This window comes from Hyaena hyaena, unplaced genomic scaffold (assembly GCF_003009895.1).
Source record: "Hyaena hyaena isolate Hyena2069 unplaced genomic scaffold, ASM300989v1 scaffold_33, whole genome shotgun sequence".
NCBI classification, from domain to species: domain Eukaryota; kingdom Metazoa; phylum Chordata; class Mammalia; order Carnivora; family Hyaenidae; genus Hyaena; species Hyaena hyaena.
The window spans coordinates 1,435,686-1,506,853 of NW_024080666.1; the positions used below are offsets into that span (position 1 = coordinate 1,435,686).

A 71,168-nucleotide genomic window follows, 5' to 3' on the forward strand; every position below is an offset into this window, starting at 1 on the left:
TTTTTTTTTTATTTATTTCTAGGAGAGAGAGAGACAGCGTGAGCAGGGGAGGGTCAGAAAGGGAGGGAGTCATAGACTGAAACAGGCTCCAGGCTCTGAGCTGGCAGTCAGCACAGAGCCCGACGCGGGGCTCGAACCCACGAACCGCGAGATCATGACCCAAGCGAAAGTCGGACGCTTAACCGACTAAGCCACCCAGGCGCCCCATGCACCCAGAATATTCAAATCAGACTCTTTGGCTGGGCTGTTGGGGGGTGGGGGCAACCAGGCATCGGCATTTGCAAAGTTCCCCAGATCATTCCAATGTGCATTAAAAGTTGAGAACTTCTGGTCAACGGCGTTATCTTCTCGAGGACAAATGCTGGAGCACATTCTCCAGGTTACCTGACACCAGGAGTTCTCAAAGCTGCTTGAAAATCAGAATCCCCTGGGAAGTTTACAATTTTTTATTTCTTAAGATGAAATTCACAAAACTTAGAATCCATCACTCTGACCATTTTAAAGTGGACAGTTCAGTGGTTTTTAGCATAGTTGTAATGTTCCACAACTATCACCACTATCTAATTCTAAAAGATTGTTATCAGGGCATCTGGGTCGCTCAGACCACTAAGATTCAACTCCTGATTTGGGCTCAGGTCACGATCTCATGTTTCATGAGACTGAGCCCCGAGTCGGGCTCAGACCTGGGTGTGGAAACTGCTTAGGATTCTCTCTCTCTCCCTTTTTCTCTGTCTCTCCCCACTCATGCTCGATCTCTTTCAATAGATAGATAGATAGATAGATAGATAGATAGATAGATAGATAAAATATTATTATCATCATGAAAAGAAAACCCGTAACTCTCAATTCTACCCTCCCCCATTCCCTGGCAACCACTAAACCACAAATATGGATTTACCCATTCTGGAGATTTCATATAAATGGAGCCGTACAATACGTGGCCTTTTAGCACCATGTTTTTGAAGTTCATCTACGCATGTAACGGCACACCATTCCTTTTTATGGACAGCCAATATCCCGTCGTATGGCCCTACCACATTTGATGCATCTGGTCATCGGTGGATGAACATTTGGGTTGTTTCCACTTTCCAGCAATTACGAATAATGCCACTATCAACATTCATGTACAAGTTTGTGTGGAAATATAGATTTTTCAGTTCTCTTGGTTCTATTCCTAGGAGTAAAATTGCCATGTCATATGACAGCTCCATTTTTAACCTGTTGAGAAATCACCAAACTGTTTTGCCACAGCAGCTGTACCATTTTACCTTCCCTCCAGCAGTGTTTGAGGGTTCTGATCTCTCCACGTCTTCACCAACATTTCTTATCTTTTGTTCTTTATTTTTTATTATAGCTGTCCTATTAGGTATGAAGTAGTATCTCATTGTGGCTTTGATTTCCCTTTCCCTAATGACTAATGATTTTCACATCTCTTCACGTACTTACCAGCCATTTGTACACCTTCTTTGGAAAAATGTCCATCCCAATATTTTGCCCACTTTTTAGTTGGGTGTTTGTCTTTTAATTGTTGAGTTGTAAGGGCCAGAAAGACTTTTAAAAACTTCCATACATAGGTCCTAGAACAGTTCAATGAAATCGGAACCTGGAGTGTGCCTGGGCATCAGTATTTTTTCATCTCCTCTAATCTGTGTTTAGGGTGGAAAAGCACTGGATTACACCACATGGCCAAGTGGAAGGAAGGTGCCACGTAAGAGCTTATGCGCTCCTCCACTCACTTTCAGAGCTGTGTCTGGTCATCATCTAGCACTAAGTGCCTTCTTCGTGCTCAGCACAGAGCTAAGGTGGAAAAAGGCACAGTCTGAGACGAAGTGGCTAAGACACAGCTGCTGCGGTGTGAGAGATCTTAGGGTAACAGAGAGGCTGACTCCTAAGCAAATGATTACCGTATAATGTTTTAAGTGCTATAATGGAGAGAGGTAGGGTGCATCAAGGGGGCTTCAAGAAAGAGCAACTCATCTTCTTCCTGAATGCGTTGGTATTGCTGAATGTGGGTTGGTGGTCATGCAGGTCTTCCTCTCAAAGGATGGTCCCCCAAAGGGGCGCCTGGGTGGCTCAGTCGGTTAAGCATCCAACTTTGGCTCAGGTCATGATCTCATGGTTCGTGGGTTCAAGTCCCGCATCGGGCTCTGTGCTAACAGCTAGCTCAGAGCCTGGAGACTGTTTCGGATTCTGTGTCTCCCTCTCTCTCTGACCCTCCCCTACTCATGCTGTGTCTCTCTCTCTCTCAGAAATAAATTCAAAAATATATTTTTAAAAAAGCTTTAAAAAAAAAAAAAAGGATAGCCCCCAATGGGCTGTAGAAGCATCCCATGGCGACTTGTTAGAAATGCAGAATCTCAGGCCCTGAGCCAGCCCTACTGAATTACAGTCAAGTTTAACAAGATACCCAGGGGGTTCTTATACGTACATTAAAGTATGGGATGTGTTGATCTATCTAACTATGTCAGTTAAGAAGCATTCAGAAAGTCCACCCACCTAAAACAAAATAAAACAAGACAAAAAGATTCTACTGCAATGAGGTATGGAGTCATTAAATTGTTCCTTCAGACAACTGACTTGCTCTTTTCTAATGCAACATGTTAAATAACTTATTCAAATATGTCTCGGCATGCATTTATCAGGATGGTTTAGCCTGAGCCACTGTCTTTCTGTGGCCTCTGCCAGCCACGTTGCTAAGGCTCAGGAGTCGAGACCAGACTTGGACAACATTGGTTCCTGGGCTCCAAGCATAGTTGAACTGAAGGACAGAAGAGACAGGGAAAATGAAAGGTGACCACACAATTTTGTTCCAAACCCATCCCTACTTACACTTTAGCACCAGATTTACAGAGGCAAAAGGCTTGCCCCAGCCTAACACGAGAAATTAGTGTAACAGGAGATGGTTTAAGACTTGGTGGAAATGACACAGTTGACAGTGATTACATCTGAACTTGATCTTGGGACAGGTGAGATCACAGCCTCCCTTGGTTGCAGGCTTCCCAGAAGTCAAATAATCCATGTCCCGGGCCCATAACTGTGTGCATCTTACTCTCAGGTGCCCTCATACATGAAAGTTTCCACGTCTTCCAGAGGTGACTCTGTGCACTGTTTGGGGAATTTTGCTGCTAGAAAAATCTTCACGTTGCCTTTAAATACCACCTGCTACAATGGGAGATTACCATTTTTAGGGCCATGCAGTTTCTTTATCCGTTCCAGGTTTCCTCACTGAGTACCAGACGAGAGACTCCCACTCTTAACCCCTCCGTCTAAAAGCACCAAGGCCTCAAATGAGACCCCAGATGCAATGTTCTCTGAGGGATAAGAGATGTGCAAATATACCCCCATAGTGTTGGTTCTATGAAAGCCTTTATACAAAATCTTTGTGCCACCATCCAAAACCCTTCCTGGATCCACATTCTAAGACATCAACCAAACTCTTTTCCCTTCCCCCTCACTAACTGGGTGTTAACAAAGAACCAGGAATTTCAGTACCTATTTATTAATTTATTGAATGACTACTGGCTTTAGCCCCTCGGTGTCTGGTGCAGGATCCTTCTCTGGCCCCTTGTGCTGACACTCCCTTCTGGTCCCAGGACTACACCAAGAGGTGCAAACACAGCTGAGGCTTCCCATCTACAGCACCTCAAACCTTAGAGTCTTTCCTTATTCCTTTTCAACCATTTTATTGAGATACAATTCACCCATTTGGAATGTACTATTCAATGGCTGTTAGTATATCCACAGAGTTGTACAACCATCACCACAGCCAATTTTAGGTCATTTCCATCACCTCTAAAAGAAACCCCATATCATTTAGCAACCACGCTCCATCCCCCCTACTCCAAGTCCCTCAGCCCAAGGCAACCAGTAATCAACTACATCTACAGACATGTCTATATTCCAGATCTTTTCTTTTCCAAATAGATGGAATCATACAATAAGTGATCTTTGGGAACCGGCTTCTTTATCTTCTCATATCTTAACATATATCAGAACTTTATTCCTTTTTGTGGCTGAATGATATTTCACTGTATGGACATACCACATTTTGTTTACCCATTCTTCAATTGGTGGACATTTTAACTGGTTTTCCTTTTTGGCTATTGTGAATAATATTACTATGAAATTCGTGTGCCCAAAAAAGTACCTTTAGCTTTCTGAAAAGACCAGAAAAAAAAAGGATCCTGTTGGCCACCCCAATACTTTGGGCAGAAGGAAACTAGTACAGGAAGAGAGGCGGAAAGGCAGCAGAATATTTCTCCTTGGACCATTTACTAGCATCAGAAACCTCAAGTTAGGTTCCCCTGAGCTGCGAGCTCTTGACTAAGCTATTTGCTTTATCTGTGCTTTTTTTCCCCTTCTTTATTTCCTACCTTTCCTAAGGGAATCAGAAAACTATTCATTAAATCCTTATTAGAGTATCTACTTGTTATGCATGAGAGACTTGTTCCAGAACAAAAGAAGGGAAAATTGACATCACCATGAATATCCCAGTATCATTCGGATGTTACATCCATTGCCAAATGTTCCAAACCTTCCTGCCTGTCCCTGTGGTGCCCAGACCCACTACACCAGGATCTTTCCCTGGCCCTCATGACCCTCCTTGATGGTGTTAGCCAATATACAATCATGGAATTTGGGCAAACCCACCAGTAGTCACAGGAAAGTTATGCACACAGCTGCAGGGCAGGATGATCCAAACAGGGCAGGATAATCCAAGGTCTAGAACATCCTCCAGAAAGTTAAAACTCTCCAAGTACCCGCTGAGTATTCTTCCAGAGCCTTCCATTCATAGAATAATCTGCGCATCTTTACAGCTCAGGTTAATCTTGTGAATACCAGGTGATAGCCCTTCCTGGCTTTGCACAGATTAGGACAGGCTCCTTGGCACCTCTAGGCTGGCTTAACTCCTACTCCTATAACATTTATCTTTTATTTTTTTTTTCTTCTAAAACTCATCAGGATTCTGAAGAGCACATTGTGTAGCAAGTGCAGGCTTTCTCTGGGTCTCCCTTCCTGACTTGACCTCCCTTCTGGTCATCTTTGTCCAATTCTGTACCTCTCTTTTATTTCTGCTTCTAATACATAATTATTTATGTACAAGCTTTTAGATTTATCTTTTCCTAAGCATTGAAATTAGATTGGGCACAGTGAAGATTTGCCACACTGTGGACTGAATTCTTGGTAGACTACAATCTCCTTGATAAAAATATGTCTAAATTACATGAAATTACGGTTTTTAGAAATATTCCATTTGATTCATTTTCAACTGAAATGCCATGGACTTCAACCTCAGTAAAGTATATCAACAATTACAGACAGTAAATAAAAGGGAAAGAATAGATTACTTATCACAGTGTGCAAATCCCGGAGCAGGCTTCACAGAAAGTGGTCTTTCTATAATCCCAACTTTCTTCAGATTAATCTGGCTAGATGGAAGATGTCTTCTGATTATTTGGGGCTATTGACATTCTTAAGGGAAGCAGGGGATGTAGTCTGAGAGAAAGCCACCTGAGCAGGTAACAATGACCTGAACCAGGTCCCCTTACCTCCTGCTCTCCGCATAGAGAGGAAGGTTTCTAGAACCCTACTCCAAAACAGTGTGGCATGGCCCAATGGAGGAGGGACATGGTGGAGCCATTTGGCCAGTGAGGCCAGCACTTCCAGGCAGACTGCAACCTGGGACAGAGCGGAGAAGAACGCCATACTAAACAAAAGCAGAAGATAGAATATGAGACTTCTTTGAAGTATCTACAGATGTGGTCTGTGGTCTGACCACATGAGGAACAGTACCAGTGCCAGAAGAGCCTACCTTTGGCACTACAACCACCCGGGCCACCTCTCAGGGTCTAAACTACTTATACTTGTAAGGAATACTCTGATGGGCTTCTTAGGATGGAGAAGATACCACTCAATGCTGAGCTCAGGTGCACACAGTTTCCCCACTTGGGCCTTATAAGGTGGGAGGAGGCAGTAACTACGGTATTTTGTCTGCTGAGATGCTAGATTTTGTCTGCTAGATGCTGCCTGCTCCCCCCATACCCCATCAACCTTTCCCCCTCTCAATCTTAATCTTTCCACTAATTAATGTTGAAGAAATATTTCAAATATGGTCTGAAGGTATGCAATATACTTCTTTATCCCACTCTCTTTATGCACAGTATAACTCAGTGTTTAAAAACAATCAATTTGGAGTCAGAGAGACCTGGGCTCGGATTCCAACCACCACTTATTGCTCTGATATTTGATGATTCAGTCTCTCCAAATCTCAGTGTTCACATTGAAATAAAGGATGGGAAAATCCATTTCATAGCAGTGCAGTGAAGATTAAATGGAATGGAACTGAAAAGGGCCTAGTTCCACACTGAGTCCTCTATTACTTCCAGAACTTTCCACACCTGCCTTACTGAGTGATAGCTGGAGCCCTTCTCCTGTTCCTGCAGCTGCTCCTTCCCTTGAGTAGCATCCCCTCCCACCACGCTAGGTGGTTCTGCTGGTAAAACATCTCCAGGCCATTCTTCAGGAATGTGTAATTCCGGTATTCCACAGTGAGCCAGTTGGGCAAGTTTGGAAATCTTGATGACATCTCATCTCTCACTCACCTGGAGCACTATTTCCTCATTGTCCATTTTCTTATGAGAAAATCTTAGAATGGGTGTTCCTTCACAGAAAGCAGGTGGCCCCACCTCATAATAGGTGAACATCCAGATTTATACAGAGGACAAACAGACTCACTCTTCTGAAAGGTAAATTCTTCTAGTGCTTTTAAGGGAAGGAAATAACACAAGATTTAGTATCTGTGGACCCAAGTTAAATCCAAGTTCATCCGCTGACTGAGAAGCCCTGTACCAGACGCTGACCTCTGGGAACTTCAGTTTTCCCCTCTGCTAAGAGGAGGCATTGTTATGGGCATAACAATACCTACAGCAGAGATGGTTATAAGAGTCAAATGAGGGAACATAGGTGAGAGGACTTTGTAATACTATTAACTTATTAGTCATTATATAATCAAATTTATAAAAACATAGGTCTTTTGTATAAGGGAAACTCACTTATGTGAGCCAGCCCACAAATGTTCTTAAAGGTCCTATTCTATCTCTTTCAACATGTGGGGTGATTCAATGAGGCACATACTGGAACAGAATAGGACAAGATTTAGGTCAAGGTGAATGTTGGCTAAATAGCAAAGGGCACTTAGGAAATCCATTCATTAGGATCCTGGTTGCCCACCTGTCACTATTGATCACTCTGATTTTCATTAGCATCAACAGGTGAATAAAAATATGTTTGAGTATCACAATGTTATCGTAGTTTTTGGTACTATTTCCTCCGACTTCCCATCTCATGTGCCTGCCCCTGTGAAAACGAGTTGAAGAAAATTACAGCGTGGGTCTTCACCACCTTCCACGAGTGCTCCCCGAACACCCCAGCTCTGTGATACCCTGCTCCCCATGAGCAAGCCTCTCTCTTCAGCTTCACTTGGCCTTGATGCAAAGTCTCCCTCTTTCCCTCTCTCATTTCCCTTTCCCTCATTGCATCATCCCTGTTCCTGCCAGATAGATGCTTTCTCCTCCTCCCAAAATCAGGGCAGCTTCAAAGGGTGCGTGTGAAAGGGAAAGCACGTCTGGTGAGGTAAGTGACTTTGACCATAAACAGTCATAACAGGCCAGTGATAATTGGCTTCCTAATTTGCCCATGTGTCATCCCTGAGCCTCAAGGGCTGACCTTATTTTCTCTGTCTATACTCCTCGAAACACTGTAAGCTGGTTAGAAAATAATCTGTCCTCAGTTGAATTCCCAGGAAACAGACATCTGTGGGAATTGGAGATCTGCATGCAAGATTTTTGCTAGCAAATGCTCTTAGGATCACACCTTGGAGGGGGGGAGGGGAGGCAGAGGGCAGTGGGAAGGGCTGGTGCCACCATGAGATCTGCAGCCCTTAAGGCCCTTCAGAGCTGTCCTGTCCTGAGGCAGGGATGTGGGGTCTTATCACCAGTCAAAGGCCAAGTACTGCCCTGGGGAAGGAGCTGTGCCTTTGAGCTCCTTGGTTGGCTGAGGGCAATTCCTGGTTGGCTGAAGTCAATTCCTGGAGAGAGGCTCACCTGGGAACCCTCCCAGCAGCTGGGGAGGGAGAGCTGCAGTTCCCACTACACCATCCAAAGTGGTATCACAACATTTTGTAATGGCCGAATTTTAAATTTTAAAAATTAAAATGCCACTGTAAGTAAATAATTGCATATTGCTTAAAATGGTTCTACTCAAAAAATGTGTTTTATGTATTCAGAAAGAGTAAGCCAATTCTCCTAAAGAAATAATGTTGCCTGCCATAGACAGTCAAGGTATAAAATACTGAATTCAATCTAAAAGGAGGGTTGGGGGGCTAAGTGGGTGGAGGTGGAGGGAGGTTAAATGGGTGGAGACATTAAGGAGGACGCTTTTCCCAATGAGCACTGAGTACCACACAGAAGTGATGAATCACCGGGTTCTACTCCTGAAGCCAAGACTACACCGTACGTTTGTGAATTCAAGCCTCACAGTGGGCTCTCTGCTATCAGCACAGAGCCAGCTTCAGATATTCTGTCCCCTGCTCTCTGCCCCTCCCCCAACTCTCTCTCTCTCAAAAATAAACATTTAAAAAGAATAATAAAGTGTACTCCCACCTGCCACACCCCAGTGAAATAACCCCAGCCTCTGTTCTGGTCTCAACACTTGCAAAGTTCATATGTGGCATCTGACCATGATCACCCACCTCTTGTGAAAGTGTACACATTCCTTTGGGCTGCCATAACTAACGCTGGGCCAGTTAACTGCTCCTTGCTGCCCCAGAGGATGTCTGGACCTGGCCTGCATAGACCTGTCCTAGTTTCCAGACTCTTTCAGTAGCCCTTTCCCCTCACAACACATACATGCATGGGCACGGTATAAAGAAAGTCAAGGTTAAATGATATTGCTAACCACAGGTGTTTAGAACGAGTGACTTGAACATTTGTTTGTATTTGTTTTACCCTTATTCCTTTCTTATTAATCTTTTTTTAGGAGAACCCATCCACAATTTGTAGATAAACCCACAGTTACAAAAGACAGCTTTGACACCTCTCTCCACATCTCCATGGCAACTACTGCCCCCATGGAAACCACTGGGGAGGATGGGGAGGGAAAAACAAATACTGGTACTCCCAGGATCTATAGGTCAGGAAAGATTCCCAAGCAGCACTACCTATTTGTAAGGTGACCACCCTGGCCCAATATTTTCCTAACCTAACAGGAAAACTTCCTGTTGATTTGTTCTGCTGCCTCAATGCAAATCAAAGATTAATTTGGGTTAACAAGCATCCTATTTTAACAATGAGACTAACTCTGGACTGGCTAAAGCCTTACTAACCATTGATACATGAACATGACAGAGTTGAAAGCTTCCAACAGTCTCTTGTGAGCATCAACTGCACCAAATAAGCAAAGGCTTGGGTGAGGGAGTAGAAACTCAAGTAAATTTGGAAAATGGAACGTTTGAGGGGTATGGGAGGGGAAGTGCTTGTAGCAACGTGAGAATATGCAAGAGAAGAAGGCACCAGGGAGACACAGTGGGCAGGCAAGGAACGTGGACCTGACCACCAGCCCTGGAGGGACAGCTAATTAAGGGATGATGGTCCACTCACTGTGTGGTCAGTTCTGCTGCCATTAACAAAATGATCATTAAGCCCTATCGCAACAAGAGAAATGCCCCTGATATTATGTAGAGTGAAGAAAGCAAGAGGCATAAGAAAGGGATGTCAGAGTTTGACAAATAGTAACTTCATCTAGTTCAAGATTTTCCCTTAAGTTAGATTTCTTTTCCTTCTCTTTCCCATGAGTTAGAAGGGGACCTAATGGAGGACACTTTGGATTGTGGGGATGAAGTGAACATCCTATGATCAGCACAATAAAACCTTAGTGCCTGGACCCTGTTTTAAGGAGCAGAGCCTTAATACCAGCTGAGACTTTAATAAAACAGAGAATTCAGCTTCAACCTGACGTAAGTAACTGTTATCTGGGTCCCACACAATGTTCACCAATGTGCAGCCACCCCTCCTTTTTCCTAACATACACATCAAGCACTTCTGTGATCAAAATAGGTTTCTTTCTTGCTCTTTAGTGAAAGGAGCTGTTGTCTACTTCCTACCAATAATTAGTAGCAAATAGAGAATATAGCTCATATGTAAGTCACTTTTGTCAAACCCTAGACTTGGGCAGCTATAATTCTTTCAAATGTTAAGAATTGAGACACCAGGGGCGTCTGGGTGGCTCAGTCAGTTAAGTGGCCGACTTTGGCTCAGTTCACGATCTCACAGTTCATGGGCTTGAGCCCAGCGTCAGGCTCTGAGCCTGCTTTGAATTCTGTGTCTCCCTCTCTGTCTGCCCCTTCCTCCCCCCCCCCAAAATAAATAAACATTTTGTAAAATGTTAAAAAAATAAATACATAAAATAAATTTAAAATTTTTTAAAATTAAAAAAGAATTGAGACACCGATCCATGAAGAGTTACATAGACTTTTATTATTTTACTATTAAAAAATTTTAATCTTGAAATTGGTTAATTTTAAAATAAAAACTAACCATATATTTGTTTTTATACATTATATACATTTGAGAAATAAATAGTGTTCTAAGTGTTAAAAAAAAAAAAAGGGCATCATTATATACAACTAAGGCTTCAAGCCAAATGTATAAATATAGGACCCACTGAGGATTTGATTTCCAAGGCTTCCATTACTAAAAACAGAAGGCAGAAGTAATCAGGATGCATGGTTAATAATACAAGCTCCACTTTGGCTAGAAAGCATTCACAGAAGCAACAGAAGAAGCACATCATTTAAGAAAAGACCTTGAACTAAGGCTTGAACTAAGACCTTGAACTACATCTTCAAAAGTTTGGCATTGAACAATGACACGACTTTGGCACAACACAGATTAAAACAACATCTTTCAAAAAACCTAAGTACAAAACAAATCACTCTTCTCCCCCAATTTGACATCACACCTCCTCCCAAATAAATCTCATCTATAAAAAGCCCAACCTCTTATTTTCCTGGTTATATATTAATATAAGGGTTTATGGTTTCATGGATGCCTCCAAAAGCCAATTCCTTGTTTGTCACCTCTGAGGCACATTGGTGTGAAAAGGCTGTAGACATCCTGATCAAGTTGCAGAAATGAACACACCACGGACTTTGCCTCCAGAAAATCTGGGTCCTCACCTAGTTCCACCACCGACTAGGGATATAAATCTAGGCATGTGGCTAAACCTCATTAAGCCTCGTGTTATAAAATGGACATTAGCTGCCCTGCGCTCCTCCTCTTGTGAGTCTCGAGCGAGGTGCCACACGTGCAAATCTTTTGAAAAGTATAAAACGGTTTCTCAGATATCACATATATTCATTTATATCAAGATCTACAATTGGAGGCTTTTCTGAGTTCAACACAGAGAAGGTGCTGGTATTAGAGCAAGATATTTCACGGAGGAAAAGGTATCTATTAAATCTTAGCACTAGCCCTGTTTCACAGGTGCTGGTTTCTGTATGAACAGTTAAGTACAACAGATATGTGATGCCTTCTAGCTTCCTAAAGAGGAGAGATTTTGTCTGAAGCAATCATATTTGGTGATGGGCCACCGTTCTGTCCCCAGCATGTGTGGCACTCTGCTTGTTTCCATGTGAGTGATCAAACATGTCACTCTTACAGGGAGTGCGCGTGTTAACTAACAAGAAGCAACTGAAACCCATTAAAGCCCAGGACCCCCAGCGCTTACACGCTGTAGCCCTCCCGGTGTCCATTGTGTCTTCATCACATGTATATCCATGGATCATCTAAACTGGAAGGGAGACTAGAAATCCCAACTCCATTAGATTCCAAGTCTGGAAAGGTTTACTAATGTATCTACTGCCTTGTGCTAATGAAGTTTAAGTGCTTAATAAACATTTGTCCAATCAAAAAAGAAGCAATTGGAGAGCCAAGAAACCCAGTGATGTGTGCTTTACAGAGTAAGCCTGGTAGCAGGACGGAAGGTCTAAAGTGTAGTGGGTACTGATCAATGCAGCCCACCAAACCCCAACAGTGAGGGTCTCACCACCACCACAGATCTATGCTCCCCTGTCTCTGGGTGAGTGAAGTCATGAGTCTGCCATCCTGATGCGAGTCAGTTCCCAGTGGAAAGACCTCTCCCCCACCACTCAGGTCAGATCAAGCAGCTGACAGTCTTCCATGCACTTCTACACGTGTTCCTGGTCAGGTAAAGCACGGGCTCATCCAGTCACCCAGAAACCAATGCGGTGTGCCCAGGAGGCCCAGGCGTTCGACCCTTTGCACACAGGTCTGGAGTTAGAGCTATTCTAGAGTGGACAGAACAGCAGGAGCAGCAGTGTATGGTCCCCTCCAGCGAGAAGTCCCAATGGTCATAGGAGATAAGGTCCTGGGTGCAGCAAACAGGCTCTTGTCAGTGCTCGAGGGTCAAGGCCAAGAGGGGTCCTTTCATCAGGTGGGTCCTCAGCAGTAACTTTCCTCCACGTGTCTGGAAGGTGGGTGTGGGTGGGCCTTGCCGGCCCGTCAGGGGAGCTCCGCAGTTGGGCTGAAAGGAACCGTGTAAGAGATGAGCGGTCATATTTGGGGTCCTCACCTGGCTTGCTTGGCCTGTGCCAAGCCTGTACTGACAGTGTGCTCTGTTCACCACAAGTTCAGGCTTTCTTACACACCTACCATACTCTTTGACTTGCTTTCCTTCCAGAACGAGTGGAAAGAGTCCTGAATGCTTCTTCCTTCCCCTCTCCCAACAAGCCCTGTATGGATAGACTCTGAGAAACACAACGCCAGCCCCGTCTCTGGGTTCCTAGCTACTTATACGTCAGTGCTGGCATGTACATGTTTAGCACAATACTTGCTCATAACACACACGTGCGCGCATGTGCACACCCACACACACACACACACACACACACACACGGAGAACTATCCATGAGTCCTCTTTGCCTTGATCCGGAAATACGAGAGAGACTGAAGGCCAGCAGGAAGGGAGCAAGACAGAACCCAGAGATCTTGATTCTAGTCTCAGCTACACTAACATGCAATTGAACCTCTTGGAACCTCAGTCTCTTTATCAATGAATAGGTGAACGGTATCCACACCAGGGGAGAGAATACTGAAGGCATAATCTATGTCTAGGGGATGTCACGACTTCCTAGTGTTGATGTATTACTCAGGCTTCTATTGCTTTATGTTCTTTTGAGGGTAAAGGAAAGCATGACTTGATTTCTCAAAGAGGTAGTACGACATACTAACATTACATGAGTATCAACATAACATTCTCAACTGTTAGGAAGTTATGGGGCGGAAAAGGAGAATAAAATGTTTTATCATAAGATATGCTATCATAACAATAATGATAAGAATGTGATCCTTCCTCCTGGGTGTGTCCAATCTACACGGCTGTTCTGAGGAGTGATGAAATTGATACACGTGGAAGCACTTGGGAAAGGTAATACTCTGAATACAAACGTAAAGAATTAAAGTTATTATTATAGCAGAACATCCTATGATGTTCTAGACTGAACCATTTGATTGGCAGTTTTCAGAATCCTTCACATCCCGTGAAGCTTGATCCTGAACAGGAGGCAGAGCAGCCAGGCTGCAGCCTGGTCCTCAGGGTTGGCAGACAGTTAATCACAGGGGCCCCTGGCATGGGAGCAGCTGCTTGATAATTGATACCCAGCTGAGGTGATTTATCTGAGCAAGTGAAACCTCCATGCTCAAGAAAGAGCACAGAGGGAGCGCCTAGTTGGCTCAGTCAGTTAAGCATCTGACTTCAGCTCAGGTCACGATCTCACAGCCTGTGAGTTCGAGCCCTGAGTCAGTCTCTGGGCTGACAGCTCGGAGCCTGGAGACTGCTTTGGGTTCTACGTCTCCCTCTCTCTCCCCCTCCCCCACTCACACTCTGTCTCTCTCCCTCTCTCTCCCCCTCCCCGACTCATGCTCTGTCTCTCTCCCTCTCTCAAAAATAAACATTAAAAAAATTTTTTTAATAAAGAAAAGAGTATAGGCTTTAGAGTAAACCAGGATACTTTAAATCTTTGCTCTACTATCTGCTAGGGGACCTGGAAAGAATGACCTTACTTCCCTGAGCTTCAGAGTCCACAACGGTACACAGGGTTAACATCACCAATGTCATGGGGCTGACGATACAAGTAGATGAGATAACATGGTGAAGGCACTAAACACAGGTGGGCACACGCCATGTGCTCGGTGTATGGTGGCAGCATTATTATCCAGGACCTCGACTGGGGCAAGTGGTGGGAGCCAACGAGGGGCCCATCTCCATCCTCCCCACGCAGGTGTTTAGGCTCAGAGGCTCTGTGACGAATTTCCCTTTTGGATGCACCTGCTGTCCCACCCCATGAGACCTGCCTTCCTGGATTCTGAAATAATGGGACTCCGACATGGGGTAATGGGACACGGAAGCGAGATGTGCCTTTTGTCTGGTTCAGTACCGTACACATGAGCATTCCTGTTCCTCCAAAAAGGGGAGAGCTGCTCACAATCCCTTACACCCACCTGGGCTCCAGAAAACCTAAAAATGGAGATTATACCATGCACTTCTCCTTTACCTCCCACCTGAGTCTCCACTCCAAACTGGTGCCCAGAAGGAAGCTAGGAGCCCCAGAATCTTTCTGGAGCCCCTGTCACTATGGAGAAGTTCAACCTAAGATGGCTTGACTCCAGCAGGACCATGGTCTGCAAACGTCTTCAAGGGGAGGCCGACCAAGGAGCAAAAGGACACAGTCACCCTCCAACATCCCGCCTGTTCCACAGATTAGTCTACCTCTTCCCAACAGGTCAGCTTCACAGAAGAGATCTGTATCTTTTCTGTTCACTGCTATGTCCCAAGCGCCTAGACCCACGTCCAGCACATGCTAGGTAACCTGTCAACAGGTTCCCCATGACCATATGGGAAAGTCCCAGTTACCTGGTTTCATTTTTCATTCTCCAGCCATCTCGACACTTGTGAAACCAGAGCTCTTGGCCTGGGGATATGCTGGTGTTGTCAAAGTCTTCCACACAAAAGGTCAACCTAAGAGGAAGAAGAAACCACCAATATAGCCAAAACTCAAGTGGGGGAGGCACATCGCTGTGCCTCAGCTGGACAGTGCTTTCTGGATCCAAAGTGGACCCAGTTAGTAGAAAGAGGTTTTCATCATGCCACACCTTGACTCAGAATCTTCAGAACCCCTCACTGCTGCTGCTAATGTTCTAAATAAACCACGTCCCACTCTGACATCTTCCATGGTTTGGTTCATGCAGCCCTTTAACCATGCCTTCCACCTTCCCCTGTCTTTCCATCCAAAAGGCTGCTTGCCTTTCAAGGCATAGCCTCTCTGAAGTCTCCCCAACTGCCTAAGCCCTTGACCTTAATAGAAAAGCATACTGTTTTATAGGTGTTGCCTTTTGCTATTGTCATTCCTATGCACAGCATGGAGTTAATGATGAATGTTTTGTCTATGTTACATGTTATACACTGCATTGAACTGCCCATGGATTCCCATATCTATGATGGACCACAGTTTCCTCAAATGGAGGGATTCAAGGTACCTCCAGTGGGGTGCACATAAGCTCCCATCGACAAGCATAACTGGAATGCAGCTGTGAGTCAGAAAATGCTCAACCAAGGTCACAGAGAAGAATCGGTAGTCTAACAACCATTTCAACTCTAACATACAGCCAAACTACATGGGTTACCCCAGCTCCTGTGGTGCGGGGTTTGCATGAGCCCACAACCAACAGATGTACGGGGCACCTGACCCTGGCACCGATGGGAAGGACAAATGCCACATGCAGAACAGATTTAAGAACCTTTACCAGAGGGATGCCTGTGTGGCTCAGGTCATGATCTCATGGTTCATGAGTTTGAGCCCCACATTGGGCTCTGCACTGACAGTGAAGTGTCTGCTTGGGATTCTCCCTCCCTCTCTCTCTCTGCCCCTTCCCTGCCTGTGCTCTCTCTCTCTCTGTCTCTCTCCTCTCTCTCTCAAAATAAATAAACATTAAAAAAAAAAAGAAGAACCTTTGCTAGAAAGTGCAAATGGCCCATAAACATATAAAGAGGAACAGGGGGCTCTTACTTTCAGATCCCAAACTGGTTTAAACACTTTGGAAGGAGATTCAATAACATCTCGTCAAGTTGGAAAATACATTTACTGTATGTAACCCAGCGACAGGGGTAGGGTGCAAAGGGACCTCAGCTCCCCCTAGTTCACAGGTTTCTAGACCAGAATCACTCAGACAAGGGACCAGGCCTCCCTCCCCCAAGGCCATACCATGCCACAGGTGATGGGTGGAAACGGGACACATGAAGAACTGTGATGGAGAAGATACCAGATGAGGTACAAGGAGGTTGGAGGCTGCCTCCTATCATCCCCCTGCTGGCGGTGACCTCCCAGCGGTCTGCAGAAAGATACAGCCGCAGAAACCCTCCTCTCTTCACAAAGATCCCATAGGCTTTCCTGGTTTCTGCTTAGAAGTTTGTTCAGAGAGTGAAGGCACCATTTTAGGGGATGATACACGAAGGTCTAGAGTTTTCACTCTAGGCCTGAGGTTAAAAATCGTGGGGGAACTGCCAGCTGGCATGACATAGAACATTCTCTATTATTTGATGTCAGAGCCCCACCCATAACCTTGACTCAGAGCCCTGGAAGGAAGAATATAATGCTCGAAGGGTCTGGGGAAACCAGGGCCTCTTGCATACCTCATCCGTGGGGGCTCCGAGGAGTATCACACACTGAAACTCTGGTGTGCTCTGCACAGGGGCAAGCAAAGGCTTTGGTTTTGGGGACCCCATAGCAAACAGATCAGCAAGGCAGTGCTCATAGGGACCCCCATCCAGGAGAAGCCCCCCATTCTCTTGAGCCAACACAGGGTATGGCAAAAGAAAGGTCGTGAACCCCTTACCTCCGCTGGGTCTCCCCGGACTTGACCCGGATGCGCCTGATATTCAGCTCCCGCTCAGAGCTGCGGGGCTGGGACAGGTAGCTGCGAAGCTCCTTCCACAGGTTGTACCAGGACTGAGCCGCCCCTTCCCAGGTGAGTTTGATCTTCAAGAGGTCTCCAAGGTCCTCCTCAGTGTAGACCAGGAAGGTGTTGGTGGCATTCAGCCCAATCTGCTCCACTCTACAAAGGGAGATAGGAGCAAGTCTCACTGCCAGGCCTCCTGGAAAACTGACCCACAGTGTGGGTGACTCAGTGGCCACACCTGCCACACGGTGACTAGAGAAATGAGCCCACAGACGCCCATCTCCCTCTGAACTCCCAGCCCCTTCCTGCCTGTCCCCATCATGTGATACTTGGGTGGGGGGGGGTTGTCCCACCCCATTTATGTGGGTGAGTGTGTGCATACATACCTGGTCCCCCAGCTAGACCCTGAGCCCTGGGAAGTGAGTACTTTGATGACATTACTTTGTAATCCCAACATGACTTGGCATGGTGCTTTGTACCTCACATGTGCTTAACAAACATGTACCGATCACTATGTGCCCCTCCTGAAGACCATTAGAAACAGTGCAGAGATAACACTTATGTGCCAAACTTCCCAAGCCTCAGGTGTCAGGCGTTGCCTGAAATGAAGCAGCGATTTCTGTCCAGCTGACTCAGCAATTTCTCAAGCCACTGATTCATCTGGGAGCATCCTTCCCAGAAAGGGTCTGAGTCAAGGGCTTGGTGGAGAGTGTGGACCACAGAGGCCCCGGGAGCCACCCAGCCCCTCCTACAGGCACTCAGGCTGCACTCCCCTGCACTGGCTCGCACACTACCACACTTGCTCATTCTTAGACTGCCTCATTCTTGGTCCTGAACCCATCAAAGAGAACCTGTGACTTACATTTCCAAAGGCAGGATCTGGGAGTCTGCGTTGGTGCCATAAAGGGTGACATAAAAGTTGGGTTCGATTTCTCCAATATTCTTGTAGCTGAAGATGTGGATTTTCATCTGATAATGGTAAACTGCACAAACAGCAGAACAAAGACATTGGTGAACTTGGCTGGTCATCTCAGGACACTCTGACCTGAACTGAGTCACCCACAACACTGAGTTCTTAGGAACTAATGTCCCTGTGGTCCAGCCCAGCCTTCCTCTGTTCTTGGCTCAGTTCAATGGCATAAAGGGTCACCACAGTATAGAAGGAGGCCCAAACTTGGAGTTCAGGACATCTTTCGTGGATTCCAGCCTAGCAGCTTTCTAGCTGTGTGACCTTGAATTAAGGACCAAAGTGTTAGCCGCTTTAAGCTCCAGCCTCCACACGTGTAAAATAACACCAACAAAACCCTATGGTTTTCTCACATGTTGTAAAACTCCAAGGCATCATTTTGATCCCCTGTTCATCCTCCCTCAGATTTGCTGTGACAACCATGAGAAAAACATGAAATAGCTTTGCGAAAGTTAATTGAAAAGAAATGAAAATTTTCTGTCTCAATACAAATTTAAGATATTGATACTGGCGATCATGGTTGATGGCTTTCATCACAAAAGGAGTTCCCACCATTTATTTTTAAAGATTAACTTTCCTAGGGCATGCACAACATCATCTGATTTGCAGTGATTTGATCTGATTGTGCCTGCCACATCTCCTGTGCCCTGCTCCACATTGAGAAGAAGGGAAAAGACAAAGGTCCCTCCTCAGGGCACTGGGGGGACCGAGGGTTACCTCTGAAGGGCATGCCTGCCCGCGTTTTGAGGTACATTTTGCTGTTCCTCTTATTCCTCGTTTTTTTGGCATTGTAGCCAATGCTGTTACAACGGTTCTTCCGGCAGCTGAGACAGATCCCCTTTTTGAAGCGATTTGAGTCCGTGCACTGGAACGCGAAACTCGGCTTGTCCTGATTCACCAGGGAGTCGACAAAGAGGTGGACAGCCCGCTCGTGCTCACATTTCATCACTTCCGAGATTGCTGGGGGAGGGGGAGGATGCGCAGGATGAGCCTCTCATCAACTACGGATTGTGCCCCCAAAGCCCATGGAGAGAGATGAAGTGATTTGCTCAGAGTCAAGCGATCAGTTGGTTACAAAGTCAGGAGTGTATGTAACTGGGATTTTCTTGCCCACGGTACGTCACTATCTCTTGTAACCAGAAGCTACAGCCAATAGTTTAATAAATCCTAGGACCTTATGGAAAATTTGACAAAGCCATCCACATCTCTTCCTGAGTAACACTACTGGCCTTAACAAATGCCATCATCCAATGGAGGTCATTGTTGTACCTCCAAGCCTTGCAGGAGCTATTTGAATATTATCACATTGGGAGAGGGCCATAGTCTTAAGACTGAATGACAGGGCAGGACATCCAAAGGGCAGAGCATCAGAGTAGAGAGAGCCAACAGGGGCAAGACTTAAGCAGTTCAGTCAAGACCTGAGCCAGTGAGAAAATGGGAAACCCAGAAAGGGATTAGTCACTGCAGCCACACATGGGCGTCAGCAGCAAATTCAGTTCAACTCAAGTCTGCTGAGAACAGGCTCAGGCATTTGGAAGGTAAATCATAAGTGAAGAGAGACCTCATCTTGGTTTTACTTTAAAATGTCGCAAAAAATTAAATTATAGTGCATCCATGCTATAGAATATCATACAGCCTTCAAATAGAATAAGATGGGGCACCTGGGTGGCTCAGTTAAGCATCCGACTCTTGATTTCAGCTTGGGTCATGATCTCATGGGTTTGTGGGTATGAGCTCCACATCGGGCTCTGCACAGACAGTGTGGGGCCTGGTTGGGATTCTCTCTTTCCCTCTCTCTGCCCCTCCCCTGCTCACTTGCCCCCTAAAATAAATAAATAAGTGTAAAAATATTTTTTTAATAAAAAGAATAAGGTAAGTAAATCTATGTGTTCTGATGCTTAAGAATATTCTCTCTCTCTCTATATATATATATACACACACACATAGACTGTGAAAAAAGGAAAATTACAGAACAATGTGATTTTGAAAAATATGATCTCACATACACACACAAGTGAATTTGCAAAGAAAAAAGAGGATACACACAGGATACACACAAAAAGAAAAAAGAGGATACACACAAAATTGTTCATGTGGCTACCTTTAGAGAGTAAAAGAGGAAGCTGGAGAAAGGGCTTACTTTCTGCTCTAGGAGATTCTACGTTGCTTCTTTTCCCAAGAAATATATATTTCTTTTCTTATAAAAAGAAATTAATCAACAACAACTGGGACTTCAGTGCATGAGAGGGCAAAGCAGAAACCGATAAATGGCTGTCAGTAGGCCTTCAGGAAGACAAACTGTACATAGGGTTGGCCGTCCCCATGGAGGGAGTAGGCATCATGAAATGAACATTGCTGGGAGCACTACCCGCTGTGGCTGATTTAGGAGGAGATGTGATAACTGAGTCAAACCTCTATATGAAGCAGAAAGTAAGGAACTCACTTCCATATGCAATTGACCCCAAGACATCATTGAGTCCACAGCCTGGCTGGAAGTCACCCCCATTGGGGTAGATGTCGATGTGGCCCACGGGCATCTGAATCCCGATGCTCAAGCCAAAGGAACGTGTGTAGGTGTGGAGGACATCCACAAAGTCCGCGTCGTCGGGGGACAGCCTCCTGTGGATGTCCACACCTTCAAACAGCGGCCCGGCAGGATCCAAACCTGCAGCAGAAGAGCAAGCCAAGACCAGTTGCGTCAGGTGTGCAAAGTCCTGGCGTCCTGATTTAAAAGTGAATGCAGGTATGCACAGCGAAGCTGTCCTTGGAGCCAAGCCCCGCAAATCTTCAACAGTGGGATGCCTGCAGTTGGGGGAACTTTAGCCTTCTTCTGAAGCCTTCACCTGTCCTCATGACTCAACTGAGTCACAATGACATACAGTGCCGAGGAACCACAGACTGTCAGAACTGGAGCACTTCTAGAAAGAACTCAGGCTGGCTGAACTAAGCCAGCCGTCGGGTCTATTCTGCCATGGAAAGCCTTCTGCAGCCTTAATTTAGCAGCCCCTTTACAGAATAACTAAGAATATTCTCTCTGCATCTTCTAGAGGGAAGACTCAGTTTCCCCCAAACTGAGCTATTTGCATTTGGACTTCCTCTTCCCCTTCCTTTAGTTATGAATTAGGCTCAAGTTTGGAATGATGAGATGGGGTGGGGGGCGGGGGGACAGACACCATATCCCAGGCCTCTAGAATTCCTGTTTTGCAGCAAGAAGGAGAAATCTTTTTGCCTGCAACCTATCTGCATTGGACAGGCAAGCAGCAACGTAGAGAGAACCAGTTCTCACATTTGAAACAGCACAAATATCACTGGAAGCTTGTTGAAAATTCAAATTCTATTATGTAGCTATAGAAAACTCTGGAAGGACACACAAGCCACTGGCTACGTGTGTGTGTGTGTGTGTGTGTGTGTGTGTGTGTGAGTGTGTGTTGAATGAGATGGCAGGGAAGGGAACCAAGCAGGTGGTAGCAGCAATAAAAGATTTTCACCATCTTTTAATTTTGGAACCACCCGAATGTAAAACCATTCAAAAAGAAGAATTTGCAAAGCATGAAATGAAGATTTCCCCAGCTCCCTAGAGACCCTGATTGGCAAGTCTGGCGTGGAGCCCAGAAAATGTGTATTTATCCTCCAGGTGATCCTAAAAGGAGGTGGTCTGTGAACTAGATTGGAGAAAACTTCTCCCACCTTCAGTATCATTGATAAAATTGAACCTGAACCTTGTAATCCATATAGCTTATGTGAGATATTAAGAAATTAAGTGCTTGTCAGTGTAAATACTAGCTGCTATTACCAAGCTCAAGTAATTATGGGAGCCGAATTCATGCCTGCGTAGAAGGCTCTCTGCCCTACAGACACAGAGAGAGGACCTGGAAAAAGCTAATACAGTGCACTTAAGGGGGAGGGGGTGGTCGGTTTAGCCCAGAACAGTGGTTCCCAGCTGGGTGTGATTTTGCTCCTAAGGGGACACTTGGCAATGTCTGTAGACACTTGTTTGTCACAGTTGCAGGGAGAGGGTGAGAAGCTGCTAGCATCTAGTGGGTAGAGGCCAGGGGTGCTGATAAACATCGAGCAATGCTCAGATCGGCTCCCACAGCAAAGCATTAACTGTGCTGAGGTTGAGGCACCCTGATCTAGAAACACCACGCTGGAGAGGAGGTTAGACCAAGTAAAAGGAGAAGATGGGTAATAGAACCCACCAGATCCCAGCGCAGTAGAACCAGGGAGCACCCCGTGAGGCTTGACTTGGGGTGATTTTAAGCGAAGCACTAGGCAGAACTATTGTCTGGAGTGGATGGTAAGCTTATGAAATTCGTCACTCTGGACTGTGGCCTCAAATGCCAGGACCTTGTGATGTACATACCAAACAGTAATATTTTTCTGAAAAGTAAATAAATAAGCAATCCAATTCGGAAAAAAGAAGAAAAAAGAAATTCGTCACTCGCCAGAACTGCTGAGGCTGGAAGCAAACAGGCGACAGTAGCAATGGAGATAAATGCATGTGTGACCGAGACAGAAAGGAAGCCCACGCCGCCTGGCGGGCCATCCCCAGCCCCGAGCCCAAAAGGAGGGTGGCATAAAAGCAGCAGCCCCCCCCCCAACGGCACAGCCCACGATGACTCATTTCAGAGGCTGCCAAGGGCTACAGAACCGACCCAAGCAGCCTCCCCCCGCCTCTTGCTATGTTTTCTGCATGGAAAAAAAAAAGAGAGAAAGGGACATTCTGCTTTGCAACCAATACAAGAGAGGGGCTCTTTGCCTGATGTGAACAAAAGTCTCCACCAGACGGTCAGTGTCATGGAAACCAAGCTGTGCTGTAGGAATGCAGGCAGCTGACAGGGCTTCTCGAAAGGATGGCTGAGGGGGCAGGCTGAGCCTTCACCCGCCCAGACTGACCCAGCCTGACACATAGCCAGGGCTCACAGACTTTGGAGGAAAGTTGCACGATTTACTTTTTTTTAACTAGGAATGAGAGGGAGAGCTTGATGCCTCCAAAACTAGAAAAGGTGGAGAGCCAGCCTTCCTTCCATCCAGTCAGACACCTTCCGAGATGTCGTGTCCAGCAAATGGAATGCACACACGTGTGCATGCGTGTGCATACCAGGAAAGCCTCTGCATTCTGGCCTGGCAGGGCGGGTCCTGCGGGGCTTCCATTACTGGTTTATCTTTACCAATGAAGGAGAGGTGGGGTGGCGCAGTAGCTGGGGGCAGGCTCTGGGCTTGAATCCTGGCTCTGCAACTAAGGGTGTAAGATGTTGTACTCATTATTTAAGCACTGACTCCTAGTTTCCCATCTGTAAAACGAAGCCAAAAGGCCTCCTTTGCCCCACTGCAGTGTGTCTTAGAGACAGCATAAAGTACCTGTCAGGTGTTAAGTACTTGACATTAGGAAGCATCTGGTGCCGTGTCTGTACAGAATGGACACTTAAGTCATACTTCTCAAATGAATGAATGAAGAAGTCTGCTTGCTTATTTGTTCATAACTAACTGCCCACAGGTTCAATTAGAAGTATATGACCTCAGGGCACGTGGGTGGCTCAAAGTGTCAGACTTCAGCTCAGGTCACCATCCCACGGCTCCTGAGTTCGAGCCCCACCACGGGCTCTGTGCTGACAGCTCAGAGCCTGGAACCTGCTTCAGATTCTGTGTCTCCCCCTCTCTCTGCCCCTCCCCTGCTCACACTCTGTCTCTCTCTCTCTCCCAAAAATAAATAAACATTAAAGATTTTAAAAAAGAGAGAGAAGTATATGACCTCTTTCCTAGTGTGGCACAGAATTTTCTCAAAAGCCTAAGGAGGTAAAACTCGGACGAACCCCAGTCCACAGCCCTAACTAAGGTTCAAGTGTCTTCCTGCTGGGCTCTGCATAGTGCATGGTGGCCTCAGGACCCCACGCGAGCTGCAGTCTGGTCCTTCTACCAGTTGGGACCACCTGGTTCCCGGGGCTCTGGGAAGTCCACTGACCGAGTGAGAAGAGCATGCATACCCCTCCCCCACACCAGACATGCACAACTGCATGTGTCAGGTGAGCCACGTGCCCTCTGAGGTGCTGCTCGGCAACTGGACAGAGGGTCTTCTCCCTGCCGTGCTCACTCGGGACCCTACCAGAAGAGAAGGACTGGAGGAAAGGGGTGTGTGCTTAGGACAGGCAGACCCCCAGCTCCATGCAGATAGCACAGAGCACTGATTAGCATTCGGTCAGCAAAGGCCCCATCTCAGCAGCTGCTGCCCAAATAGGCAGGGAGAAAGAACTGGAAAACTCTTCCCCAGCTCACTGCAGATTTAGAAGGAGAAAAAGAAAAGATCTGCAACTTGTCCTTGCGGCCAATGACCCTGGGCTGGCTGCTGGGGCTGGGGGCGGGGGTGGGGGGAGGAAGGGGGGACTTGAATGTGCTGCAGTTTGAACACAGCTGGCCTGGCTCTGACACATCAGGCCTCTCTCTGGGGGCCAGAAGGAGTTGTTCTGACAATGGAACCCAGAGCGGCTTCCAGCAAACAGCCCAGCACCAGCCACAGGTTAACGAGCAGGCATGTGTGGCCACATAGTCACTGTCCCCCTGGATGCTCTCAGGCCCCACAGTCTTGGTAAACAAAAGTGAAGCTCTCAAGCTATGCTATATCAAATAACTGGATCTAAAGGAGAGTGTGTGTATACGTGTGTGTGTGTGTGTATATATACGTGTGTGTGTGTGTGTGTGTGTGTGTGTGTGTGTGTACACCTTAGGCTGAAGCCCAGGGATGATTTCAGGTGAGCCAATGACATTTTACAAATATCTATATAGATTTAAATCTACCCCACTTGCTTGTTGCTAAAACCTGAAATTCTACCTTTCCTAAATTATTTGTTAGCTAAGGACTCCCTCCTTCCTGAGTCCTGTTTTAAAATTAAAAATACTGCCAGGAAAGAAACTGATCAAATCTTTCCTTTGAGGTGACCAGCTGGACCTCTGGTTATCTTGGGGGTGAGAGGGAAGCTGGGAATGAAGACAAATAAAAGAATTCTGGGAGCACCTGGGTGGCTCAGTCAGTTAAGCATCCGACTTCAGCTCAGGTCATGATCTCGCAATTTGTGTTCGAGTCCTGTGTCTGGCTCTGTGCTGACAGCTCAGAGCCTGAAGCCTGCTTTGGATTCTGTGTCTCCCCTTTTCTCTGCCCCTCCCTTGCTCATGCTGTCTCTCTCTGTTTCTCAACAATAAATAAATGTTTAAAAATATTTTTTTAAAGAATTCTGGAAGGAAAATAAAGGTTTAGGACAACTTGCCATTAATTTCAGCCTAGAGGTAGCTCTGTTTACAGATTTGAGGAAACACAAAAATGGGAAAGAAAATCTTTCACACTTTTTAAATCATTAAATGATTTCATCCAAACACACATCAAAAAGTCAGCAAGAAAGAAAACGCAATTTTTTGCTGACAGCCTGGGTACCAATACCAGAAACCCGCTTTCTTTAATGTTTATTTATTAATTTTGAGAGAGAGTGTCTGTGAATGGGGGAGGGACAGAGAGAGGGAAAGAGAGAATCCCAAGCAGGCTCAGCGCTGTCAGCGCAGAGCCCAAGGTGGGGTTTGATCTCATGAATTGCAAGATCGTGACCTGAGCCAAAATCAAGAGTCAGACGATTAACAGACTGAGCCACCCAGGCGCCCCCAGAAAGGCCTCTTTGATGACAAAGTTTAAACACCCATTCAAAACAGATAATTATCACTAAGAAATGTGCCAGCTAAACATTGGAAAGAGGCTGCTGGTGGATGAAATAGAAACAAGCAGAATTCAAACTAGACTCCACCACTCGTCCATTTCCCCTGAGCTCCTAAGCATCACTGGCAGAGAAAAGAGTGAGCCTCCAAGGCTGATAGGTCAGGACCCACTGAGGTTCTGCACTTTTCAGTCATCAGCTGTTTACCCCTTGGTGTTTCCTTGCCTGTCAGATTAGGCCAGTGGTCTTCAAAATGTGTTCCCTGGTGCTCTGGGACCCTGAAATTTCTCTGGGGATGGGGACCATATATCCGGCTTCAACCACACAAGTTCAACTTGAAAGAGGGATTCTGCAACTGAAAAGAACGCTTGAAAGCTCAGGATTCAATATCCTCCGAGTCCCTTCCAAAGCTAACCCTCTGTGGCTCCCTCATGCTGCCTCTCGGGAAGCCAGCTTGGCAGAGGAGCTCGGGGAGCTTGGGGGTGGGCCGTTAGGGCAGGAAGCAGATCCTACCTGTGATTCTGCCCACCGTGCCTTTCACGAAGTTGCCAGCGTACCCTGCGACGTGAGCTCCCAGGCTATAGCCGATCAAGTGAACGTTCCCAAGAGAAAACTCATCCTTCTCCTGCAGGAAATCACAAAAGTGTGTTAGCGAAGCCAGTGGTCCTCGGCCGACCGGGTCACCAACAACCCAAGAATTCAGTGGCAACGAGGAAGAGCCACAGGAACCAGGAGCAGAGACTTCCCACGGCATGGCCTGCATTGCTGGCAATGAGACGGGGATGGGACACAGCCAGGTAAGCGGAGGGTGAAAGGGCTTCGAGCCACTTTAAATGCCAAGCGCTGGGGGCAGGGTGGAGGTTATGACTAGATACTATATACCTGACCCTTTGGCTGCATTTCTGTTCTCTCTGGCACTGCGGGAGGTTGGGGTGGCCGTGTGGAGATCAAAGCCACCAGACTCACTGGAGACTAAGAACCAGCCACAGCCTACAGCACCCTACTCTTTCCCAACTTCTTAGGCTCCAGAGGCTGCCAATCTGCTCACCACAAGCCCACCCAAGAACCCAGAGCAGAAGCATCATATCCTGAGAGAGCATTTTGCTGCCAGGGGTGCCAAGGTGGCACTTGGACCCTGCAGCTCAGAAATCAATCTCTACAAAATGACCGAGGCAGGGAAATGAGGTACTGCTCGTGAACCCCTGACCAGATGCTGCTAGAATTCATCAGACGCCATGGGCAAAAGGAAGGTCAGGCTGGAATTGCCCAGATAATGAGGTCACTTCGCCAGGACACCCTTGCCCCCAGGTAAGTCCATGATCTCAGGCAAATCATTAACCCATAGAGAGTAAATCTAAGACCTCGAGACATATTTTCCACACTTAATATATTTTAAGTGTAGCAGTAGGCTGCATTTGTTGGAGCCAACCCTCTTCTCACCCCTTCAGAGGCAAGAGCAGACTTCAGTACATTTTTGAGATTTCAAGCTGGTTTGGGCTCCTGATTATTCCCAACCTGAGGGCATCAGCAAGTAACAACCCATAAGGCAAATTTTATTCTGGTGAATCCAAGAACAGAAAAGAATCCAGTGATATATCAATAACTAAAAAGCTTCCCAAAAGTCCCAGCTTTCAAGTATTTCAAGTGATACTTTAATTCAGTAAAAATTTGAATCCCAAAGACATTCTTAGATGCCCGAAGTTCACTGGAACACAGTCTGCCCTGTATTTTCTTAAGAAGGTTCAGGTTCAAGATCCTGCTCTTAAAAGCACTTACCTGCAGCCAATCGAGCATCCTTGCAACACTGTGTCCCACCACCCTCGTGTTATTGACCGCGTCCGTGTAAAGTTGGTGGGCCAGGGGAAGCCAGTCAACCACCACAACATTGGCTTCTTTCTCTCTCATCTGCAGGGCTGCCACAAGTTTGTAGAGCCAGTTTTCAAACATGCCGCTCATCTGTGAAGAAAACAGGACATTTTGAAAAAATCCTTCTTATTGGTTTCAGAAATCCTGATGAACATGGAATTCAGTTCCATGACCCTCTCCCCAGCCAATTCCAGAGCTTCTAACAATGGCTGCTCAGGCACCAAACCTTTGTACATAAGCAGGGCTGACCATAGACAGGACTGCTGCATGAGTGTTTGTCTTTCATTGCTCTTTATATCTTTTTTCGCATCAAAGTTTTCATAGCTGGTGTCTTAGGCTGCCGCCCACTGTCCAACTGGACCATTACGAGATAAACATTGGTGGCATACTGGCCTGAGGTTAGCCTGAGTCCCTGTCACAGACAAGCCAGTGGCCTCAAAGGCAGATAGAAAGGGTTGCCCTGGAGAATTAGCTTCTCTCTCGGAGATGTGAGGAGATGAGGTCTCCTAGGCAGACGGAGAGTTAACGAATGACCCCTTCCCACAACCGATCTCTGCCATCCCTCTTGACCCCAGAGTAGGGAAGATCTGTCCCTGGAATCCCAAATCAGAACTCAGAACACATTTTCCCACAGAAACAAAGTTATAAATAGTGACTAGGTCCAGTTGTAAACCTATCCACATGTACGTTATTAGATAAATAGATTTTCTGTGCATGGCCTGGGAACCCAAGTGCCATATACAATCCTGCTTCTATGGGAAACTGCTGTTCCAAGTTCCAAACAGCTTACAAAAGAACTTTCTGGAATGCGACCCATTTGGAAGTTGCAGGCAGTTTGTATTTGCATTTTCACAGGGGGGCTTAAAAAGGTTCAATTGCATGATTCTAATTGTAGGCCGTGGGATGAGTTTGCTGAGACAAGCCCCTGACCATCTCTTCAGTCACATCGGGAAGATAGGCACCCCCACCCACAAGGCTTGACCCCAACAGTTGGGGATAGACCTAAAGACCCAGAAAGCATGTAACGGATATGAATTTCTCATCATTAGAAGGAGGCATGTCCCCCCATCAATTAGCCCAGGCAGAAACCTGCTCACTTAATAGTGTCATTTTCCTACAGACCATCATTATATGAATGAATAAACCCCTCACTGGTCAAAAGCTTCTAAAGCTGAGCATTAAAGCCCTTTTTTGTTGAAGTTTGTCATGGGCCTTTCAATGTGAATTGCTCAGCTAGGGTGCATAAAGAGCCCAATGCCTTTAAACGGAGCCATCTCTATGCAAACAGGAGGGCACCGTGCCAACGGCGGCCAGCGATCCAGGCCAGCTGGCTCTTCATAGACTCTTGGAGCCGGTCAAGTTGCTGCAGTTCAGCTCAACTCTTAGGGAGGGATGGCCCCCGCGAGGCAGTGGTTGACCAATGTAATTAAGTGTAATTAGAGGGCCCCTTAAGAGCCAGTGAAGCTGGGCTGCCGCCTTCAGGAGAGCCACTTTCTGAAAGCCTGCTGCGTGCCAGCACTAAATACCACCCTGCTGGCGTCCATATAGCCCCCTCAGCGAAGTGCCCATTACATTCTTCACAGCTGTCTGAAACACAAGCAGCCCACAAGAAAAGAGAGCGAGAGAGAGACAGTAGAATCTGGAAGCACCAGCCTTCTTTTTAATTGACCCAAACAAAAGCAACCCAATCTTGTGTCAAGCTGCCGAGCTCCCTCCACTGGGCTCACCGTCCATCCATGAATGATGAAAAAGGTTTTGGCTGTCATGTTGAAGCCACAGTCTTCCAGGGGCTCATTGTGGCCGAGGGAGAGGTAGCAGCCTTCGTGTTCTGAGTCCCCAGAGGTGCGGAGGTTAAATCTCACGGGAGGTTTGGCAACAACCTGTACAGTCCTGGGTTTATAGAGCTCATCTGGGGGAAAAGAACAGAGCGTGGGTGCATCTAGTGGGCTTGGGTCATTCGAGATCTGGAGTCTAGTTCTAGTTCGGTCTTGAGCACATTACTTAATCCTCTGGGTTTCAGATTTTATACCTTCTGAATGTTCTCTCCTCATTTCCCAGAAGAGTCGCAAAAATATTATAAAGGTACATCTCAGAATTGAAGAATATTAGTCATCAGTACTAATTACTGTGTCTCTGAAACAAATAGGAGTCTCTTACTTTTCATTCCTCCTCCCTACCAAAACGAGTTCTCCTTCCTACCCTCGAGTGACTACATTTAGAGTATGGGTCCTCGATTCTTTTCCTAAAATGCTTGGGACCAGCTGAATCTCAAAATTCAGAACTTTTCAAATTTTAGAAAGACATCATGGCACATAAGCCACATAGTAGGTGACATCCCCAGCGGGGTCTGGGGGCATTCCCCAATAATCAGACACACTAATAGTTCTGCAGGGAAGTATGTAACTACTCACACTCAAGCACAGGAATAAAGTCTACCAATAGCCTCGTGTCGGTTCTGATCAGTTTTTGCTGCCAGATGAGTTCAGGGCTGGGAAGGCCAAGGCTTGCTGCCAAACAAATTACCAAACAAATTTTCCAATTTTGAAAGATTCTGGATTTTGGAATCAGGGATAAGAAGCCATCGGCTCTCATACACTGGGCTTCCTCTAGCATTCCCAGCTAGATTCCAGTACTTACTTCAAAGACCTCCTGCAACAGGGCTTTGGCAGTGACAAACATGTGCCAGATATTCTTCTAGTTTGTTAAATAAGTGACCAAAGCCATGGGGAAATTCTTAAGAGGAGCAAAATAGTTCCTTTCATCTCCACGCTTATATACAGTGCCCTACGGCCTTTTAACACGAAGCACTGTCATCATCACATTATTATGGACAGTCTTAAATAAACCCCATCCAAGCATTCTTTCTGCCATCCAGGAAACTATCCCTTGATAACAGGCTAGGAAATTAGACAAAGCAAACTCTCCTGTCACCCAGAAATCAAGGGGAAAAAATACCAAATGACCAAACCAGGACCAGGAGCTTCATTTATCCCAGAGTGGGTGGCCAAATGGAATCATGGAAAGAGAGCAAAATGGTAGAGATGATGGTGGTGAAGAGGACGGGGGATGGGGGAGGGGGAGGTGGGGAGAAGAAAAGAATACACCAGATGTAAAAAGGGTAAGGTTCCAGAAAATGCAACTCATTATATACATGAGCCGACCTCAGGTTAACTGCCATTAAAGTAATGGACAAAAGCCCCAACCAGCAGAAATTTGAACCATGGACCAAAATAGTCTGCCTCCCCAACTATCACCCAGATAGCCATTCACAGAGACCAGATGGGGAAATCTAGGAGAAAAGGAGAGAAGTCTGCCAGCTTCCTGGGACAGATTTGTGGATAAACCTACATCCGACATAAAGGCCACCTGAGCATCTGGCCTTTTCTGACCCCGGGGTTCTCTGGCTTCATTCCTACCACTTTCAGCCTGGGGCACCTCAAGCTCTGGGACTTTATGATTATTCTTCACCGATGTGCTCTCGTGGCTCCTTCTCTCACCTCCTTCAGTTCCTTGCTCAGTGCTCAACTTCGCAGCGAGGGAAGCCTGACCACAGATTAAAACTGTGCCACCTTCTCCCCCAGCACCCTGTTCCTTCCTCCTCTGCTTTACTTTTCTCCCACTGAGCATTGTTTATTTAGCTTAATTAGTTCACTGCCTGTCTTCCCACCACTGACATGTAAGCTCTGTGAGGCAGGAGTCTTCATCTTTCTTGTTCCAGGTCACATCCCCTGATCCTAGAAGAGCGTCTGGCACTGAGCAGGCACACAATAAACACTTTCTCCACTGAAGGAATGGCCCACAAATATTCGGAATCGCAGAACCCATTAGATGGAAGGAGTGTTCACGTTTTACAGGAGAGGATCTAGGGATGTGACCTACCCCAGGTCACAGCTCCAGTTAGCACTGGAACGTGTTAAGTAAAGCAAGGATTTCCCGTTCATTCAAAGTAACCCTCCCACAACTACATAAGGCTACATACGCGGACCAGCATCATTTGGCCCAACCTCAGCAGACTAGCTGGAGATGAAATAATGGAGGGGGGTTTAGGGGAATCTCCCCTCTCCACTGCTCAGCTAATAGATTTGGCACTCCGCATGGGTGATCCTATCGTCATTCCACCAGGGCAGGCTTCCTCTAATGAAAGGAATTCCGGGGGGAGCAAAGCTAGCAGCGAGGAGGAGGAAGGTGAAGAGAGGTAGGAAGAGCGGGGATGGGAAAGGGTGCTGGGGAGGAGGAGGCTGGCAACCTGGGGGAATAAGCCCAGCAGCTTCTGGGCACAAGTTAATTCACCAAATTGCTCTCTGCCAGCGCTACTCAAACCAGAGTCAGCTACCCCTGCCACCTTCACTTTCCAAACACCTACACCCAGATTAGAAGGAGGGGCAGGCACCAAGCCACTTAGCTCTTTCTAAAAACCTTCTCGCCTCGACTCGCACAAGAGTGAAGAGCATCCGACAGCCGGCTGGCTGGACAGCACAGATCCAGGAAATCTTATCCTGTAAGGGGGTGGGGCGAGAGGGGGAGCGCGAGCCAGCGCGCACACCCGCCTGCAGCCGCTCGGATGCTTTGCTGGGGATGTGTGTGCACGGCCGAAGCGCCAAGAAACAAGTGAACTGCAAAGCTGATTAGGAGGAGCAAATGGGCAGTGGGTAAGGAAGGAGGATTTCGCAGGCACCAGGAGGGGCTGGAAAAGCATCAGCAAGACAGAAAAGGGGCATGGCCCGGAGAAGCTGGAGGGTGGGTGGGGGGTAATAAGGGTAAGTGCACATTACCTTGCAGCCGTCCCTCCGGACCCGGGGTTGTGGGGCTTCCCGCGGCAAAGCAACAATGGACGCTCCAGAGGCAGAGCAGGGGAACGGAGTTTCGCATCCTTCCCCGCCACACCCCCTCTCCCGAAACAGGACCAAAAAAGAAAAGAACACCTCTCGGGGTGTCTAGCAGTCCGCGCGGGCCAGACCCGAAGTGGGCAGTCCTCTCTAGACCAGGGAGAGAGTGGTGGCCTTAGCCAGCTGAAGGTGAAGGTGGAAGGGAAAACTTGGCTAAACTGAGCCGCGAAGAGTGGCGGGGAGTACGAAGGGGCTTGAACTAGACCTGCCCTCACCCGTGCCGCCGGCCGGGGGAGCCAGGACTCGGCGCTGTCACTCCTCGAGCTCCCGGCGAGGTAGTTTTTTAGAGTATGGGAGTCATCTGACCCATCGCCAGATGGCGATTTGCATAATTTATTCCCGTCCCCGGACTCTGATTGGTTACACCTTCGCTGACGCCGGAACCTAGACTCCCCAAAGTGTGAATGAAAGCGCTGCACACACCCACCGCGTGGCTGCACGGGTGGCGCAGCCTCGCGCCCAGCCCCGCCCGCCCTGCTGGCAGCCGAGCTCCCGCCACCCCAATTCCTCCCAGTGCCCACTCTCGGACCCCAGATTCTCCGCTAGCCCCTGCCTCCCCAGGGGGGACATTGCCCCGAAAAGCTGCGCCCGCTGGGGCCGCGATCCGCGGAGAAGGAGGGTTAGCCTCTCCAAAGTGCGCCCTAAGAGAGCTTTCTGCGCCGCGAGACAAGGATCAGGATGGAGGAGAGTCATCTGGTCACCCTTTCGCCCCCCGCCCCCCAACAGCTAGGCCCGCGACAGGTGCATACGGAATGACTTGACAAGGACGGGGCAGAGCTGAGGGGCTGTGGGCTGTGGCCTGGGCTTTTTCGGGATCGCACAGTCCCTTCTGGAGTCACTGCTCCGCCACTAGCAGCAAAACTCCAGCAAGCACCCCCAGCTTCTCTAAGGTCGTTCCGTCGTCCGCAATACTCGGGGGTTAACAGTTCCCGAAGCTTTGGGGATCTCAGGGAAATTAAGAGATAATGGCGTACGGCGCTTTGCGCGGGGCCTGCCAAGTGAAGGGACGGGTTCTCTCTTACCTTGGGAGTGGAGCGCTAGAGACCAGGCGACACTCTCCAAAGGGAACAGTGAGTCACACTTGGGGGTTTCAGACACGTGACCATTGCCAAGTCTCGGCCGACGCGTGCAGCTACCTGTTGAGTGGAATTAAGCAATTTTTTCCTTTCCTTCGTCCTTTTTTTTTTTTTTTTCCCTTCCCTCCAGCCCTTCCCTTTGTTGATTCGGGTCCCTGCTCCTCCCTCCGGCGCTGGCTTCGGCTCGCTCCCCGAAGCGACCTCGGGACTGAGAGCGGAGAGCGCCGGAGACCTTGGCCGTGAGTCTGCGTCTGGCGCCCGGGAGCCGGAGCTGTGCGGGGGGCACCCGCCGCCGCAACGGCCTCCGGGTCGCAGAACTGTGGGAGGGGCAGAGGGGGCCGCGGCGGGGCTGCGCTCCGCGGTCCTGGAGTGGTCCAGCCAGCTAGAGCTGGCTCTGCTAGACTGCACCTTTGACCTCTAGTAACCCCACCGTCGCAGGGAACCGGTCCAACTCCCGCCGGGGGAGGAAAAGCACCCAGGCAGCCTCGCGCCCCTTTCTCCCTGGGGTTGGGGCCCCAGCCGAGGAGATCAGTGATGGGAAATTAGTCCGAAGGAGCAGGTCCTTTCAGGGCCTATCCTTGTTACTTTTGTTACTCCAGCTGCCAACGGAGCACACTTTGTCCTTCCTTACGCTATGATTCATTAGCAAGAGGCCGACTGACTTTATTTCTCAGTATAAAACCCCTTGCACTTTATGGGATGGTAAATGGTACCCCCAGATATGTTGCTTCCTTCCCCTCCCGCTCTCCTCCATGGGTGAACAACGCAGAGGTAAGTCAGGTATTGCCTGCGATTTGCAGATAGGAAAACTAAGTCACGGGAAGCGGGGGAGGGGCAGCTGAAGGACGTTTGACAACCAGGTCTCTCTCCTCCGCTCTCTGTTTAATTTGGGCAGTTGACCTCTCACGTATGAGCTCTTGGGAACCCTGTCTCCATCGATCATGCCTCACCGATGACGCAGTGGGTAACCTGTGAGCCAAAAATCCCCTTCTCTGTTCTGAGTTGCTCACAGCCATAGTCCCTAGAACTTTAACTGGACAATGCGGAGGATATGTGGGATCTTTGCTACATGAGATCCCCTAGGGGAATTAGGTATTCCTCCAAAGTTGATTATCCTACCTGGAAAGGGGGAGAAAGAAAGAAGGAAAGAAAGAAAGAAAGAAAGAAGGAAAGAAGGAAAGGAAGGAAGGAAGGAGGGAAGGAGGGAAGGAGGGAAGGAAGGAAGGAAGGAAGGAAGGAAGGAAGGAAGGAAGGAAGGAAGGAAGGAAGGAAGGAAGGAAAAAAGCCAGAGTCAACAAATCCCATACCCATTTTTTTAAACTGCTAAGGCTATTAAACCATTTAAGTTTTATTGCTGGTTGGTTAGAGTGCCCTCCTGTGTCTCTATAATAAAATATAATGTGAAAACTGGCAAAGCACATAACGAAATTACAATCATGACATTAGAGTAATGGGTAACATCAACTGTTTGTTATGCTTCAGACTTTGCAGAAGAGCCACCAGATCTGGGGAGCCTCCTGTGTGGAGGAAGTCCCTGTATGAGGAGTTTCAACGGAAAATTCTGGGTTTGTGTTGCAGTCAAAATTTCAAGGTTTCAAGCTATGCTAGTAAAGGATTCTTGCCCTTCTTTTTGGCTCCCAACATGTGAAGGCACCTCTCCATGTGAAAGGAATGAATTCCCCTCTTAGGACACCTCTCCAGCCTCCCTTGCGGTTAGAGTTCTCACTTTAAATTCAGCCAGTCAGACCCTGCACTGGAAGCCAGTGAGGCTAGAAGCAGGCAGCCACCAGCCAGTGGGGCAGCAGTGCGAACAGCACCCTGCTTCTCTGGCACAACAGCGGGAAATGGGATTTAGGCACTGCTACTGCCTGAATTATCTCAGAAGCCCGGTTCCTGTGCCCCAGAGAGATTCTGGTTACTACCCAATATCATTGTAATGATTCTCTTCCGCATAAATGAGCCGGAAACTATAGTGCTTGTGACAAAGAAGATGACTCAATCACCACATGTTAACTGAGCAGCTATTACAGGTAAAACACTGGGCTGAGCACCCCCAAGGAATGTTCAGGCGGCTGTCCCTACTCTCATGAACACAAGGTAGGAAGTTAGAAATGGCAAGAGCTTGCGGCGGAAGGGTTACCAGGCATCCAGTGCTGGCCAACAGAAATATAATACAAGCCACACGTCTTAATCAGCCCGGGTTGCAGGAACAAAATACCGTAGACTGGATGGCTCGAACAACAGAAATGTATTCTCTTACAGTTCTGGAAGCTAGAAATCTGAGATTAGGGTGCCAGCATGGTCGGGTTCTGATAAAAACCCTCTTTTTGGCTTGTAGATAGCCATCTTCTCGCTATGCCCTCACATGGGAGGGAGAGAGACAGGGAGAAGGAGCGAGCTCTCTGGTCTCTTCTTATAAGGGCACTAATTCCCATCCTTAGGGCCCCAACCTCCTGACCTCATCTAAACCTAATTATCTTTCAAAGGCCCCATCTCTAAATACCATTATATTGGGGGTCAGGGCTCCAACATATGAATTTGGGTGGAGGGTACACAATTCTTTCCATAGCTCCACATGTGTAATTTTACATTTTCTAATAGCAACACAGAAAGATAAAAAGAAACATATGAAATTAATTCAAATAATCTATTTTAGGGGTGCCTGGGTGGCTCAGTCAATTAAGCATCAGACTCTTGATTTGGGCTCAGGTCATGATCTCGTGGATCATGAGATAGAGCCTCATGTCAGGCTCTGAGCTGAGTGTGGAGCCTGCTTGGGTTCTCTCTCTCTCTCTCTCTCTCTCTCTCAAAATAAATAAATAAACTTTTAAAAAATAATATATTTTGTTGAACACAATATATCTAAAATGGTATTTCAAAATGTAGTCAATATATAAAATTCTTAATGAGATATTTTACATCCTTGTTTTGAAATCCAATGTGTATTTTATACTTATGATGCATGTCAATTCAGATGCTCAGTAGCCACACATAAGTGGTGGCTACCATATTGGACAGCAGAAATTTAGTGTTAAAACTAAAACAAATCTTAGAAATCATTTAGTAGAACTATCTCGCTTTACACATAACAAAACCAAGACTCAGCCAAATTAACTGACGTGCTCAGGATCGCACAGCCGGTTAAAAGGGAGAGCCAGAACATAAACCCAGGTTTTTTATTCCAAAATCAGTTCTCTTCTTGTGACCTCTCTCTGTTCAGGGACAGAAAAGATTATCTGAGAGGAACTGACTTAGCAGAAATCCTGAAATAAAGATCAACCATTGGTTCCAAGAAAAAAAAAAGAATACAAACTTGACCCCCTTGATATTTATTAAACATGTCACATGTCCAGTATTATGCTAAATGCTATAAGAAACTCAAAAATGAAGTGGAAGTTATAATTAAATGCACAGCTTACTCAAACTATACATAACACATTCAAAGAAGAAAAAAATGGGGGCACCTGGGTGGCTCAGTGGGTTAAGCGTCCAGCTTCAGCTCAGGTCATGATCTCGTGGTCTGTGAGTTCAAACCCAGCATCAGGCTCTGTGCTAGCAGCTTAGACCCTGGAGCCTGCTTTAGATTCTGTGTGTGTGTGTGTCTCTCTCTGTGTCCTTCCCTGCTTTGCTCTGTCTTTCTTGCTCTCAAAAATAAATAAATTTAAAGAAAGAGAGAAGAAAGAAAGAAAGAAAGGAAGAAAGAAAGAAGCGAAAGAAAGAAAGAAAGAAAGAAAGAAAGAAAGAAAGAAAGAAAGAAAGAAAGAAGCGAAAGAAAGAAAGAAAGAAACGAGAGAAATGTAAGTGAATGAAAACAGTTGGAAAAAATATGGGTGGGGGGGAGTAGGACTTGAGAAGCCCTTAAAGAATGGAAAAGCCTTAGGTCTCAACTTTTGGCTGGCACTTGGATCCTCTAAGTTATTTATTACTTACGAGTTTTGGCAAAGGAATACCAAACCTCCTTCAAGGGAGGAGCATCCGTCTGCTAACTGTCTCTTACTTCTGACTGACTAGCAGGAATTAAACTGGCTCTCCCTTTGACAAATTCAAAGGCGAGATCTTCAGCCTCTGAAGTTTTTATCAATCAACAACATTTCTTCCAAAGAGAAAGACCATAGCAGCATTTCCTAGTGTGTGGGCCGGGGATGGTAACAGGTGTTACACAGAATAAAATGGAAACGCTGAGTAAAACAAGCTGTAACAGGCTTCCTCACTGCAGAACTTCCGAGGACCTTCAAAATACTGTAACCTTTCAGTAGCTTCAAGTTCAGATTCAAGGTCCTTCACATGGCCTACAACCCTCTCCATGGACTTCCCTGGGGGGTGGCACCCTCCCCTTCTCTCTCTTCCTTCTTGTCCCTTGGGCCTTATCTTCAGTTCCTCTGTCTGCTTTGAGCCCTTGAAATGGGACCAGTCTCAACAAAGATGTGCTGTGAGCATGGAAAACATACCGCATTGCAAAGACTTAGAACAAAAAAGTAAATAAAATACTGTATTCAGGGGTGTCTGGGTGTCTCAGTCGGTTAAGTGTCTGAGTTTGGCTCAGTTTATGATCTCACAGTTCATGGATTCGAGCCCCACTGACAGTTCTCTGTGCTGACAGTTCAGAGCCTGGAGCCTGCTTTGGATTCTGTGTCTCCCTCTCTCTCTGCCCCTCCCCTGCTCATACTCTGTCTCTCTCTGTCTCAAATATAATAAACTTAAAAAAATTTTATAAACAAATAAAATAAAATACTGCATTCATAATTGTTTATATTGATTAAATGTTGAAATGACAATATTTTGGATATATTGAGTTAGGAAAAATACATCATTAAAATTAACTTCATATTTTTATTTTTTGTAACATGGCTGCCATAATATGAAAACTTTTAATACCTATGTGGCTCACATTATATTTCTATTGGACATTCTAAAGCATCAAGATTGGCCTTTAACCCTGGCTAATGGTAACTCTTATCAAACTTCAGATACACATTTATGTTTTCTTCCTTAAAGACACTTTCCCTGTCCCCTGGCCTAGGTTTCCTACAAGCATAGACCTTTATTTTATAGAACTTATCTGGGTCGGTAATTAAACATTATTTGTTTGGCTGTTCGATTCATGTCCATCTTCCTGTTAGTGTATTCCTCTGCTCCCTGATTCCATGAATCGTTTGTTCCTAGATTTGTTTTTGTTTTTTGTTTTCTCCTGGAGCCAGCCTAAAGCCTCTCATATAGAAAGACCTCCTTAAATATTTGTTGAATGATTAATTCCATAAATAAAATGTATTATGGATTTCCAAGACGGGGACAGAGTATTTGGCTTTTGCTAAATTGATTTGACCACAGAAACCTCACCTCATGAAAAGTTTAGTGAAGGCTCAGAACTCTCCAAAAAGATAGTTTGGAGAGCACTGTGTTAGGGATCGTAACTACAGAGGAAGCTAACTGAGCCTGTTTTAATCTCCATCTGTAGTATGACCTCAGCTCTCCCGATGCTGAAGGGAGCCACGGGTAAGCTTGTCTGGATTTGTTTGTTTGTTTCCCTTCCTCTGCAAAACACAAGCCTCAGTACCTTGAATTCTTTTACTTAGAAAACATCTAGAGGGAGCTAAGAAATTCTCCTTAATAAAGAGACGTTCCTGCAAATCCATATTTGCAGTTGATGCATGGGTATTTTCCTCCTGCATAGGCACAGGCAGGGAACAGGTCAAATACTGGGTTTAACCAGGGGGTCGGATGGTTTAAGGGAATTCACCTGAGAAACTAGTCAGGCTGGGTGCAACATTTTTGGGAGACAGAGTACACGGTGCTGGGCTACATTATCAGGATGAGACCCAGGGAAAGGTTATTAAGCCCCACTCACCCCTTCTACCCCCCACAAAACCATAGTCGTTTGGCTCCGAGTGCCATTTAATTCACTGTTAGGAATCTCCTCCAGCTAGCCCTACACATAAAAACTAAATAAGCACTTGTGATCCCAGTCAAGAACTTCAGGGTCCTGAGCAGGCCCAGGGGTAGCACCTCCCACAGAGAAGACAAGATGACAGCACCCAGCTCTTCGTGGAGGGAGCCCAGCTGAGCAAACCATGCAGGACATGCAGGGACTCTTTCTCTCGCTCATCATGTCCACACAACAGAACAGGCCACGGAGAGGCTGAAGCAGAGGGGCTCATTGCCAAACTGAAGCATTTATAATGACTCAAATGACAGCATGGAAGACTTGATCACCAAATTAAGGCCATTTTTAAATGCTCTGGCATTTCCAAAGCTCTGTGAAAAGAAAAACATTTAACCTAATTCAAAAAGGTCCATCTTCTAGCAAAATATGTTACAAAGAACTGATCCCAGAATATCTAAAGAGACCAATAACCACAAGAAAAGATTGATAGTAGCCAACTATTCTATCCTTACAGACCCCCATAGTGCCAGATGTATATGGTTCCCTAGATAAATCCCCTTAAACTACCAAACCTTCAGTTAAATCCAATTTTTCACATATTCCTGTTATCTACACCTACATAGCAGATAATAGCTGGGGGAAAAAAAATACAGGAGCTTGCTAAGATAAAGTAACCGTCACTAACCTCACGTGGTCTTTTAAGTTTGCCTAGCAATCAACTTAAATTCCCTTAGACAATTTCCTCCTTTTACTCCTTCTCTTAGATAACTCTCTCCCATCTTGTGCTCTCCCCTCAGACCTCCAACATCTCCCCCATCCATCATCCCGATGATCTGACATCCTATTTCACTGGGAAAATAAAGTCAATCAGAAGAGAACATCCATAAACCTCCACAATCACAACCATCCATCTGTTCCCATCTGTCCCCATGTCTTCAGCCTGCTTCCTGTTGCTAAGAATGGGCACTCTGCTGCTGTTGAAGCCCCCTCCCCCGGGGCTGTCGAAGCCCCTACCCGGGGACCCCCAGTTAAACACCACATTCCATCCCCTCTCACCCACATGAGGACATCTCCCCAACGATCCCTGTCTCTATTGATTGTTTCCATGGATCATCAGCATACAAACACAAGTTACAATGTCTCCATCTTAAAAAAAATTCTATTGACTCTACTTCCCTCTGTCTCAAGACTCACCTTATTTCTCTGCTGCCCTTTATAGCAAAATTCCTTTAAAGAGTCCCCTCTGTTCCCTGATTCCAATCCCTCTCCTCCCAACCCTCTCGAATTCCATCACCTTTCCACAACCTCTCTTGTCAAAGTCACCAGTGGCTTCCACAGAGCCAGGTCAATCCCCATCCCTCCTCTTATCCCCATCAGTCACTCCCTCCACCTCGGACACTAATCTGGCTTGTGAATCCTCTTTGTTCACCGGTCCCTCCTTCTCAATCTCTTTGCTGACTGACTTCTCATTCTTGGCATTGCTGGAGCACCCTAGGGTTCTGTTCCTTTATCTAAAATCACTCCCTCAATAATCTTATCTATTTTCATGCCTTCAAAGACATCTGTATGTGATTCTCAAATATATAGATATATACAGATGTATAGATATGATAGAGAGATAGATCAAGATAGAGATAGAGATACATATTCCCCAGCCTGAACCTCCTCCCTGAACTATAGACTTGTTCATCACCTTAGATGTCTTAAAGGAATCTCAAACATACCATGTTTAAAACTGAATCCCTGATCTTTCCCCCCAAAGCTACTCCTGCCTCAGTCATCTTCCCAATTTCATTACATGGCAGACTAATGCTTTCAGTCACTCAAGCCCAAAACTGGAGTTGACTTTGACTTCTCCCTTTTTTTCTCATCTCACATCCAACATTCAACAGATCCTGGTGGCTTCACCTTCAATACTCATCCAGAATTTGACCACCATTTAACACCTGCATTCCTCACACTATCATCTGTCACCTGAAATAAACCACGTGAAATACCCTTCAGTGGCATTCGTAGTGAACAGCAGTCGTATAGTAGTGGCCCAGGCTCTGCTAGGTCTCCTCTGTACCTCTCTGACATAAATTCACTCTACTTTCCACCTGGCTCAACCCCCTCCTCATTCTGGCCTTCTTACTCTTCTCTGAGCACACCATCCATGTTCCACCTTGGAGTTTTTCACCTTCTCTGTTCCTTCTACTGATTCCCCAGATATTTACACGGCTCCCTCCCTCCCTGCCTTCAGATCTGTGCTCAGATATCTTTATGAGGCTTCCCTGGTGACCCAACTGAAAGTTGCAAACCCCACCCCCCAACACACACACACAACATTCCCTATCTCCCTCCCCTGCTATATTTCTCTCACTAACACTTACCACCATCTGGCATGTGATGTATCTTAATTCCTTATTTGTTTACAGTCTGCCTTTCCCTGCTAGGATGAAAGACATTTTTGTGTGTTTTGGTCATTGCTATATCTCCAGAACCAGGATTTAATAAATACTTGTTGAACCATGAGAGACTCTTGAATGCGGAGAATGAACTGAGGACTGTTGGGGGGGGTGGGGTGGGAATGGGGTGATGAGCATGGAGAAGGGCACTTGTGGGGATGAGCACTGGGTGTTATATGGAAACCAATCTGACAATAAACTATTTAAATAAATAAATAAATAAACACTTGTTGAATAAGTGCATGAATAAAATATGAAACTAAACTTTTTCAGAGCTTCAAAATAAAAGAATAAAAGCTTCAGAATCCTTTCTACAAAATCAGAACAACACATATACCAAAATCTGACAAAGACTGAAATACAAAAACAAAAAAGGAAGGAAAAAGAGAAAACTATAAGCCATCTCATTTCAAATATTTTAAGTAAAATATTAGGGAAAGACGCTTTAAGAAGGATATAAACACCAAAGATAAATGAAAAACATAGTAAACTTGACTACACAAAACTTTTTAACAACTTTCCTGCAGTAAAAAAAAACAACAACAAAAAAAAAACACTTCAGGGGTGCCTGGCTGGCTTATTTGGTAGAACATACAACTCTTGATCTCAAGGTTGTTAAGTTCAAGCTCCACGTTGAGTGTCAAGATTAATTAAAAAATAAAATATTTTCAAAAAATTTTAAATAAAGTCAAAAGACAATTTCAGACTGAGTTTCACAATATTTGTTATGTATAAGAACCCATTTCTGAATTTTCAAAGAATTTTTTAAAAAAAAATCCAGGGGTGCCTGGCTGATTCAGTCAGAAGAGTATGTGACTCTTGATCTCAGGGGTGTGAGTGCGAGTCCCCGTTGGGTGCAGAGATTATTTAAATAAGTAAATAAACTTAAAAATATAATCCAATATGTCACCTTGTGCAAAGCAGAAAGAGGACACACTTCCTCAAGATATTTTACCTCCACTTTTCTGGAAATCACACCACGCTCATTTTGTAGGACAAGACACTTCACTGCTATCTGCCAGAAAAATGGCATAATATATATTAAATCTTTTATTTCTGTGATGTAAATAGCAACCCCTAGGTTGGACAGGATACAACCCACACAGCCATTGACACCATTTATATTCTAGACTTAGGTAATTATAAATAGTGTTTTTCACTTTCATGAACATCCCCTAAGATTAAAACATTGCATTGGACACCAGTAAATTCGTTTACTTTTTTCTTGCAGGATGAAAAGCATTCTTGCCCACTCCCCAAATTCCACTAATCAGTAATGCCCTCTAATCATTGGAATAATCATCAACACTCTTAGGCTTTTCCAAAATGCCTCTAGGAAATACCACCCCTCTTTGAGAACCAAGAACCAGTGGTGTAGATTGTTAGGAACGGTGGAGGAAGACTTTAACTCTTTATTTTATGCTTTTCTATACAGCTTGAATTTTTCACTTTGTGCAAATGAACATGAATAATTAAAATTTTTATATTTTATTGTTAAAATCAAGTCTTAAATTAATACACAGAAGACCTAAATATTAGAGATGAGGGAATGATTCCAAGGAAAACACATAATATTGATCCCAGTACATAATAATAACAGAGGTCTGAAGTCTACCAGTCTCAGCAGTAACTAGTTGAAAGAGCTTGATCCAGAAAGCCGAGAACTTGACTCTGCCCCTAGGAAAATCAAAAATCAACAACCACCCTCACGGTGTCTTGCCTCTCAAACTAGATAGTTGGCACATCTAGTATAATAGTGTTCAAGCTCTTTCTAGACGGCAGAGCACTTAAAGGTCGTGATGCTTTTTTGCTGAAGAGGGTTAAATGTTAAAATATTTCATTCTATCACATAAACTATGATCTCACATAAACCATTTACTTAGCTCATCTGGGTTGCTTTAAAATGTCACTTTAATGAAATTTACAAACTACAAAGCATAATGTGAAAATACAATTACAAACACAGATGGAAAACCAGCTGTCTCAGCATTATTGGCCAGTCCTGAGTTTTCCATTACTACTCCTTTGTTGCTTGTTGGTGTTCTTTTATCTGTTAAAGGCATGTAAGTAGTAGAAAGCACAAATACTTTAAGAAAAATTATGGCTTTTCTGTAAGCCTAAAACTTATTCAAAATAAAACTTTTTTTAACATGGTAAAATCCAAATAAGGTTTGCAGTTAGGTTGAGAGTATTGTACCCATGTTGGGTCCCTTGGTTTTTACCATTACATAGTGGTTATGTAGGGTGTCAACATTGGGGGGGGGGGTGCTGGGTGAGGGAGAAGGAGCTCTCAGTACTATTGTTGCAACTTGTAAGGCAAAAATTAGTTCAAAATAAAGTTTAAAATTCTATTTTACAAAATAGGAATACGCAGGGCTGATGTAAAATTACAAAAAAATCCAAGATTAAAAAAATCATGGGAGATGCACAACATAGTGACTATAGTTAGCATAGTGCATATTTGAAAATTGCTGAGTAGATCTTGAAAATTCTCATCACAAAAGAAAAACATTTTATGTGTGGTGATGGATGTTGACCAGACTTATTTTGCCGGTTATTTTGAAATACATACAGAATACATATATTCAAATATATACATTTTGCTATGTGCCTGAAATGAATATAATACCTCCATTTTTTTAAGTTATGGGAGAAAACTTGAAATTGAGAATATTATTGATGTCAGTATTTTTTCTGCACATTAGGAAAAGGCAGTTATTCCATTTCAGTTAAGAGTGTTTTTATCTCTAGGCGCCTGGGTGGCTCAGTCAGTTGAGCGTCTGACTTTGGCTCAAGTCATGATCTCGCAGTTCATGAGTTCGAGCCCCACATTGGGTTCTGTGCTGACAGCTCAGAGCCTGGAGCCTGCTTTGAATTCTGTCTCCCTCTCTCTCTGCCCCTTCCCAGCTCTGCTCTGTTCTCTCTGTCTCTTGAAAATGAATAAATGTTAAAAAGAATTTTTAAAAAAATCTAAATCTTGTCTCCAGAAGCAAGAGAAATAAAAGCAAAAATGAGCTATTGTGACCTTATCAAGATAAAAAGCTTCCACACAACAAAGGAAATAATCAACAAAACTAAAAGGCAACTGATGGAATGGGAGAAGATATTTGCAAATGACATATTGGATAAAGGGTTAGTATCCAACATCTATAAAGAACTTACCAAACTCAACACCCCAAAAACAAATAACCCAGGGAAGAAATGGGCAGAAGACATGAATGGACACTTTTCCAAAGAAGACATCCAGATGGCTAACAGACACATGAAAAGATGCTCAACATCTCTCATCATCAGGGAAATAAAAATCAAAAACCGCAATGAGATGCCACCTCACACTGGTCAGAATGGCCAAAAAAACAACTCAGGAAACAACAGATGCTGGCAAGGATATGGAGAAAGGGGAATCGTTTTGCACTGTTGGTGGGAATGCAAACTGGTAAAGTCGCTCTGGAAAACAGTATGGAGATTCCTCAAAAATTAAAAATAGAACTAACTACCCTACACCTCAGCAATTTATCCAAAGGACACAAAAATGCTGACTTGAAGGGGCACATGCACCCCAAAATCTATAGCAGTGCTACCAACAATAACCGGATTATGAAAAGATCCCAAATGTCCATCAACTGATGAATGGATTAAGAAGATGTGGTATATATGCACAATGGAATAGTACTTGGCAATGAAAAAGAATGAAATCTTGCCATTTGCAACAACATGGATGGAACTGGAGGGTAAAATGCTAAGCAAAATAAGTCAGTCAGAGAAAGACAAGTATCATATGATTTCACTCATATGTGGAATTTGAGAAACTCAACAGATGAACAAAGGGGAAAGGAAGGAAAAATAAGATAAAAACAAAGAGGGAGGCAACCAAGGGACTGTTAAATACAGAGAAGAAACTGAGGGTTACTGGAAGGGGGGTTACCTGAGGGTTAAATGGGTGACAGGCATTAAGGAGGGCATTTTAGGGGGATGAGAACTGGGTGTCCAATGTAAGAGAGGAATCACTGGGTTCTACTCCTGAAAACCAGACTACACTGTATGTTAACTAACTTGAATATAAATTTTGAAAAAGTCTAAGGCATAAATCACCTCTTCCATGAAGCCTTCCTTGCCAGGGAAAGGCCAACTAGAATACTGGAGATATTGTTCCAAGATGCAGTAAATCTACTTTATGAACCAAAAGGAGCTGACTGGCTCAAAGATAGACTGTAGTGGATACCATGGTGCTTCACCCAGACGCCCCTTCAGGTGTAAGGCATGCACCCTCCCATTTGATGGAAGTGTGGTCTGCTGAGGATTCACAGCAGAGTTCTTCCTGGGAAGTGCTCTCAGCTTAAGGGATTCGCCTGCCTAAAGTCACTCTCCTGTCCCCCACTGTAACCTGCATATACTGTCTGGTAGACTGGGTGGGGGCGGACGGGGTGGTGCAAAGACCTGGTCCCATTGCCTGCCTCAGCTCCACAGGACACTGCTAGATGACTGGGGCCTCTGTAACATCGCAGTTCACCACCTCCCCCCGCCCACTTCTATTGCCCCGCTCCCTCCCTGATAGGATCCCAGGAATGTTTCCCTAATACCCCACCTACACACAAAAATGCTGCTTCAAGTCCATTTTCTGGGGAATCCATCTCCAAGACAATCACAACTGTCAATACTTGGAATTATTCAACCCACTTTAAGAAATCTGTCCTTCATTTTTTGTGTACAAAGTCACATACACACAGAATAATGTACTGCAAATAGCAACACACTGTAAACAATGTCCATGGACAGGGAACTCGGAATCATGGCTACAATGGAATAACATGCACCTGCATAAAAGAATGAGGATGCACTCCATGTCATGAGAGGACACAGTCTTCCATCCATGACTTTAAGTGAAAAAGCAGTGTATGGAAGACTGTGCATAAAATATTACCATTTTTAAAAATGAGAATATTTACATGTACATGTTTATACAATCACAGAATATTTCTGGAAGGATTTAGAAGAAACTAGAAACATTGGTTTCCTCTGCAGAGAGCATTAGGGTGAGCGGGGAAAGGTGTTTTGTTTTGTTTTACTCCATAGCTTTTTGGAATCTTTTGAATTTTGAACTGTATGAATGCATAATCTATTCAAAGCTAAACAGATGCAAGGAAAGCAAAATAAAATAAATGTCAAGAACCGAAAAGAGGCCCTTGGACTTGGAGAACAGTAGCCATGGATGGTTCTCAGGAAGAGGCTTCAAGAGAGTGATGGAAGCAGTACGTTTCAGGGTGTGCTGTGAGGGACCACAGGAGGAGAGGAAGTGAGAAGGAGGAAAGGGAGTCCCCCCTTTCAAGATGTCTAGGACAGCAGGCAGCAGACGTTTCCTCTGTACCCCCGATCCCCACCTTCACAGGTGCACTCAGCCAAACAAAGCCCCTCAGTGGGCTGGCTAGCCACCTGTGAGGTTGCCTAGACCCCCAAATTATGTCCATCCAGGAACAAGCATGGCCAAATTTCTCTCAGCATTTGAACTGAAGTATGTAGAGGATCAAGCAGAAGCCAAAGAGCCAAGCCAGAAAAATGCACAGTGAGAGGCTGTTGGACAGAGGGACCGTGGCCTGTGAGCGGGCCAAAGCCAAGTATGAGGTGAGGACAAGACACACAGAGCAGCAGGTGAGGAACAATCCCCGGAGGGTAAAAGCAAGAGCCGAGAAGGTAGCTGAGTCACAAGGGCGATCGTAGAAAGCTAGTGCCGAGATCCACGAATTGCTGCTCTTGAGGCTGCCAGCCCTGCCTTAGACGAGGGGGTCAATCACAACGTGTGATCCTCAGATCAATAGCATCAGCATCACCTTGGGGGTTGTTAGAAATGCAGATTCTCTGGCCCTTCCCTAGTCTGACCAAAAACGCTGGAGGTGGGGCCCAGCCATCTGTGCTTTCACAAGCCCGCTAGGTGATTCTGCTGTACGTGACACCTACTGTCTTAGACCTTAGCCCCCAATCCCAGAGGTACTAGGACTCCTGTGTATAGATACCTGGCTGTGAGGGTCTATACAACAAACCCCACTGCTAAAGCTAGCATGAGCTCTCACAGAAGATCTTGTTTCCTGCATCGAAAGAGCCTAATATAGCCTCACCCCACTGGGCAGGGGAACTTCGACACTTAATGACACTTATGTGAAGCTTCAACTCAAGGGCCACCTCCTCCAAGAAGCCTTCCCTGCAGATCTCTCGTAGTCCACCCTAGGTGTCACTCTGTGTTCCTGCAGTCTCCCTAAAACCTCTAGCTCAACACTTATCCCCTTGTCCCATAATCAGGGATTTATTAGTTCACTTCCCACTGGGATGAGACTATGTCTTCACTGTATCTTCATCTCTGGAAATGCAATTAATATTCATTATTAACAGCTATTATTATTAAGCACTCAATAAATGAATATAATACATATCTATTGAATGATTATAGTTTTCCATAAATCACAACAGCTTCGTTAAACAGTGCCTAACTCTTCTCTCATGAGGTTTCCAGCTGGGCAAGCCTGCTGACCCAAGTGATAATTGTTACTAACAGGCTGCAACAGCTTCTGAGCTGAATTAACCCTTTGTTTCGGAGCAAGGAATTCCAAGTAGTTAGCAGATAATCATGGACAGGATAGCAGAAGATGGCCACAAGGCAAGCCCAGCCAATCCAGCCTGTATTTGAGGTGCAGGTAAAAAGTCCCTTCACTCAAGGATTCTGCCTAACACAGAGGCAGACCCATAATAGACCCTTAGAACACAAAGAATAAGTTTTACAAGGATGATGCAGTAATAAGATAATAAAGAGAAAGGAAGGATGGGAGGGGACAAGAAAATACTTCGTATACATGCATAACATATAACTAAGTTAGCGAAGACCGTGAGTGGACAAATCAGAGAAAATATGCAGAGCTGTCATGACCCTCATTTCTATAACAGGTCACAAGGCTGGAGTTGATACTTGTGACTTTCTTCTTCCACTACCCATTCCGTGTTCCACTTGCCCTACTGTGGTGACCCAAACCTTCGATTCCTGAATGGTCTGAAACCCTGATGAGCTTGCCTTTTTTTTTTTTTTTTTTTTTAGCTGCTGTACTTTTACATTAACTTTTATTATTGGACATGGAGGTACTAAGAGGTACTCAGAGAATGCTCAGGGTCGAAGCATAGTCCTTTCTTGCCCCAGTTGCGTAGCAGCAATCAAATTTCCCCAGGTTGTGAGGATCAATCACTCTGGCCACAGGTGTACTCATCTTCCAATTCTAGGGAACCAGTATGGTGTCTCCCAGTGGAATCATTCCTCTCTTGGGAACTACAACCTCCAAACCAGCAGAGCCCAGAGTTGCAGGAATAGCAGGCAAAATTTCTATGAATGGGTTAATTGTAATAATTAATGGAGCCATTCCCTGTCTTTCCTTTGATTCCTAGACCTGTATGCTCAACACACAGGAAAAGTAGCACCATATTTTGGTCACCAATTCACAGCATATGCCACATCCTGTAAGCCAAAGCCTCAGTATTTCAGCTCGTTTCTCCAACTGGCACTGTATCTACATCTTCTATTCCACAACTCAGGCCAAATGGGGTACGTGGTAAGAACGGTCATCTCTGTGATCACTGCTACTTTTTCCCCCCGGAAATGAAATGAGTTCCTTGGTCACAAGCGATGTTGTGTGGTGCACATTACAGTGTATAAGGCATTCCATAACTCCACAGATGGTGCTGGTGCCGTGTCACAACTAGAGAAGGCAAATCACATTCAGGATTCTATCTCTTCCAGTGATAACAAAACATCGCTCCTTTCCTAATGAAAGGGACCCAATATCATCAACCTGCCACCATGTGGCTTTATAACCCCAACCCCCGCCACCCCCACCCCGGGTAAAACTGCTGCACTGGGGGCTTAGCAATGGTGCCTGCGATTGGCAGATTAGACTCTCAGCAAGAGGGGACCCATATTTGTTTTGGTGAAGGGAAGATCTTTTCAGAAGTCTGAGCATCAACTAAGCAGGGCCTGCCCTCCCATCATGAGGTCCCAGAAGGAGCAAGGAGGCCCCTTCTTCTCAGAAATCTCCGTGGAGCCCCTCCTCCAATACTCTAGTTCTCATGCCCCCAATCTCTTCTTCTTGTCCCCATCTCCCTCCCCAGGGATGATAGCTGCTTTCAGTGGTCACTTCCATGTCACAGTTTTGTCCTTTTGGACACTGGGAAGTGAATGTGGGAGGAAGGAAGAAGCCTAGGTGTTCATCCTCCTCCCTCTCTCTTGCAGCTTCTCCAGGGGAGGCTCTGTCTGCCCAGCTGTCCGTCAGACCTGCTGTGGTTCCAATCTCCCTTGGAAGATCCCAGCCTCTGGCTCTGACAACACTGCCTCCTCCCTCTCGCCCTCTGACCAAGGGGTGGGAGGCATTTCCTTCCGTTGCTGTTCTCTGGGGGCCTCATTAGCCTGTTTGGTGCCTCAGCTCCTCCATCACCTTCGTAACTCATGCCCACCATTCCATTCCCTCTAGGTCACATACTTCCAGTGGTTTCTCTTACCCTGGTTAGCCCCTAATGAGAAAGATATATTTGATTGGTTTTGTTTTCTTTTTTATGTTTATTTATTTATTGTGAGAGGGGGCAGGAGCAGAGACAGAGGGAGAGAGAGAATCCCAAGAAGGCTCCGCACTGTCAGTCTGGAGCCCGACATGGGACTCTCTGTCTCACAAATGGTGAAATCATGACCTGAGCCAAAATCATAAGTCAGACACTTAACCAACTGAGCCACCCAGGCACTCTGATGGGTTTGGTTTTTAAATACATTTTCACAAAACCATGATACCCCACCACCACCCTTGCTTGCTTGCCTGGAAAAAACCATATTTCATACTTCAGGGTTTACCTTAGAACTTCTTTCCTTTCTGACGACTCTCACATCTCCCACTCCTACCTCATCTCACTTCAGCTGTGCTCTGACTTCCCTGCTCTGCTTCTGGCCTCTCCTTGCCCTTGGATTCATCTACTTCCATACAATCGTTCTTGTGTCTGGCTTTTTTTTTTTTTTTTTTTGAGAGAGAGAGAGAGAGACAGAGAGAGAGCACAAGCAGGAAAGAGGAACAGAGAGAGAGAACAAAAGCAGGGGAGAGGAGCAGTGAGAGAGAGAGAGAGAGAGAGAGAGAGAGAGAGAATTCCAAGCAGGCTTCATGCTCAACTTGGAGCTCAGCACAGGGTTCAATCCCATGAACCGGGGATCATGACCTGAGTCAAAGTTAAGGGTGAGATGCTCAACCCACTGAGCAACCCAGGTGCCCTAAGATGGCACTTTCCTGATGGTAGAAACTAAATTGTATGCACCTACTTGTATATTTGAAATATGATAGGTGTGTAATAAATGTTGACAGAACGAGTGAAGGTGTAATAGTGACTTCTTCTAGAAGTCTTGTCCTCAAGAACAAGGGGCAGTGGAGAAAGTTGAAAGAGGGGTTAGTGTTTAATGGGGACCGAGCTGCAGTTTGGGAAGATGAAAAAGTTCTGGAGACAGCTGGTGGCAATGGTGGCAGACCAGTGTGAATACACGAAATACCACTGTACATTTCAAAATAGTTCAAATGGTAATTTTCATGTTATGTATATTTTGTCGCAATAAAAATAGCTAAGCTAACAACAATGAAAATACCCTTTATTCTCAACTATAAAATGAAGTTGCATACCCCATGAACCATCAATTCTCCTTTGAGATTTGTATCTTGGGAATGTTCTCATGCTTGCACATGAGGAAGGAAGCAAGTCCATAGAATTTACTAGCACCTTTATTTGCAACATAACAGCAAAGGGGGGGGTGAGGGGACAACCCAGAATTCCAGTTAGGAAAATGGATGAATAGATTGTACCATTGCAAACTATGGCATACTATATAATATTGACAATGAAATCCATAGAACTTCATTGAACACAGCCAGTCCCAAAACCACAGTGTTGAGTGTAAATCAGAGGGTGCAAATTATATCTACATTATGATACTATTTAGTAAATCTCAAAAAGAAGCAAACGTATAATGTATTGTCCACAGCCTCACTCATGTATGTAGTAAAAGTATGAGAACATGCAATTTTGGGTTAGTGGTCAACCTGAGGGAGGGAACAGGTGGAATGAGAGTATTGGCCTTTAATATTTTATTTCCTGCAAAAGGAGGGAATTCTGAAGTAAATAAGGCAAAGTATTGTACATTTCTTAAATCAAGTGAATGAGATATACGGAGCCCAATTACATTTTTCTGTACTGTTCTGTATTCTTGAAATATTTCATAATTTAAACTCTAAACACTAAATTAAGTTGATAACTGACACATACTTTGACCAACCAAATTCTCACTACCTACCTGTTTGCCCACCCAAGCATCTGCCCACTTACTGAAGCACAAGTCCGTGTGAGAAGATTTGAATAGGGGTAAAGAATTGCAACGGGATGATTTGGACAATTAAAAGCCTCACGGTACATCATGTGATATACGCATGCGCGTGTGGGCGTGCACACGCACAGGCGCGCGCGCGCACACATGTCAATCAGCTGCGGAGTGCTGAACAAAACATCCAAAGTGACCGCCGAAGGATTACAATAGACTAGAAATAGAATATTCTATCTTTTGTATTTAGAAAAGAATCAATTAGGTCATTGCTTGAAAGTAGTTTCCACTAATGAGAGCCTTTACAAAGAAGACTGTTTCCCAGGGCCGGGTAACAATGCAGGCAGGGGAGCAGGGACCTTCGCGTTGTCTGGCCTCAGCGGGCCTCCCAGGAGAGCCAGCCTGAGGAACTGCAGCAGTGATGAAGGAGCATAAGCCAGCGACCACCTGCCCAAGAGGTCCGGTGACCTACGGGGGAAACTTCACCCAGGCCTGAAGTGCACTGACCCCTTAAAAATCCCTCATCTAACCACTCACCTACAATCCCTTCTATAGCACCCCTGTCAGACCTCTGCCCCGGCACTTCCAGAGTTGGGGTCCCCCTGTTTTTGAGGCATCCGCGTATATTATCGGACCATTTGGGTTGCTGGCAGAGTCTTAGGTTTTTTAAGAGAAACCGTCAGACCTAGAGCAGGAAGCATACGTCCAGTGTGTGTAGGGTGTGGGCATGTGTGCATTTGGGAGATCACGCCTCAAAATATAAAAGATTAATATTCTGACGGTTGGCAAGCATGAGAGACTCTTGAATGCTGAGAACAAACTGAGGGCTGAGGGGGGGTGGGGGAGAGGGGAAAGGGGGTGATGGGCACAGGGGAGTGCACTTGGGATGAGCACTGGGTGTTATATGTAAACCAACTTGACAATGAACTATTTAAGGAAGAAAAAAAATATTCTGATGGTTGGGATTACTGGTGATTTTTGTTTTCTTCTTTTTGTCTTCATTTCCTAAAATGAACATGTTTTGCTTTAGTCAAGTGGGCAGAGGTAATGTATATATTTTAAACTCAGCAGAGAGATAAAGTTTTTTCTAACAAACATGAAATGGGTTCTTTCCTGTCTTGTGTCCGTCGGTTCCAATTCCGTCGGATCTACTGTCAAGTGGGCATTGGGTGCCAGGTCAGAACTTCTGGGATGGCCAGCTCCCACTGGACACATGCCACCCACCAGTGTGAGAAGAGAGCTTTTCGGCAGCGACAGGAAATGTAAGCATGTCCACCCTTCACATCAGTGAGCTGGGAAAACCCAGGTTTCTCCCTCACATTCCAACCAGCACCTTCCAGAAATACAATGATTTTAAAGCCAGTCCAGCTAAAGATGGGTTAGCAGAGGAATGTTTGGGTCTAAGCGCTCCAAGAGAAGAAAATTAAAACGCCTGGCATTTGTATAGCATGTTGAGAGAAAAAGTTTCACAGGCACTAGCTTTTTTTAATTAATTAATTAATTTGAGAGCAACAGAGTGAGTTGGTGAGGGGCAGAGAGAGAGGGAGAGAGAGACATTCCCAAGCAAGCTCTGCCCTGAGAGCACAGAGCCGGACTCTGGCTTGAACTCACAAAACTGTGAAATCATGACCTGAGCTGAAACCCAGAGTTAGACGCTTAGCCAACTGAGGCACGAAGGCACCCGTCTTGGGTACCATCTTAAATGACCCTTCATGCAGAATGCCCTCTTCCCCACCACCCCCATCCAAACACAGTGTGTCCGAAACACTGCACGTCTCTGCATGTGCTCACTTTGCTGGGAAGAAGAGTCCAAGCCTTTATCAGACTCTCAAAAAGTCGGGCCCCCTGGGCCTCATCTGTGACGAGGCATGGGTGGACTGTGTGATTTCTGGCACCTCCTGGGGTTCCTGCTGCCCCTCCCTTAGCACACCATCCAGGTGCTTGGGTACCAGAAATTATTTCAAGAGCCTGGAGGGAGCCCGACCCTCCCTGTCTATCACGCCCCCCCACGGGACCTGCGAGGGAGCAATGAGGATGTCTGTCTGCCTGGTGACAGGATTTTCAGCCAACAAAACCCTCTGGCAAGGCAGGGGGATTGTGAGGCCTGTCTGGCCACAATTATTCTCCTCGGTCATTTTGACTGAAGCTAAGTGCCCGGGGAAATTTGAATCTCAATGCTGCTGTGTCTGAAATAGGCTTAGAAAAATATACAGGCTCTTTCCAACAAAGAGCAAGCCTGGCTGCTTGCGTGAAGAGCCACGTTTGGGTTGGGATAAAGACACACAGGCAGACACCATCCAACTGAGGAGGGTCTCAGGGAACCAGAAGGAGATTAACTTCTTCCTGGAAGGAAGGATTGAGGCTGCAGGACAGACACTTGCTTTGCACAGAAAGATGGGGTGAAGGCAGAGTGTGACCGGGAGGGATGGAGACTGGGTCAAAAAAAACTTTATCGCGCTCCCCTGAATGATGCATCAGGGAAGCCGCTGGTCTTAGTAGGGAAAGGGCTGTGTCCAGGGCACATAGGTAAGGATGTTTGCTCCAACACGGTTTTCAACGGCAACAGATTGGAGACAACCCGTCCTCACGTTGCACATCGCCAGGAGACTGCATCAATGCACTAGTTGTGTGAAAAAAATGCAAGGTATATACAGCATGTGATGTGCGTGGTTTGTGTTACTCTCTATGGGAATATGGCCATACATCCATATATCTCCGAGAGAATTCCCAAGAAACAGGTTAGGAGTGGAATGAAGACTCACTTTTCACTATATACCTTTCTAGACCCTTTGAATTGTTTACCATGTGCCTGTATTCCTGTCTGAAAATATAAGAACACAAATAAATAAATACATAAATAAATAATGCCCAAAAAGGAAAGGGGTGGGGAGAAGTTACTCCACCACTCCCCTTCCTGCAGAATCAGGTCTGCCATCTCTTCCCAGCTTTGATGGCTAGTTTTATGTGTCAACTTAGCTGGGCCAAAGTACCCAGATACTTTGTCAAACAGTATTCCAGATGTTTCTATGAAGGTATTTTTTACATGAAGTTAACATTTAAATCAGTAGCCTGGGTGCCCCTGGGTGGCTCAGTCAGTTAAGCGTCCAACTTCAGCTCAGGTCTTGAACTTGTGGTTTGTGAGTTCGAGCCCCATGTGGGGCTCTGTGCTGACAGCTCAGAGTCCGGAGCCTGCTTCAGATTCTGTGTCTCCTTCTCTCTCTGCCCCTCCCCCACGCATGTTCTGTCTGTCTCTCTCTCTCTCTCAAAAATGAATAAACATTAAAAAATAAATAAATTAGTAGACTGGCTGAAGTAGATTACCCTCTGTGATTTGGGTGGGGCTAATCTAATCAGGTGAAGGCTCTGAGAGAAAAAAGGCTGAGAACTCTTGAAGAAGAGCCAATTAGACCAGCAGATGGCCTTTGGACTCAAACTGCAATTCTTCCCTGGGTCTCCAGCCTCCAGCCTACCCTGTGGATTTTACACCTGCCAGCCTCCACAACTGTGTAAACCAATTCCTTAAAACAAATTAAACAGATCTTTTTCATACACACTGCATATATAGTCGAGAAATAATCAAGAGTCAAGACATAATCGTGCTTTAACTTCTAGCATGTAATCCCTAAAGCTACTATATGTATATGCTGTTGGTTCTCTTTCTCTGGAGAATTCTGACTTGAGGGCTTAAGGGAATCACTGAGCCCAGGCTCTCGCACAAGCAGAGTGAAGGAACCATTGTTGCCTACTGAGCAAAGGGCAGGGGGTGGCCACTGGCCTAGCAGAGCTGAAAGAAAGGCAAGTGTAGCCCGTCCTCGGTCAGCACGTGGAGCAAGCCCTCCGGTGGCCCTCCCACAGACACCTGGGAGACTCCCTGAGCGTTAACAGGTTCCTTTGTGTCCTCCAGGCCCTTCCTCACCGTCTGTCTCCTCCTTTTCCTCTCTCACTCTCCAAGTCCTTTCTCTTCCGTGTCTTCTCTGTGAATAAGTTTACACCAACAAGGCAAAAATGAAGATGTTGCCGGTTGCTGTTTCTTCCCCGGGTATGGTCCCGCCGGCCTCAGTTCAGTTACCTGTCATGGCCTCCGAGGCCAGCACATTCTGCCTAGCGGAAAGGACAGTCAATCAGACAGCAACTTTGTCTCAAAGAACCAAGCAAGAAGTTTAACCATTTTCCCCCCAGCTGTTCTTGTTTGACCAAATCGGGCAATTCAAGTCAAGATGATTGAAAATGACATGTATAGATAATTCTGCTTTTTTCTCCCTTCCCAACTCATGACACACTGAATTATTCATTCAGACTGTGTTATTCATTCTTCATTCCACCATGAAAGGAGGCATAAAATGCTCTCAAACCTAAGGTCCTTGCATTGGGTGGTCTTTTAAAAAGAAGTCTCCTTCCATGGATTCAGCTTCAATTAAGTACTCAGTCCACAAGGACTAAACTCAGTTATGATTAAGGCATCACTCTAGGCACTGAAAGGACTCAAAGGAGCAGAAAAAGAGCTTATGTACAAGAAGATTGGATAAAGCACACACGTAAATAGATCATAAATTAGCAAAACGGTATAAGGCCATACAAGTGACAAAGCAGAGGGGAGCAGTCACTGTGGGCTGGAGTGTCTCTGAAGGCTCTGGTTTGGACACCAATGAAGGCCAGGAGTCAAGAATAATCCTGCTTTAATTTCTATTATATCATTTAATTCCTCCAGCTACTCAGCAGGGTGAGTAATTCAGGGAAGTCTTCCTACTGTCCGGGTGGGTTCAGTTTAAGTCAACAACTATTTCCTGCCGTGCATCAGGAATGAGTGTTCAAAGAAGCCAGGTGCTTTAACCAACGTCTATCCTGCCCATTAATGCCAGAATTAAGGCTGGAACCAGATTTGCCAACCCCCTTGTTGGGGCTCTGTTCACTAAATGAGAGAAACAGACGAGGCTTTCCAGACAAGAGCATCAAGAGGCACAAAGTCCCAGAACGACAAGGAGAGAGTGAACAAACCAGGTCACCCAGTACAGTGGGAGAAAGAGAGGGCTCACACCCGTCTCCATAGGGCACGCACACACGCACATCCCTTGTCTTCCTCAAATTACCCTGTGCCTGAGAGAGTATGAACAGCAAGCAGAGAAGTAATCACGTATCAGCTGAATCAGGATCTGAAAAGACAGCTTCGATCTCCAGGCCCTTGCCCCCCAGAGGAATCCAGCTCCAAGCCCATTCAGCAAGTAATATAATGATACAAAAGCTTCTACTCGGGGATAACTGTTATATCAGAAACTCCTAGAGGAAGTAATAGTAATTCTATTCGGCAAAATAAATAAATAAATAAATAAATAAATAAATAAATAAAAGGAGCTTTATTATTGATGCAAAGTTATGCACATTGTTCCAGAACTGATAACGTTTGGCACAATTTCAGCCACGCACAAAAGAATTATCAGTGAGACAAAGAATTTGTTCTGGGAGCAGTAAATAGTGGGGTGAGGTGTTCACTTCAGCTCATTGGCCTAGGGTTTCCCACCTAACAAGATTTTGCCATGGGGTGACCAGTTCAGATACAGTGTAACTGGGAGCTGTTACAACCCCAGCTCACGTGAGCCGAAAGAATTGAGCATGGCCTGCCAAGAGATAACTGGGTGGTGGCCTCCACTTTCTCCTCCCTGATTGGTCAATTTCCTTATCTGCACAGTCAGGATAATAAAACTCTTAAAAAAGTGTCTTTGAAGGCCTCCAAGGGCACATCCACATGGGAACAACTGCTGTCATCATCATGACCTTTCCTCCTGGGCAGACATCAGTGGCAACACGGAGAAGCATGCTGGGGGCCTCTTCAAGGGGTCTACCAACTTGGACAGATTTACAGAGTGAAGTTCAACTTCATCTGGGATCTTTCCTCCCCCTGGCTGCTGGGTTCCACAATGTCCGCCTTTAATATCCTTTAAGAGATAGAGACTCTACTGCTGAGATCTTAATTCCTACCCAGCCGATTCCCATCCAGTGGTGACATTCCATCTGGGGTCCTGGACAATGTTCACACTGCCACGGATGCTGACCAAACCCCAGTAATGAAGGAGAACAGGCCACTTTAGGAGGCAGCCAGCTTATTCTATGCAGGTCTCTGTAAATGAGAGAAGTCCTTTATTTGAGGTTAAGTCTATTCTTGATAATTCCCAGTACTGATTTTACTTCCATCTACACCTTCATCCAAGTGGTAGCCCAAGTTCCAGAAGACTATCAATATGAAAACCACTCCTGATCTGAGTCTTCTCTGATCCAGGTCAAACACCCACAACTTACCTTTGTAACACAATGGCTATAAGCTTCAAATCAGACAGGCCATGTTTGGAATCTCTCATCTACTGCTTTCTACCTGAGTGCCCTTGGGCAGGTTACTTAATATGTAAATCTTCCTTTTCTGCACCTGTATAATAAGAATAGAAAGAATAGAAATGCCCACTTCAGGAGCCCCTAGGTGGCTCAGTCGGTTAAGTGTCCGACTTCAGCTTACATGATCTCACGGTTAATGAGTTCAAGTCCCACATGCTGACAGCTCAGAGCCTGGAGCCTGCTTCGGATTCTGTGTCTTCCTCACTCTCTGCCTCTCCCCTGCTAGTGCTCTGTCTCTCAAAAATTAATAAATGTTAAAAAAAAATTTTTTTAACGCCCACTTCAGAGATGCCTGGGCAGACATACTTTAAGACGGCCCCTGTGACACTCACCTTCTGGTCTCCTGCCCTCATGCAATCTCCTCCCCTTGAGCATGGGCAGGACATGTGACACGTTTCCAAAGTGTACAGTACAGCAGGTGACAGGATATCATTTCCATTATTTTGTTACATAAGAGTCTGACATCCGTCTTGCTAACAGACACTACCCTTTTGGCTTCGATGAAGTAAGCAGCCACATTGGTGAGGGCCACGTGGCAAGGGACCGAGGGGCTGAGGGCAGCCTCTGGCCAACAACTAACGAGGAATTAATGATGGCCTCCAGGTGATAGCCAGTGAGAAATTGAAGCCCTCAGTCTGACAGCCAGCAAAGGCCTGAACCTTACCAACTACCAGCTGAACTTGGCAGATCCTCTCCCAATCAAGCCTTCAGATGAGAACCCAGAACTTGATTACAGTCTTACAAAGAATGCAACCTTGCGTGGATGCGGGAACACAGAAAACTGTAAGATAATACATGTGTTATTTTAAACCACTAAGTTTGATGGGGCACCTGGGTGGCTCAGTAGGTTAAGCATCTGACTTTGGCTCAGGTCACAATCTCGTGGCTGGTGAGTTCAGGCCCCACGTCAAGCCTGGAGCCCAGCGTCAGACCTGGAGCCTGTTTCGGGTTCTGTGTCTCCCTCTCTCTGCCCCTCCCCTGCTCACACTCTGTCTCTCTTTCTCAAAAATAAGCATTAAAAAATTTTTAAGCCACTAAGTTTGAGATGTTGTTACACAGCACTAGAAATATTATAATATTTCACCAATACCAATATCTCTATCCATCATTCTATCCTCCTAAGAGTTTTTCTACTTCCTTGGTAATCTTCAGAACATGCTTGTGACCTAGAATCCTTCACGTTAAAGAATTGCCTTTCCAGATATCTATTAAAATTTTTTATTTTTAATGTTTTATTTATTTTTGAGAGAGAGTGTGTGAACAAGGGAGGGGCAGAGAGAGAGAGGCACACACGGAATTACAAGCAGGATCCAGGCTCTAAGCTGTCAGCACAGTGTCAGCACAGAGCCCAACGGGACACTCGACCCCATGAGCGGTGAGATCATGACCTGAGTCGGAGGCTTAACTGACTGAGCCACCCCGGCATTCTTCCAGACCTCTATTAAAATGCACCCGGGGGTGCCTGGGTGGCTCAGTTGGTTGAGCTTCCGACTTCGGCTTAGATCATGATCTCATGGTTCACAGGTTCGAGCCCTGTGTCGGGCTCTGTGCTGACAGCTCAGAGCCTGGAGCCTGCTCCAGACTCTGTGTCTCCCTCTCTCTCTGCCCCTCCCCTGCTCAGGCTCTGTCTCTCCCTCTCTCTCAAAAATAAATAAACATTTTTTTAAAAGTTCTTTTAATAAATTAGTAAAATGCACCTGTTACTGAGCTGGGACAGGCCCCTCAGGGAAATATATTATCTTCACATGAGCAAGCTGCCACCCTGGGAAGCAAACACAGGACTCTGAGGGAAAGGGCACAGCTTGGTTTTTGACGTGGGAGGGCCATTTGGAGCACGCAGCGCCACCTGGGAAGGGCAGATCTGGAAAGGCCCTGTCTGGGAGGGCTTCCTAGGGGGATGGCATCCATACACGTGGCACAGGGAGAGGACTAAAGAAGGGGGAGCAAACCCACCCCAGGGGCCCTGTCTAAGGAGGCAGTGTCTTCATTTTTTAAAACATTTTTTGATTTTTTGTTAAATTTATTTCTGAGAGAGAGAGACAGCATGAGCAGGGGAGGGCCAGAGAGAGAGGGAGACACAGAATCTGAAACAGCCTCCAGGGTCTGAGCTGTCAGCACAGAACCCAATGCAGGGCTCGAACCCACGAACTAAGAGATCATGACCTGAGCCGAAGTTGGACGCTTAACCGACTGAGCCACCCAGGTGTCCCAGTGTCTGCATTTTAATATGGCATGCTCCAGCACCTGGAGGGCTCAATAGGCTGTGACTGTCATCGTCATAGCCAGAAATATCAAGTCCCCACTCAGGTTGGACCATGCCTGTATTGGTGCACAGAACCCCTGGATTTCACTAAATTAGGCCTGAGCTTAAGAGCCTTTGACTATTCCTCCCTGTAGGTGCTGACTAAATTCTAGCAAACTGAACTACACGGTGAGGAAATCTCAGTGAGCTAGTCTTTCGAGAACTTTCATAGCAAAGGGGGCAAGAATGGGACTGTAAAGAGTTGAAGAAAGAGAAGGAGAAGGTGGGGATGTCTAAAAGCAGAGTGGGAGCCCCGCATTTGGCTGAGCAAGGACTGAGTGGGGGCCCTGAGGACGGGGAGCCTGGCAGGTGCAGAGAGTGTGTGCCCCAGTGGGAGGAGCATCCTTGGGAAGGGTCGGGGAGCTCCTCCAAAGTGAGAAGGCTGGGGCGCCTGGGTGGCTCAGTCGGTTAAGTGGCCAGCTTCAGCTCAGGTCATGATCTAATGGTTGTGGGTTCAAGCCCCACATCAGGCTCTGTGCTGACAGCTCAGAGCCTGGAGCCTGCTTTGCATTCTGTGTCTCCCTCTCTCTCTGCCCCTCGCCCACTCATGCTCTGTCTCTCAAAAAAATCAAAAATGTTAAAAAAAAATTTTTTTTTAAAGTGAGGAGGCTAGACAGACACAGGGTCTCTTGCACGGCTCAGGAAGTAAGAGACAAACTCTGGGAGTGAAAGGGGGCCCCAGGGACCTGGGAAAAGATAAGGAGCTCTGGACAAGTTTCAGTGACAATAGCTTCCACATTTTCCAGAACAGGAACACCATCCAGACACACTTTTCTGATACTTACCAGGCCCTGTGATTCTACTTCTTATTCCATTAAAAAAAAAAATGTGGCCACTACAGATATCACCACTGAGGGCAAGTGAGAATGAAAGAGAATTTACCACCAATGGAGAATGATTTCCTGCAAATAAATAAATATATCTTTCTTTATTTACGCTCAGTTGTGTTTGCCTAAAGAACACCCAAGTCATAATAAAAATGGTGGTTCCCAGGGCGCCTGGGTGGCTCAGTCTGTTGAGCACCGAGTTTGGCTCAGGTCATGATCTTGCGGTTTGTAAGTTCGAGCCTTGCTTCAAGCTCTGTGCTGACAGCTCAGAGCCTGGAGTCTGCTTCAGATTCTGTGTTTCCCTCTCTCTCTGCCCCTTCCCCATGTTCCTTCTTTCTCTTTCTCTCAAAAATAAAATAAACATAAAAAAAATTTTTTTTAATGGTGATTACCTGTGGGCTGAGAGGTGGGATGAATGAGACAGATAGGGAAAGGGATAGGAATGAGATTTTTTTATTAGATGTTTTTTATATTGTTTTGATTTTTTGAGCCAGATGAATGTGTTCCCTGTTTTTAAATTTTAAATAATAATTAAAGAAGAAAAAACTGGGGCACCTGCGTAGCTCAGTCGGTTAAACCTCTGACTCCTCTTTTAGGCTTAGGTCATGATCTCATGGTTTGTGAGTTTGAGCCCCAAATGGGGCTCTCTGCTGTCAGCACAGAGCACACATTGGATCCTCTCTACCCCTCTCCCACAAAAGATCGATCTCTCTTTCTCTCCCCCCACCTCAAAAAATAAATAAACATTTTTAAGAAGGAAGGAAGGAATAAAAAAGGAAGAAAGAAAGAAAAAACTGAAAACTTTGTCTAAAGAATGTCATGGAGACAGAAAGAAATCCCCGTCGGAAACAAAGGGGAGCAAAAGCCAAAGCCGCACCCTTTATCTAGTTGCCTTACAAAAGGCCCCAGCCACCCGGAAGGCCACAAGGCAAGAAATGTTGGGACAGTACTTTTCATTAGCGCCAGTGGGTAAGTTGGGGATCACTTTCTGTTACACAGAAAACAACAGAATGTTTCTTCATCTGCATAATTAAAGGCTTGGGCTGGAAGATCTCACCAGACCCTTCCAGCTCTAATGGTCTAATGGTTTTTGAGTGAGTTTTACTTGGTTCGGTATCATAGGTCAGTACTGTTTCCCTCTATGCTGCCAGGTTTCCCTGAGGCTGAGCCTTCATCATTCTGTCCTCACATTCCCATACCCCTCCCCCCATACCTCGAACCCCACTCTCCGCCGGTTCAGAGCCTTGCCTCTGAAAAACTTAAGTCAGCCCAGTTTGGAGAAAATACAGAGGTCATTAGATCAAAGTCATATTTACTTGTCAAGGTAAACAGAAGAACTTGTTACCCGCACCCTTTGCCCACAAAAATGAGGGAGAAAAGCTTTACCCAACGTTGAACTGGTGCCATCTAGTGGCTCATGGTGTCACTCAACCACCTCACAAGAGTCTGTACCCTTCAAAGGAAGTTTTTGTGAACAACATAAAGGGTTCTCTAAGGCTAGTCTTCGGTGAAATTGCGAAATGCGAGGCAAATGTTCCCATTTTCCAGTTTTCCTTTCTTGGAACTCTTCCCTGTTACAGGCAGGTGTAATGGCGAGAAAAAAATGCTGGAATCAGGCCAACTTAATTAAGCCAACAGTGTCCTGCGCCACCTATTAGGATTCAGGGCACGTTGCAAAACTTCCCTGAGTTTCATGTCCATCCTCTGCAAAATGTGGGCAGTACAACCTTCTTACAAAATCATCGTGGGGAATGAGTGTGATGAAATGTACAAAGCACTCAGGGTGCAGCAAATGCACCCTAAACATGAGCTCCGTCTTCAAGTACAGCATTCTTTTTGAAATGGATGTGAAAGGGACACCTGGGTGGCTCAGTCGGTTGAGTGTCTGACTTTGGCTCAGGTCATGACCTCACTGTTCGTGGGTTCGAGCCCCGCATCAAACTCTGTGCTGACAACTCAGAGCCTGGAGCCTGCTTCGGATTCTGTGTCTCCCTCTCTGCCCCTCCCCCACTCATGCTCTGACTCACTCTGTCTCTCTAAATAAATGTAAAATAAAAAAAAAACTCAAAAAAATGAAATGAAATGAAATGGATGTGAAAAAAGACAAATTCTGAGCTCTGGTTCCTAGTATTCAGGTAGAGGGTGGATAACCTCTGTTTGTATGCCTGCAGGAAACAATTACAATGCAGAGAGTTCACCAGAAGAGGCTTTAAGGCACTCAAGAGATGTGGGCAAAACTAATAAGAGACATGGAAACACACCCAGAAACCTCACAACCGAAGAAAGCTGTTTCCACGCCCAGGACTAATGGCACAGGGAAAGGTGTAACTGTAACGGAGCCCAAGGAAATCTGAGCCTGGGGGGAGGGGCAGTCTGGCCGGGGCCTTAGTCTTGGAGGGATAGAGCCACTTCAGAGCCTGGATCCAAGGCAGGGAGGGAGCTGGGAAGAAATAGCGCGACTTCTCTCCCCCGTGACCTCCTCACTCCCGCCCATGCTCCCCATTAACCGTCCTCAAACAGAAGTCAGCTGACACGGAGGCCTGGGTAGTAGTCGGTAGGCTCCGCCTCACGGTGCACGGAGCAGGGCACAGACGCCGGAGAACGCCCAGAGGAAAACCACTGCAGAAGGTCACAGAGGAAATCTTTGCTTTGGGGAAAGTATGTCCAGGTGATGTCCAGGAATAAATTCTGAGGAGAAAGGAAGGAAGAAGGAATGGCCCAACATTTACCAAATATCTATTGTATGCTATTCACTTTTAACTCCCTCTTGTAACGTTCTCAGCAACGCAGTCCAACGGTATTGTTGTCTTCCTTTTTACAGATGAAGGAACAAAGCTGGGCAAAACCAAACAACCTGCATTGAGACACCCAGCAGGGAAGTACTGGAATTCCATCCCCAGTTACTGGTTGCCAGTATCCCTCTAGGGGAATCCCCTCCACCCCAGTGTTAGGTCTGGGAGGTACAGGAAAGACAGAGAGGGCAGCCGCCCACCAGCCTCTGAGGAGAAGAAAAGGCCTCCAACCCCCCAATGAGGGATTACATTTTCCTTATTGTCATGAAAAGAATTCCCCTTTTCTGGCAAATAAAGCCCATTTCTAAGTGAAGCTCAAACAGCCCTGCAGGGAGGTTTCGAATGAGGAGAGCAGAGTTAAGTCTCTGCCAAGGGATTAAAACTATCCTCCTTGGTTCTCCTGGGGGCCCAGGAGCCAACCCTCTATGAGTGTTATACAAAGGGGCCGGGAAGGGGGCGACAATGCTAAAAGACAGAACATTGAATATTCACTCATCTGAAAATCCCCAAGGACATTCTTTCCTGAGAAGATGGTCAGACTAATCCAAGACTGGCCGACTGACTGAATGGCCAAGCAGACAGATTTTTTTTTCCCCAAGAGATTTACAGCTTCAACTAAAAACAGTTGTTTGGACAAATTGTCAAACTCCCACAGGGCCCACTTGATATCTAGTCTTGTCAGGTCAGAGAGGAGAATGGCTACTGCTTTGAAAGACTGAGGGTTTGTTGTTTCCTGCTGCTTCCTGGAGACCAACATGGTAAGTGGAGCCCCAGAGGTCACCGTTAAGGAGAAGACGATAGGAGGTCTCAGGGGAGTTGTGTTTCGGTGCTGGTCGAGGAGCACAAAGGCATTTGCTGTTCCACTCCCACCTTCTCCACCTTTGCCGAACTCACGACCTCACGCTTGAATATCTGCTGGTTTTTCTGGGGCTCTGCCACGATCCAGTCCCAGGTTCCTGACCTCCCCAGTCCACCCAGCATCTCAGAGCCAGAATAATCCTCCTCAGCCTGCTTTCATTGGGGCCCTCCTGATGAATGCAAGCAACAGCATTCTGAGAAGGTGGGAGTGTGAGCCCAGCCCTGGAGAGCCTTGCAAAAGCTGGAGTGAAGCTTCACAACCAGGCAAGAGATAGGCTGCCCCGAGGCAGGAGGGGAAAGTGAGGCCAGCCACGGTGAGCCACGGGTCACCAGGAAACCTGGAGGTCACTGGAAGGCAGTCAGGAAGACAGGAATGTGCAGAACTGGCAGCAAGGATGGTGAGAAAGAACACAGGTGTGGAGCATAGATCTGGGTTCAAATCCCAGCCCTGTCCCTTTGAACCTTGCTTTTCTTATCTGTAAAATGAAATAATAGTGCCTGCTGTGGTGGACCCTGAGATGTGCCTTCCTTGTCTCTGTTCAGAAGTGAAGGACTTTCTCCATCCATCAGGAGTACCGTCAGTCCCTTGTCATCTCAGTCATCTCTGAGGATTAGCTGATGACAACTGCCTCACATCTCCTTCCTGGAGAAGCCCACATCCAGTGACTGATCCATGGGTGGGACAGAGGCCCAGCCCCCACCCAAGTTGGGACAAGTTGGGACCAGTTGGAAGGAATAACCAACTCCAGAGGCTTCCTAGGTAGGAGCAGGTGCTGGCTAATACCTTCACTGGGACGGCACCACAGCCTAACTTGACCCTCTGATCAGTCCTGTCTCCTTTCCAGAATACTGAATCCATGAGCACTACTTAATCTCTATCTCGGACTCTGCTTTCTGGGAAGCCCAGTCTGGGACATCTACCTCATCTACTCAGGAGTTTCCAGAAGGTAGCATATGTAGAGCATCCAGTCACAACACCAAGTATGAGAGATGTCATTCTGGGTGGCTCAGTTGGTTAAGTGTTTGACTTCAGCTCAGGTCATGATCTTGCAGTTCCTGGGTTTGAGCCCTGTGTCTGGCTCAGTGCTGACAGCTCAGAGCCTGGAGCCTGCTTCAAATTCTGTGTCTCCCTCTCTCTGTACCCACCCACGCCCTGCCTGTGCTCTCTCTCTCTCTCTCTCTCTCTCTCTCTCAAATAAACAAAGATAAACATAAAGCAAGATGCAAAAGATTGTATACAATATACTATTTTTGGGAGGGTTTGTAATTCACAGAATTTTTCTGGAGGATATAATACTGGTATTGATGGAAGCCTTGGAAGTAGGGAACTGGGAGTTACTGGGGAGGGAAGGTATATTGGAATGCCTGGGCTTTCATAATAAAGTACCACAGATGAGCAAGGTTAAACAGAAATTTATTTTCTTACAGTTCTAGAAGCTAGAAGTCCAAGATCAAGGTGTCCAGGTTCTTCTGAGGCCTCATACTGATCATCTATACAAACTCAATTTACTTTAATTACCTCTTCAATTCAATCCGTATCAAAATCCCAGCAGCCGTTTTGTAAAAATTAACAAGCTGATCCTAAAATTTATATGAAAAGCCAAAACAACTTCGAAAAAGAATAAAGTTGGAAAACATGTGCTAGTTGATTTCAAGTTGGCTTTAAAGTTACATGACAGTGACATGTTGATACAAAGATAATCAAATAGATCAATGGGACAGAAATCCTCCTCTTTCCCATCAATTGATTTTCAACAAAAGTGCCACAGCAGTTCAATAAAGAAAGACTGTGTTCTCAACAAATGGTGCTGGAAAAATTGAATATACACATGAAAAAAGATTAATTTAGAGCCTTACTTCAAATGAAATTGAGTTACAAAAATTAATTCAACCCAAATGTAAGAACTAAAACTTTTTGTTTTAGTTGAGTTGAGTTGAGCTTAGAAAACATGGGAAAGAAATAATTACCTTGGGATAGGCAAGGATTTCTGAGATACGATACCAAACTCACAATTTTTTTTTAATCAATACATTGGACTTCATTAAAATTTAAAACTTTTGTGGGGTGTCTGGGTGGCTCAATAAGTTGAGTGTCCTACTCTTTTTTTTTTTTTTAATGTTTTATTTATTTCTAGGAGAGAGAGAGAGACAGCTTGAGCAGGGGAGGGTCAGAGAGAGAGGGAGTCACAGACTGAAACAGGCTCCAGGCTCTGAGCTGGCAGCCAGCACAGAGCCCGACGCGGGGCCCGAACCCACGAACCGCGAGATCATGACCTAAGCGAAAGTCGGACGCCCAACCGACTAAGCCACCCAGGCGCCCCTGAGTGTCCTACTCTTGATTTCACCTCAGGTCATAATCCCAGAGTTGAGGGATGGAGACCGCTGTCAGGCTCCATGCTGATCAGGGAGCCTGCTTAGGATTCTTTGTCTCCCTCTGCCCCTCTCCCCCTACCTCTCTAAAATAAACACTTTTTTTTTTTTTTAAAGGAGGAAATAATTTTAACTTTTGCACTTTGTTAGGCATTATTAAGAAAATAAACACAAGTCAGAACCAGGGAGGACATATTTGCAAAGCTGATAAAGCACTTGTATCCAGCATGAATAAATAACTCTTACAGCTCAATAAGAAGACAAATAATCCATTTTAAAATGGCCAAAAGATTTGAACACATACTTCAGAAAGCTGAATGTCAAATAAGCATGTGAAAAGATGCTCAACATCATTAGATTTTAGGGAAATGCAATCAAAACGACAATGATATCCCACTACATGGCCATTACAATGACAATAATTAAAAAGACAGCCAATACCAAGTGTGGGCAAGGACATAAAGAAACTGGAACCCTCATACACTGCCGGTGGGAATATCAAAAATGTACAGGCACAGTGGCAAACAGTTTCTTAAAAAATTCAACATGAATATGTAACCAAGTAATTTCATTCCTAGGTATCTGCATGAGATAAATGAAAACACACATCCACACAAAAATCTGCACTCAGATGTTCACAACAGTTATATTCATCAGAGCCAAAAACCTGAAACAACACAAATGTCTGTCTGCTGCTGAACTGATAAATTGTGATATAGCTGTTGAATGGAATTCTATTCAGTAACAAAAAGGAATGACTTACTGATACATGCAACTTAGACTGACACAGTCTAAGTGAATTTCAAAAGCATCGTTCTAAATGAAAGAAGCCAGATGCAAAACACTGCATACTGTATGATTCCGCTTACATGATATTCTTGAAAAGGCAAAACTATAGTGACAGAAAGCAGATCAATAGCTGTTGGGTCCCATGGGTGGGAGAAGGGGACCAGCTATGAAGAGGCAGGAAGGAACTTTTGGGGATGATGGAAATGTTGTACATCATGATCATGGTGGTGTCCATATGACTGTATATATTTGTCAAAACAATAAACTATATGCTAAAATATTGGGGGGATTTTATTATATATAAAGTATACCCAAGTGAAGCTGATCTATAAAAATCCAAATCAGTCACCTTTGGCAAATCTTTGAGGAGACCAGCTCATTTTTCTGAAAGTCAATAAATAAAGGGGAAAATTATGTTTTATCCTGCCTTTCCTATATGAACTATATTTCAAGATAACCAAATAATTGAAAGAGGGAAAATTCTTTTTTACACAAGTCCGGCTAAAAAACGCTGATAGAATTGAGGTGGGGGGCACCATTTTTAACTCCAGCTGAAATAATGGATCTAGGTAAAGAATTCCAACAGCTGCTGCTAAAGCCATTAGGTGAACAGCTGATGTCGAATTTTATAAAGAAGAGATAAGACTGACAAGTCCTGAACTCACTTACCCATCTTAACATCAGTAAAAATGAGACAATCAGATGAAATTGTGTGCAATGGGAAATACCATCCTCACAATATCACCTATGAAGTTTTCTTGCCCCGGGTATTGAACTAAATGTAATCAAGCTTCAAGATATAATTCCAGGAGGGGCGCCTGGGTGGCTTAGTCGGTTAAGCGTCCGACTTTCACTTAGGTCATGATCTCGCGGTTCGTGGGTTCGAGCCCCGCGTCGGGCTTTGTGCTGACTGCCAGCTCAGAGCCTGGAGCCTATTTCAGAGTCTGTGACTCCCTCTCTCTCTGACCCTCCCCTGCTCACGCTGTCTCTCTCTCTCTCTCCTAGAAATAAATAAAACATTAAAAAAAATTTTTAAAAAAGATATAATTCCAGGAGACTTGAACGATAAGGGCACTTTAGGTTTCAAGTATTTGACTCCCAGACCTGCTGGGAAATATGTCCAGAGAGTTGTTTGATAGTTGGGGCTACATCAGGCAAGAGATGTGCAGTGGAAACCTTAGTTTGGGTGTTCTCAGCCTCTGCTGGAAGCCATGTGAGGGATGGGAGTTACAGAGGAAAGACGGTGGAATCCATCATCTGGCAACGGGAGTGGATTCTAGGAGAGGGACCTAGGATTGAGGTCCCTGGAATTGAGGTCAAGGAACCAAGACTTCTTACAGAATTATCCAGAGTTCTTTCACTTACAGTTCAAATTTGCCTGGAGTGAAGGCGCTTTCAAATAGAAGACCCAAAGCTAAGTGCTAACACCACCAATGGCTGAGAGGGAATAACCAGATAGATGACTTGGGTGAAGTCTAAGAAAGAGAGGATAGTGCCCAAGGGTTTTTCTGCATCAGAAGAAGACCTAGAAGTGGCACTATTCAGTACAACTGATTAGGTGATATTCCCCTCCGGAGAATTTTCTGATTACCATAATTACATCCCATCCTTTGCATCTTCTTAACTGTCCATTTACCTACCACTTTTAGGGGTTGGTGATCACATAATCAAATCTAACAAATGTTGATGAAGAAATGTCTCATCTATATCTAATAATACGTGATCCTGTGCTAGAATTACAGACTTGTTTTTAATTGATTGATATTTAAAATCCAGAACTTTATTTCTGGATACCAAAAAAGGAGGATTTTGAGACACTCCCTAAGACGGCAATTCGTTTCCAGATCTTCTAAAATATGTCTCACAGTCCCTTTCCCATAGCGCTCCGCCTCTCTTCAAATCACGTTCTTCAGGCTGGAAATCTCGCGAGAGATCGCCTTTGCATGAATTCTCCCAGGAGCCACCGCTCTTCCTCTTCCCGTGAGCGGCCTGAGGTGAGTGACTGTTTGGAATCTCTCTCCGAGAGCTCAATCCTTCAGTTATCGCCGCCATCCTGGCCTCGGTGTTGCCGATGTCCGTGCCCCCGGGAGGAAGGCTCCTGGGGCTACTGAATCTTCGCTGAAAGCGTTGTCACTTTGTGCAGGGGGACGTGTCCGAGAAGAAGGCCGGGATGGGCGGGAATGGGGGTGGAATGGGTACCGGCGGCCTGTAGTCGCCGTTTCCGACTCCCGAGAGCCAGTGTCTTGAGGTGAGTGCTGGTCGAGACGCGGCGCGTGTGCGTCTGCAACGGTAGAATTTTGGGGGAATAAAAGTGAAGTTGCGTTGATTGAGGCTTTATCCGTTGGGATGAGTTCGATGGTGCTTAATGCAGTAGCCCAAAAGCACTTGGGAAGACGGCATTTACCTTCCATGGGGAGGGAGCGTTCTGCGCTGCCGGTAGGTAGAAGCCTTATACCCTTGCGGGATCCAGAGTGGGATGGAGACTGGCCACGTTTTCCTTCGGAGAGTAAAAGGGCCCATGGGGTCCGAGTGCCTACTAAATACAGCGGGGAAGAAAGCTCTGGAGAAAAGGATGGCTGCGATGATGGCATTTCTTAGGACACCTTTGGATTAACCATGAAAACAACTATTTT

At 45.7% G+C, this 71,168-nt stretch overlaps 2 protein-coding genes, 1 long non-coding RNA gene and 1 other non-coding gene across 7 annotated transcripts in view; 3 read left to right on the forward strand and 1 right to left on the reverse strand.

Moving 5' to 3' along the window:
• Window positions 1-10,598: 10,598 nt before the first annotated feature.
• LIPG (lipase G, endothelial type) lies at window positions 10,599-32,719 on the reverse strand. Its single transcript, XM_039228912.1, has 10 exons — window positions 32,330-32,719; window positions 29,285-29,466; window positions 27,468-27,647; window positions 26,205-26,316; window positions 20,441-20,662; window positions 18,715-18,957; window positions 17,893-18,013; window positions 16,968-17,186; window positions 14,989-15,093; window positions 10,599-12,600 (listed from the first exon to the last, which is right to left on the reverse strand). Exons 1-10 carry the CDS (start codon window positions 32,424-32,426, stop codon window positions 12,579-12,581), a joined length of 1,503 nt encoding a protein of 500 aa, XP_039084843.1. The 5' UTR covers window positions 32,427-32,719; the 3' UTR covers window positions 10,599-12,578.
• A 31,437-nt stretch (window positions 32,720-64,156) lies between these two features.
• LOC120229714 lies at window positions 64,157-66,942 on the forward strand. Of its 3 annotated transcripts, none has more exons than XR_005527823.1 (4): window positions 64,157-64,394; window positions 64,548-66,136; window positions 66,222-66,323; window positions 66,805-66,942. It is a non-coding gene; the product is annotated as an uncharacterized LOC120229714 (long non-coding RNA). The 3 variants fall into 3 exon arrangements; XR_005527824.1 differs by lacking the exon at window positions 66,805-66,942 and having other exon boundaries at window positions 64,548-65,276; window positions 65,920-66,136; window positions 66,222-66,387; XR_005527822.1 differs by lacking the exon at window positions 66,805-66,942 and having other exon boundaries at window positions 66,222-66,387.
• A 3,540-nt stretch (window positions 66,943-70,482) lies between these two features.
• LOC120229691 (60S ribosomal protein L17) overlaps window positions 70,483-71,168 on the forward strand; it is a 7,831-nt gene continuing 7,145 nt past the window's right edge. The window contains exon 1 of one of the 2 annotated variants that reach the window (XM_039228844.1): window positions 70,483-70,529. The gene's annotated coding sequence lies outside the window, so the exon portion shown is untranslated. The other variant, XM_039228842.1, reaches the window with a different exon arrangement.
• Window positions 71,112-71,168, forward strand: part of LOC120229726 — a 66-nt gene continuing 9 nt past the window's right edge. Inside the window, exon 1 of the small nucleolar RNA XR_005527826.1 lies at window positions 71,112-71,168. This exon is cut by the window's right edge and continues 9 nt beyond it. This is a non-coding gene — a small nucleolar RNA (small nucleolar RNA SNORD58).

What these genes read in the sequence shown, in the direction of transcription:
- LIPG (XM_039228912.1), bottom strand. Translation starts at nt 32,426, where the DNA reads ATGCGAAACTCCGTTCCCCTGCTCTGCCTCTGGAGCGTCCATTGTTGC. An exon ending in GGATGCTCGATTGGCTGCAG is followed by an intron (nt 26,317 to 27,467) that starts GTAAGTGCTTTT and finishes GATTTCCTGCAG; the next exon opens with GAGAAGGATGAGTTTTCTCT. An exon ending in AGAATGAAAAATGAAACCAG is followed by an intron (nt 12,601 to 14,988) that starts GTAACTGGGACT and finishes GGTTCCTTTCAG; the next exon opens with CCCAACTGCGGAGCTCCCCT.